General features: G+C 35.0%; 2 protein-coding genes across 3 annotated transcripts; both read right to left on the bottom strand.

Annotated features, from left to right (window-relative positions):
• Window positions 1-28,782: 28,782 nt before the first annotated feature.
• LOC109678420 (transmembrane protease serine 11B-like protein) lies at window positions 28,783-46,881 on the bottom strand. Of its 2 annotated transcripts, XM_074041089.1 has the most exons (10): window positions 46,766-46,881; window positions 40,630-40,745; window positions 37,705-37,823; window positions 37,522-37,589; window positions 35,081-35,241; window positions 33,498-33,536; window positions 32,801-32,975; window positions 31,761-32,020; window positions 31,154-31,296; window positions 28,783-30,316 (listed from the first exon to the last, which is right to left on the bottom strand). In XM_074041089.1, exons 1-10 carry the CDS (start codon window positions 46,771-46,773, stop codon window positions 30,155-30,157), a joined length of 1,251 nt encoding a protein of 416 aa, XP_073897190.1. In that variant the 5' UTR covers window positions 46,774-46,881; the 3' UTR covers window positions 28,783-30,154. The 2 variants fall into 2 exon arrangements, with proteins under 2 accessions (XP_073897190.1, XP_020009563.1); XM_020153974.2 differs by lacking the exon at window positions 46,766-46,881 and having other exon boundaries at window positions 40,630-40,768.
• Window positions 46,882-54,128: 7,247 nt separating this feature from the next.
• Window positions 54,129-65,216, bottom strand: LOC109678422 (transmembrane protease serine 11B-like; the record flags this gene model as incomplete). The annotated part of the gene is given in 10 exon segments (XM_074041088.1): window positions 54,129-54,290; window positions 55,067-55,209; window positions 55,576-55,704; window positions 55,707-55,834; window positions 58,631-58,808; window positions 60,365-60,403; window positions 60,861-61,041; window positions 62,371-62,442; window positions 62,548-62,663; window positions 65,096-65,216. Coding segments are annotated over 10 exon segments (1,269 nt in total), but the record flags the coding sequence as incomplete, so codon positions are not given.
• Window positions 65,217-72,089: the final 6,873 nt, after the last annotated feature.

The following is a 72,089-nucleotide window of genomic DNA, read 5'->3' as shown; positions in this document are numbered from 1 at the left end:
AACTTTCTGTAGAAATGCTCCTGATGATACTCCAGAAGATGGCCTAGCACCTGCCATATTAGGATAAACTATACAGGAGGAGTTTCAGGCTCTGCTTTAGGACAGTTTTCTGAAGCATTTATAGTGCTTTCCTTGACGCCATCAGCATGACCAGTCAGTTCATTGAGGTGGCTGCTTAGTTCTCCATGAAGTTCTCAGGCAAGACCTGACAGCACATTACCTCACTGTTTATGTTGCATCTCTTGTTTCCCATCTGAAATTTTCCTGCTGCCTTTGAGATACTGTGGAGGTGTACCCACTTGCCCAACTGGGTTTGTGAAGCTGCAATGTGATTGCTACTGTGATTGCTTTTCTTGCTGTTTTTGAGATTTAGCCTTCTCATAAGCTGTTAGAGGGCAGAGCCAGGTTGGGGAACCCAATACTGTGTCACACTTGATGTCCCACATGGTGAATATTTTCCAGTTGCAGCTAGGAGGAAATAAATTTGTCTTACTACTCTCCCTGGACAAATTATTCAGAAACACAGTGTCTCCAATATTCTCTCCAAAACATATTCACTAGCTTGATATGAAACTCCAATGAGGCTACTAATTTTTCCTTAGCATTTGCTCTCCATCTCTTCACCTCAGTCTTTCCAGATGTATATATCAGGCTCTGTTTTCCAGGAAACCCAGACAAGGACAATATGAGTCTTAAAATCAAATCATATTCATCTTATTTAAATGGTTAGCAACAACTGTAAATTATAACAATCTTTTTAGATTTACAGTCAATTGAGAGACAAAAAGGAAACCCAAGAAAGAACCATGTTACTGGATTCCTAAAAACTAGAGGTTGTCCCACCAGGAGAACTATGAGAAATTTCTTGACTCTAACTTCTAAACTTTGTACATAAGTGATGGTATAGTGGTTGGAATGAATGACACATGCAACTATTCAAGTCAGTCAGCCTGAGAATATCTTCTTTGATTTGCAAGAGGTGTAGGGCTTTAAAGGACAGATATGTCAGAAATAACTCTGACGGAGCAATGGAACAGTATGTGGGTAACATGGTTATCTCATGGTTATTGTTTCCCTGCTATTGTGATTTATATCACTGCATACTATGAATTCATTGTCAAATATCTGAAGCAAATTTGCTAATGTGCTCTGTTTAAAGAATAACAGCCAAACTTGGAGGAAGAAAAGAACACAGGATGTCCACTACATATTTCAGACATGAAATATGTAGCAGAGCTATTAACTTTTGCCTTATAAATGGTAGTAATCCAATTGTTTTGGTTTTGCAGATGTCATAATAAAAGGCAGAGTCTAGCATGTTACAGTTCAAATAATGTGTCATGTATGAAAATGGAAAATTGAGACCTGTTGAAACTTTTCCAGGAATGGGGAGGTGGGGGGGGGGAAGGAGAATGATGGGGGGGTGAATTCAACTATAATATATTGTAAGAACTTTCATAAATGTCAAAATGTATTCCCAGTACAGCAATAATAGTAATAATAATAAAGAAATTGCTGAAAAAGAAAGAAAGAAAGAAAAGAAAAGAAAAAAGAAAGAAAATGGAAAAATGAGACCTGTTTGAAACTATTCCAGGAATGGGGGGAGTGGGGATAAAGAAGAATGATGGAAGGGGTGGATACAGCTATAATATATTGTAAGAACTTCTGCAAATGTCACTGTCTACCCCCAACACAATAATATAATTTTTAAAATGTAAAATAAAATAAAATATACATATACTAAAAATTATTCTCATCAAATGTTAAATATGTTTTTGATGACCAATTGATTAATACATGAGAATATGTCTTGTTGCTATTGTACAACTAAGTAATCTCATGACAAGTATTTTTTTTTCTTGTGGTAGTTGAGGTTGCACAAGTTCAAAGTGTGTTGGTAGTGAATGAGTAGGTATCCATGTGACAACACACATTGTCTAACTATAAATAATGTATTAAAATTTTAACTTATTTGAAGTTAGAGGACGTTCTGAGTAATGTCTTTATCATTAGGAACTGAAATGAATAACTATGCTATGTTTATATACAAAATTTGGGGGATTATAAGCAAAGAAAAAAAGCTGAGATGACTCAGCTAAAGTTCCCCCCCCCTCTTAACTAGCTAATACCTTCTTTGTCTAGTCTAACACTATAAATTCTTGAATATGTTCATGAGAGGATTGTATTAGATCAAAAAGCTAATATCCCAGAGTACTCTGTACTGGTTGTATAGCAACTGTGCATTATACTCATTTTTGTGAAGCAGATTTAGAGAGAAAATCTGACAAATAGAAATTTGCCCATAGATGGTAAAGTATAGAGATCATGTTACACAAACACTTGATGAAGGAAAATGCTTTGAAAGCTACATTTGAAGGAAACATGATCAATGTTTAAGGAGCCAGCTGGGGGAGGATTGATTTTTATTCTATGCCATTTCTGGGGGCAGAGTGAATGTATTAGTAGATTTTAAAAAAAGGCAGATCTCAGGTTACCAAAGGCACAACACAACTGAACAGCAGCAGGACATACTAGTAGAGCAAAGGGTTGGAGGACCAAGGGACAGACAGTCTTGGAAGATGCAAAGCGACTCTATTAAGAGAAGGAAAGTATTGAGAGGGAAAAACAGCCAATGATAATCCTCATCAAAAAAAGAAAAAGAAAGAAAGAAAAGTTCAAACTTTTGGATTGCTTCATTCCTTCTGGAGAATTAGGGAATATTTATTGCAGTAGAATCATGGGTTGAAAAAAAAAATTCAAATAGTTGATGATGACAAAATTGTTAGAAAGACAGTGTTAGAATGTAGCAATTGTAGCAAATCATCAGAAAAACTGCCATAAATCTGGCTGACAGATGGAGGCAGAACTTCTGTGGGGAAAAATGAATTACACACATTCAGAGATGCTTTAAAAAGACCTGAGATGTAAGACCCAGTAATAGTACAGGCACACCTCATATAATTTCTTTTTACATTGTGCTTTGCATGTCTTATGTATTTACAAATCAAAGTTTCTGAAAATCCTGCACTGAGCAAGCCCATTGGAGCTATTTTCCAACAACATATGCTCAGTTTATCTTTGTGCCACATTTCAGTAATTCTTGAAATATTTCAAACATTTTCATTAATTTAATATGTTATGATGACTGATCAGTGATCTTTGCTATTGCTGTTGTAATTGATTTGGTAGAACCATGTACCATACCCATATGAGAGAATGAACTTAATAGATAAATGTGTGTGTTCGTGCTATTTCACTGACTGCATCTCTCTCCCACTCCTCAGGTGTCTATATTTCCTAATACACAACAGAATTGGAACTAGGCCTATTAATAACACAACGATAGCCTCAAAGTGTTCAAGTAACAAAAAGAGTCACATCTCTTTCACTTTAAATCATGCCTTCCTTAGTGAGCAAGGCATGTCCAAAGCTGATGTTGACAGCTAGGCTACTTGTACCAAATAGTTAACCAAGTTGTGAGTGCAAAGAAAAGTTTTTGAAGCAAATTAAAGATGCTACTCCACTGAACACTCTAATAATGAGAAAGTAAAATCACTTTACTATTAAATAGCAGTTTTAGTGGCCTAGAGAGAAAATTAAAGAAGCCACAACATTCTCTCATGGCAGAGCAGGGAATAGTCTCTCTTCAATCCTATGAAGGATGAGTGATGTGAACAAGCTGCAGAAGAAAAATTCAGAGCTAGTAGAGGTTGGTACATGAGGTTTCATGAAAGAAGCTGTCTCTAACATATGCAGCAAATGAGCTAACAGATCAATTGGTAAGACCAATTGATAAAGGTGGCTCACTAAACAACAGTTTCAATTTAGATGAAATAGCCTTACATGAGATGAAGACACTAGGACTTTTCTAGAGAGATTATTTTGGTCTCCATTTAATTAATTTGAGACATAATTTTTATAATTTCTTTACATAGGCTACTTTTGAGATTGACTTGTTCTTGTTTTTCCAAGAGTTTGAGGTACATAATCAGATTGTTTATTTGAGATCTCTAATTTTCTGAAGTGGGCACTTATGGCTATAAATGTCCTGCTTAAGAATCCTTTGTTATCAATGCTCATCACAGTACTATTCACAATAGCCAAGCTTTGGAAACAACCCAGGTGCTCTACAACTGATGAATGGACTAAGAAAATGTGGTATATGTACTCAATGGAGTATTACTCAGTCATAAGGAATAATGCCATGTGATTTGAATGTAAATGGAGGCAATTGGAGCACATCATGGAGCCAGATCCAGAAACACAAAAGCTGCATATTTTCTGTCATATGTGGAAGATAGATCCAAAGATAAACATATACAAAAACAGGCATTATCATATACAAACTCACATGTAAAACATGTTTGTAACAGTGGAACTATTCTATGGAACTCAGGGAGAGAGGGAAAGGAAAAGAGAATGACAGAGCATCAGTACTATCACATAACATAAGATGTGAAGGTAGAGGATGTAAGGATGTATTTTGAAAGCTGTTGAAAAATGGGATGGAGTGGGGTGGGAGGTAAAAGGGTAAGGAAGAGTAATGGAAAGGGTTAAATGGGCCAAAAGAAAGTATACCAACAGTGGGCATATATTGAGACACCCCATTGAACATCAATTTAAATATTAATAATGAAAACCAGGACTGAAAAATAAGTACAGTGTCTGTGTGTGTTATATGGTCAATGGACTTCATATAGCTATATGAAAAAGAATTAAGAAACCTCTTGCAACTGCTGTAAGTGGGGTGGGGAAGAGGATGAGGGGGAGAGATAATGGGAGAAATGTAAATAATTTGCAATATACTATCTATTCACTGGTTGGGAACAGCTGTAAGCCGATCAGATAGCCCCAGGCTATCCACCACTTTTTTCTTTTACTTTTTTTTTCTTTCTTTTTCTCTCTCTTAATTCCCTCTAGTCTGGGTCAGTAAAGCTAAAACAAAATGCAGAGAACAGCAGAGACTACAGGCATCTGAGAATACCTAGACCTGCCATAATACCTGGAGACCCAAAACCTCTAACTGCCACCCACCCATGCAAGTGTATCTGCAATCTTGCCAACAGTAATGCAGTGCAGAGAAACACAAAAATAGAGCTTCTGCAAGCAACTGGTAAGTCTGGGACTCACCAAACACAAGCAGACACAAAACCTCTGTCTGCCGCTTGCCTGTAGTGCTCTGTAGCTGATCCATTTTCAGCCAAGCAAATTGCTAATTCACCAGGTAAGTGCAACACACTGTTTGGGAGGGAACCACATATTACAGTACTGCTGGGGAGTTGATTACACCACTTCTGGACAAAACTTGTGGCCAAATACATGGATGGAATATCTCCCCTCTGGCTGAGGGGAGGTGCAGCACACAGAACTGAAATAGCAGGTACAGGGGTGGAGTGAGTCAGCAGCCCTTACAGGGAAAGTCAGGCACCACATTGCCTTGTAGAAACTGGGAGAAAGGTGAAAGTGACAGTCTCGCCAAAAGAAAAGGTCATCTCTAACTCACAAGCTTGCCCTGTGAGTGGAAGGGGCCAGCAAATTGCTCATTTACCAACCCATCACAGGAACACTTCTAAGAACCTACCTTCTCCAGAGGCCCCACTCCACTAAGGGAGCTCAAACACCCAGAGCTGAGCCCAAAGCTGTCCAATAGGGAAGAGCAACACTCATTACAATGCAACCCAACATACCAATTTTAAGGAGAGATAGTCTTGGCCAAAGCCCCTATTAAAAAAAAAAGCATCACCGCCTCAGCCTTAAGTCAAAAGAAAGAGTCCAACATTCATTGAACTGGAAAAAAAAAAATATATATATATATATAACTTATTTTTATTTTACTTTACTTTTATTTATTTATTTTTAAATTTTAACTTTTATTATGCTCACTTTTTTCTTCCATCTTACTGTTACCTACCTCCCTTCCCCATTCTTTCCTAACACTAACTCACTCAGCCCTTTCTCTACTCCAATTTTTTCTTTCCATCTTTTCCCCTTTCCTTTACCCTCCTGACTTTCCTCTCCTCCCTCTCCATTCCCCCTACTATCTTGACCATCTCAAAATGCATCACCCATTGAATTGTCTATTATACCAACATTAGACATTACCCCATCCTTCCCATTCCTCAGCAATCCCTGAAAATAGAACCCTCTTCCACAGTGACTGACCTACACCTCAACACACACTATGGATTTATACCCTAGACCCCCCATGCCTCACACCACTCCCCTCTCATCTCATCCCCCCTTCCTGCCCCTTCTTCCACAGCCAACTTTTTCAATACCAGGTATCCACCTCTACCCAAACAACAGTTATCCCCCCAATCTCCTCAGCTTATAGATAATATCACCAAGGGTCTCACTACATATTTTGCAAATAACTGGTCTGGCAATGAATCAGTGGATTTATTATTGCTAATTTATATCAATTAAGCAGGGAACAGAAATAGCACATCAAGCTAGCTAATGACTAAGCTAGTCATAGCACAGCAATTGAATCAAGGGGAAGATAAGAGATGATTAAAATCTCCAATTAGCCAGTCATCAACATAGGAGCACAGCACATTATAGAGGCATGGGGGGAAGAAGGAGGCAAGGAAATCTCACCCCACAAAAGACCAACAATTCAATAGAGGAGTTAGTGGGAAATGAAGAAAATGAATACTCAGTTCCTGACCCCAACAGAACAATGCTAATTATGACCAATGAGCCAAATGATGTCCATAAAAAATCTCTCAAAGAGGAAATTATGATTGAGATCATTAAGCTAGTCATGGACAAGCTACAAAGACATGGTCAAACAGAAATTACAGGATGAATTCAAACAGTATCAAGACACCACTAATAATAAAAAAAAAAACTTGAGAAGACACAGAACCAACTAAATGAACTCAGAGAAGACGTTGGCAAGCTCCAAAGTAAAACAAAGGAGACTATTAAAAAAAAGAGATACATGAAATAAAGAAGAGAAAGCAAGCTATGAAAGAGGAATTTAACAAAGATACGGAAAACCCCAGGAAAAATAATCAAACACAAACCCTACAAATAAAAATTTCTTTTAATCAAATAAAAAGTACAGGGGGAAGTCACTCCAGCAGACTAGAATGAGTGGAAGACAGAATCTTAGAACTTGATGAAAAAATAGATATTAAAGAAAAAACAGAAGAACTCTTAGACGAAAGACTCAAAAGCTGCAAAAGGAATATGCAAGAGCTCAGTAACTCCATCAAAATACAAAACCTGGGAATCATGGATATTGAAGGAGAAGAGGTACAAGCCAAAGGGATACATAACGTATTCAACAAAATAATAGCAGAAAAATTCCCAAATCTCAAGAAAGAGTTGTCCATTCAGGTAAAGGAAGCCTGAGGACACCAAACAAGCTTGACCAAGATAAAATCTCTCCACAGCATATTATCATGAAAACAACTAGCACAGAGAACAGAGAAAGGACATTGAAGGATGTAAAAGGGAAAAAAATAAATTACACATAAAAGTAAACCCATTAAAATAACAACAGACTGCTCAACTGAAACCTTAAAAGTAAGAAGGACCTGGAATGAGGAATTTTAAGCCCTGAAAGAAAGCAATTTCAGTCCCAGAATACTCTACCCAGCAAAACTGACATTCAAAATTGATGAAGGAATGAAAGTTTTCTATGATAAACAGAAACTAAAACAAAATAGGACCACCAAGCCAACCCTACAGAACATTCTGAAAGGAATCATACACGCAGATGACTGTTTATGTGCTACATATGTAAGAACTCAGACAGTAACATTGAATTGGCTGTACACAGTTAAATACTTAGACAAAAAAATAACTAAATGGGAGGAATCACCACATACTGCTCAATACTAACACTGAAAGTTAATTGACTCAACTCCCCCATCAAAAGACACCATTTGGCAAATTGGATTAAAAAGGAAAGTCCACCATTTTGTTGTTTATCAGAGACCTACATTGTTGACAGAAACAAACACTGGTTTAGGGTGAAAGGGTGGAAGAAGATTTACCAAGCTTGTGGCCCCCAAAACAGACAGGAGTAGCAATACATATATCAGATAACGTGGACTTCAAACTTAAGTTAGTCAAAAGAAATAAAGAAAATCACTTCATACTAGTAAAAAGGAGCAACATATCAAGAGGAAATAGCAATTCTCAACTTAAATGCACCCAATGTCAGTGCACCCAGTTTCATTAACTATACACTATAGGACTTAAAACTACATATAAACCGCACATGGTGGTAGTGGGAGACTTTAATACCCCTCTATCACCAATAGATAGGTCATCCAGACAAAAAATCAACAATGAAATTCTAGAACTACATGCCACCATAGATCTGTTGGAATTGACTATCAGTTCAAACGCACTGTAACAGAGTATAGTGTGCTGCAACAGCACAATATACATTCTTCTCAGCAGCCCATGGAGCTTTCTCCAAAATAGTCACATCTTAGGACACAAAACAAGTCACAACAAATATAAGAAAATTGAAATAATCTTCTGCATACTATCTGATCACAAGAACTCAACAACAGTTCATCAGCAGAAAATAAACAATTGGAGGCTGAACAACACATTGTTCAAATAGGTCATAGAAGAAATGAAGGAGGAAATAAAAAAGTTCCTGGAATTTAATGAAAACGAAAACACAACCTATGAAAACCTATGGGATGCAGCAAATGCAGTCCTTAGAGGCAACTTTATAGCCATGAGTGAATATATTAAAAACACAGAAAGATCTCAAATAAACAACTGAATGCTACATCTCAACCTCCTAGAAAAATAAGAACAAGCTAAATCCAAAACAAGTAGAAGGAAAAAAAATAATAAAAAATAAGGGCCAGGGGAAAGATCCATGATGGTGATTAGGGCGCAGAAGTAGACAGCATGAGCTCTGAGACTCCAAAACTTCACTGAGACGCTGGAACCACACTTGGCAGAAATACAGAGCAAGGAGAATCAAAACTTTGACATCCTGAACCCCTACCTGTGGAAAGCTTCTCCATGCCACATTACACTGAGAAAATAGGAGAGCTTCCAAGCCACCTGACAATGGCTCCAAACCTGCTTGGGAGACATTAGGCAGACCAACAGGTGACCACAAAGCATCATGTGGTTTTCCCCCAGTCACCCCTAGGATAAACCAGCATAACCCCCTGGGAAGAATGACTCCCACCCTGCAAAAAAACACAACTGAACAATAAACAAGAAACTGAAAACTAACACACAGTGAGGGACGGAGTTGCTGGAAATGCACTGGAGAGTGGGGGAAGGCAAGGAGTTATCTCCACTCAAACCTTCAATAAACAAAGGCTGGAAAGGCAGAAGGGCCAACAGCAGGTGGTGATAAGCTGCTGGCTGAAATAGGGCAGCTAGCGGTCAACAAAACTCATCTCCTGAGCTAGTGAGCAGCATCCAAAGTCAAACGACACTGCAAAATTGAAAAATAATCAGCAAACCATCACAACATGCTGACAGCAGGGGATCGGCTGACAGATCACTGACCATGCCCCAGAGAAAGGGGGCAAGGCAAAGAAACAAGCTCCCAGTAATCAACACAGTGAAAACTCAACTCCAAAGTAGGACAGCTAGTGGGCTACAGAGCTGGTTTTGGAACCTGAGGACAACATATAAATTTAAACTGCCATACTCCACTGAGGGAAGAGATGACCAAACAGCTGCCTCTGAAAGACAAAGAAAACAAACAAACAAACACTACCCAACCACCTAGCAAGATGGTGACAGACCTTCTGCTTAATACCAACACCAAGATTGGATGTGGGAGGAGTAACACCAGAACTCAAACTAGGACTGAAATTCTATTGTTCCTAAACCTGGAATATTTTCTTTGTTTGTCTGTTTGTTTGTTCTGTTTCACATTAGTTTGTGTTTGTTTGTTAATCTCTCCATGTTGATTTCTGTGAGTTTCTTTTGTTTTTGTTGTCAGTTTTACTACTGTGAATTAGCAAATACTAAATTACACACAAACCAGGGACAGAAATAACACACACATTTAGCTACAAACCCAATACAGCCACAAAACAAAATTAAACCAAGGGAAAGAAAACAAGTGACTGAAAACACCAACTAGCATATCAAGAACATAGTTGCACAATACCAAGTGGAGTGATAAGAAGATGAAAAAGGGATGGAAACCACTCTTTCCCCCAAAATAATTTAATACAGTATTCAGAGGAAAATAAAGAAAACAGATACCGAGTTCTGGACTCCAAAAAAACAAATAAATGATGCCAAGGAACCCAACTATTCTCACAAGAACACCCTCAAAGAAGAAAATCTGCAAGTAATCACTGAGAATTTCATGGAGATGTTACTAGACATGTTTAACCAAAATATACAAGATGCACTCAAGAAATTTCAAGACACCAAATATAAAGAATACAAGAAGACACAGAAACAAATAAATGAATGCATGGGAGCCCTAAATAAACACCAAAGTGGAACACAGAATACTCTAGAGAAATAAATGAATTAAAGATGAAAATAGACAATATTAAAGAGGAAATGACCCATGATATGGAAACCTCAGAAAAAAGAATGAAACAGAAATACAAATCACAATGGAAGGCCACTCCAGCAGACTAGAACAAGCAGAAGACAGAATCTCAGAACTTGAAGCTAAAATGGAAATTAAAGGAAAAACTGAAGAACTATTAGTAAAACAACTCAAGACCTGTGAAAGGAATATGCAAGAACTCACCGACTCCATCAAAACAACAAACCTAAGAATCATAGGCATTGAAGAAAGAGAAGAAGTGCAAGCAAAAGTGATTATTAATATATTCAGTAAAATAATAACAGAAAATTTCCCAAACCTAGAGAAAGCTAGGTACAGGAAGCCTCCAGGACACCAAACAGACTTGACCAAAATAGAACTACCCCACAACATATTATCATTAAAACAACAAGGACAGAGAATAGAGAAAGAATATTGAAGGCTGTTAGAGAGAAAAAACAAATAGCATAAAAAGGTAAACCCATCAAAATCACAGCATATTTCTCAATGGAAACCTTAAAACAAGAAGGGCATGGATTGAGGAATTCTGGGCACTGAGTGAAAATAACTTCAACTGTACAATACTCTACCCAGAAAAACTATCATTCAAAATAGATGGAGCAATAAAAGTCTTTCATAATAAACAGAAACTAAAAGAATATATGACCACCAAGCCAGCACTATAAGAGATTCTTCAAGGAATTCTGCACACAGAAAATGAGAGCAAACAAAACCATGAGAAGACAGGAAATACCAAACTACAGGAGAATAAAAGACAAGGAATCAGAGTCACATTAATTCAGCTGTACACAATCAAACACTCAAACAACAAAAACAACTAAATGACAGGAATCACTACATACTTATCAATATTAACACTGAAGGTTAACAGAATTAACTCCCCCATCAAAAGACACAATCTGGCAAACTGGATTAAAAAGGAAGCTCCAACAATATGTTATTTGCAGGAGACTCATCTCATTGATAGAAACAAGCACTGGCTTAGGGTGAAAGGCTGCAAGAATATTTACCTAGACAATCGTCCCGAAAAACAGGCAGGAGTAGCAATAATTATCTCAGACAAAGTAGACTTCAAACTTACATTGATCAAATGAGATAAGAAAAACACTCCGTACTAATAAAAGGGGAATTATACCAAAAGGAAATAGCAATTATCAACCTATATGCACCCAATCTTAGTACACCGAATTTCATCAAACATACCTGAAGGACCTAAAAGCATATACAGACTAGAACACAGTGTTAGTGGGAGACTTTAATAGCCTCCTAACAACAATTGATAGGTTATCCAAACAAAAAATCAATAAAGAAATTCTATATCTAAATCACACCATAGATCTATGAGCCAAGCTGATATCTACAGAATATCTCATCCAACTTCCACACAATAAATATTCTTCTCAGCAGCCCATGGAACTTTCTCCAAAATTGATCATATTTTAGGGCACAAAGCAAGCCTCAGCAAGTATAAGAAAATAGAATTAATCCCATGCATTATATCTGATCACAGTGTATTAAAATTTGGACTCAACAACATAAACAATAGTAGAAAACATGCAAACAATTGGAAGCTGAACAACACACTGCTCAATGATTAATGGGTCATTAATGAAATAAAAGATGAAGTTAATGAAAATGAAAACATGACCTACCAATACCTATGGGACCCAGCAAAGGCAGTCCTGAGAGGAAAGTTTACAGCCATGAGTGCATATATTAAAAGGACAGAAAGATCTCAAATCAATGACCTAATGCTACATCTCAAACTCCTAGAAAAACAAGAACAAGCAAAACCCAAAACAAGCAGAGAGGTATAATAAAAATAAGGGCTAAAATTAATGAAATAGAATAAAAAAAAATACCCAGAGCATCAATGAAACAAAATGCTGGTTCTTTGAAAAAATAAATCAGACTGACAGATCCCTGGAAAACCTGACTAAAATGAGGAGAGGCAAAAGCCAAATCAGTAAAATCAGAAATGCAAAAGGGGAGATAACAACAAACACCATGGAAATCCAGGGAATCATCAGAGATTACTTTGAGAAACTATATTCTAATAAATTTGAAAATCTTGAAGAAATGGACAAATTTCTAGATACTTATGAACACCCAAAATTGAACTAAGAGGATATGAATCACCTGAATAGATCTATAACACAAAAAGAAATTGAAGAAGCAATAAAGAGTCTCCAAAAAGAAAAGCCCAGGACCTGATGGATTCTCAGCTGAATTTTACCAGACCTTTAAAGAAGATCTAATACCAACTCTGCTTAAATTTTTCCATGAAATAAATAGAAGGAACACTGCCTTACTCATTTTATGAAGCCATCATTATACTAACCCCAAAACCAGAAAAAGACACCTCCAAAAAGCACAATAGGCCAATCACCTTGATGAACATTGATGCAAAAATTCTTAACAAAATAATGGCAAATCAAACCCAACAATATATCAGAAAGATCATTCACCATGACCAAGTTGGCCTCATCCCAGGGATGCAGGAGTGTTTCAACATATACAAATTTACAGATGTAATACACACATAAATAGAAGCAAAGACAAAAACCACTTGATTATCTCAATAGGTGCAGAAAAAGCCTTCGGCAAAGTCCAACACCACTTCATGATAAAAGTTCTAAGAAAACTAGGAATAGAAGGAACTTAGCTGGGAATTCCAAGATGGCGGCTAGAGGTAGGAAGCAGAAAGTGACCCTCCTATAGTGAAATCTTGGAGAGACACTGGAGACACACTTTGCAGGCATAATCACCTAGAAAAGGCATAACTTTGACCCCTCCACATCTCCAGCCGGTGCAGAGAATCTCCACTTCACGTTAAATGGAGAAACGAGGAGGGCCCCCAGGGCCGCCAGTGGCCAGCGCCCATACGGCTTGGGAAGACGCGGACCAGGTGAGCTTCGCGGTACCGCGGTAGCCCCACAGACAAGCCTGGGCCAGAGCAGCATAGCCCCCTGGACAGACAGACCTCCACCCGGGGGAAAAAAAAAGAGAAACTGAGTAATAAGCAATAAGAACAGTTAAGACATGCTGGAAAGAGGGTGGGGCACCCTGAGCGCTGAAGATTGGGGGAAGGGAATCCTTCCGGGGACTGTAAATAAACAAGCCGGGCTGGCCAGAGAGCCTCTGGCGGGAGTGGGGCATGCGCCCAGCAACCAGGAGTGGGGAAGCTTGTGAGAGGAGGGAAGACCCACTTTCCACGTGAACTGTAAACAAACATGGCAGCCGGCAGGAGCAGCACCACCGCCCAGTAAGCAGGAGCAGGAAAGATTCTGAAAGTGGCAGTGGGAGGAAAACTTCAGAGGAGAGGGGGGAAGACCCACCTCCCACATGAACTGTAAATAAACACGCAGGCCTGACAACGTGGGGGCAGTGTCACCTTTCCCAGTGCTTGGAAAGGGGAAAGCCTGTAGCAGAGGCTCCCGCACAGGAGAACTCTGAGCAAACAAAGCCTGTGGGACCAGGTGAGTGCTAGCTCACCCCAGAGATCTGCATAAATAACGCCGCCAGCTATAGGCTGAGAGCAGCAGGCAGGCAAGCCACAGTTGCAGATACCACGCTCAGAACTGCCTCCAGACGCTTTTTTTTTCTTTTTCTCCCTACCTTTGATGAGAGAACAACCAAATTACACCTGCAAGCCGAAAAACTTACTGAAACTGTATCACATTTGAACTGGGGACACTTGGTGGGGCTTTTTTTTTTTTTTCTTGTGTGTGTGTGTATGTGTCTGTGTGTGTGTAGTTTTGTTCTACTTTATGCATCCCCTTTGATGAGACAACTACAGAAGAACATCTGAGGCACCAACTCCAGGACTGGAGATTGAGACGGACATCCAAATTATTAAGACAGAAACTGCATTGCATATAAACTTGGAAGTTTTTTGGTTTTTTTTTTTTTTAATTTTCTCTTTTCCATTTAATTTTAATTCATTTTTATATATAGATATTACTTTCATTTACTTATTTTTTATTTTTTTATCTTTGATTTTCAATCCTCTCTCTGTCTCTCTATTGTCTGTTCAGCTTACTGTCGATTAGTACACTAACACTCCCTGTTTATACCTTTGAAACTCTCTTGTCTGATACCTTGTTCTGCTTTCTCCCTCTTGTCTGTATATTTGTTTTCCCCTTTTCTTTAACTTCTTACTTTCCATCTCAGCTCACTCTTCCATTCTCAATATTACCATTGTTATTATTACAAGCTAGAAAATACTTAATTACACACAGTACAGGGACAGTAACAACACCAAGGACAATGATGGGAAGACAGAAAAAACAGGGAAACCAGTTTCCCCACAGCAAAAAATTAGTACAGGAACCAGAGGGGAATGAAGAGAACAGAAACTCAGATCCAGACTCCAACAAAATGAAGATAAACTATGCCAAAGTACCCAATGAAGACCACAAGAATAATTTAAAAGAAGACATACTACAAGTACTCAATGAGAATTTTATAGAGATGATACTGGATAGGGTCAACCAAAATGTACAGGAGACACTCAAGAAATTCCAAGACAATAAAAATAGAGAATTTGAAAAAGCAAAAGAAGAAATAAAGGAAACTATAGAAGCACTGTATAAACACCAAAGTGAAAGAGAGAACACAATGAATAAACGGATAAATGAACTCAGGACAAAAATAGACAACAATAAAGAAGAAAACTGCCAGGATATGGAAAACCTCAGAAAAAAGAATGAAACAGAACTGCAAAACAAAACGGAAGGCCAATCCAGCAGAATTGAACAAACAGAAGACAGAATCTCAGTACTTGAAGATGAAATGGTAATTAAAGGAAAAACCGAAGAACTATTAATTAAACAACTCAAGACATGTGAAAAGAAAATGCAAGAACTCACTGACTCCATCAAAAGACCAAACTTGAGAATCATGGGCATCGAAGAAGGAGAAGAGGTGCAAGCAAAGGGAATGCGTAATATATTCAACAAAATAATAACGGAAAATTTCCCAAATCTAGAGAAAGATATTCCCATACAAATGCAAGAGGCCTCCAGGACACCAAACAGACCAGATCAAAATAGAACTACTCCATGACATATCATCATTAAAACAACAAGTTCAGAAACTAAGGAAAGAATATTGAAGGCTGTAAGAGAGAAAAAACAAGTAACATACAAAGGTAAACCCATCAAAATCACAGCAGACTTCTCAACAGAAACATTAAAAGCAAGAAGAGCGTGGGGTGAGATCTTCCGGGCACTGAATGAAAATAACTTCAACCCCAGGATACTCTACCCAGCAAAGCTATCATTCAAAATAGATGGAGCAATAAAAGTCTTCCATGATAAGCAGAAACTAAAACAATATGTGACCACAAAGCCACCATTACAAAAGATTCTGCAAGGGATCCTGCACACAGAAAGTGACACCCAACTTAACCATGAAAAGGCAGGCAGCACTAAACCACAGGATAAGAAAAAGCAAGACAGTAGAGAGTAACATCAAGTTAGGTACACACAATCAAACCTTCAAACAACTAAGATAACTAAATGGCAGGAATCACCACATACCTATCAGTACTAATGCTTAATGTTAATGGACTTAATTCACCCATCAAAAGACACCGTTTGACAAAATGGATTAAAAAAGAAGATCCAACAATTTGTTGCTTACAGGAGACTCATCTCACCGACGGAAATAAGCATATGCTTAGGATGAAAGGCTGGAATAAGATTTACCAAGCCAATGGCCCCCAAAAACAAGCAGGAGTAGCAATACTTATCTCTGACAAAGTAGACTTCAAACCTACATTGATCAAACAAGATAAAGAAGGACATTCCATGCTAATAAAAGGGGAAATAGACCAAAAGGAAATAATAATCATCAATCTGTACGCACCCAATGTCAATGCACCCAATTTCATCAAACATACCCTGAAAGACCTAAAAGCATATATAAACGCCAACACAGTGGTTGTGGGAGACTTTAACACTCCATTATCATCAATAGATAGGTCATCCAAACAAAAACTCAATAAAGAAATCCAAGATCTAAAATATGCAATAGATCAAGTGGACCTAGTAGATGTCTACAGAACATTTCATCCAACCTCTACACAATATACATTCCTCTCAGCAGCCCATGGAACCTTCTCCAAAATAGATCATACCCTAGGGCACAAAGCAAGCCTCAGCAAATATAAGAAAATACAAATAATACCATGCATACTATCTGACCACAATGCAGTAAAAGTAGAACTCAACAACAAAAGTAAAGACAAAAAACATGCAAACAGCTGGAAACTAAATAACTCATTACTTAATGAAGAATGGATCATCAATGCAATAAAAGAGGAAATTAAAAAGTTCCTGGAAGTCAATGAAAATGAAAACACAACCTACCAGAACCTATGGGACACAGCTAAGGCAGTCTTGAGAGGAAAGTTTATAGCCATGAGTGCATATATTAAAAAGATTGAAAGATCCCAAATCAATGACCTAATGATACATCTCAAACTCCTAGAAAAACAAGAACAAGCAAATCCCAAAACAAATAGAAGGAGAGAAATAATAAAAATAAGAGCTGAAATCAACAAAATAGAAACCAAAAAAACCATACAAAGAATTAATGAAACAAAAAGTTGGTTCTTTGAAAAAATAAACAAGATCGATAGACCCCTGGCAAACCTGACTAAAATGAGGAGAGAAAAAACCCAAATTAGTAGAATCAGGAATGCAAAAGGGGAGATAACAACAAACACCATGGAAGTCCAGGAAATCATCAGAGACTACTTTGAGAACCTATATTCAAATAAATTTGAAAATCTAAAAGAAATGGACAGATTTCTAGATACATATGATCATCCAAAACTGAACCAAGAGGAAATTAATCACCTGAATAGACCTATAACACAAAATGAAATTGAAGCAGCAATCAAGAGTCTCCCCAAAAAGAAAAGTCCAGGACCTGATGGATTCTCTGCTGAATTCTGTCAGACCTTTAAAGAAGAACTGATACCAACCCTCCTTAAACTGTTCCATGAAATAGAAAGGGAAGGAAAACTGCCAAACACATTTTATGAAGCCAGTATTACACTTATCCCAAAACCAGGCAAAGACACCTCCAAAAAGGAGAACTATAGGCCAATCTCCTTAATGAACATTGATGCAAAACTCCTCAACAAAATAATGGCAAACCGAATTCAGCAACACATCAAAAAGATTATTCACCACGACCAGGTAGGCTTCATCCCAGGGATGCAGGGGTGGTTCAACATATGAAAATCAATAAACGTAATAAACCACATTAATAGAAGCAAAGACAAAAACCACTTGATCATCTCAATAGATGCAGAAAAAGCCTTTGATAAGATCCAACATCATTTCATGATAAAAGCTCTAAGAAAACTAGGAATAGAAGGAAAGTTCCTCAACATTATAAAAGCTATATATGACAAACCTACAGCCAGCATTATACTTAATGGAGAAAAATTAAAATCGTTCCTTCTAAAATCAGGAACCAGACAAGGATGCCCACTATCTCCACTCCTATTCAACATAGTACTGGAATTCCTAGCCAGAGCAATTAGGCAAGAAGAAGTAATAAAAGGAATACAAATAGGTAAAGAAACTGTCAAAATATCCCTATTTGCAGATGACATGATCCTATACCTTAAAGACCCAAAAAACTCTACTCAGAAGCTTCTAGACATCATCAATAGCTATAGCAAGGTAGCAGGATATAAACTCAACATAGAAAAATCATTAGCATTTCTATACACTAACAATGAGCAAACTGAAAAAGAATGTATGAAAACAATTCCATTTACAATAGCCTCAAACAAAATCAAATACCTAGGTGTAAACCTAACAAAAGATGTGAAAGACCTCTACAAGAAAAACTATACACTTCTGAAGAAAGAGATTGAGGAAGACTATAGAAAGTGGAGAGATCTCCCATGCTCATGGATTGGTAGAATCAACATAGTAAAAATGTCGATACTCCCCAAAGTAATCTACATGTTTAATGCAATTCCCATCAAAATTCCAATGACATTCATTAAAGAGATTGAAAAATCTACTGTTAAATTTATATGGAAACACAAGAGGCCACGAATAGCCAAGGCAATACTCAGTCAAAAGAACAATGCAGGAGGTATCACAATACCTGACTTCAAACTATATTACAAAGCAATAACAATAAAAACAGCATGGTACTGGCACAAAAACAGACATGAAGACCAGTGGAACAGAATAGAGGATCCAGATATGAAGCCACACAACTATGAGCAACTTATCTTTGACAAAGGATCCAAAAATATACGATGGAGAAATAGCAGCCTCTTCAACAAAAACTGCTGGGAAAACTGGTTAGCAGCCTGCAAAAAACTGAAACTAGATCCATGTATATCATCCTATACCAAGATTAACTCAAAATGGATCAAGGATCTTAATATCAGACCCCAAACTCTTAAGTTGATACAAGAAAGAGTAGGAAATACTCTGGAGTTAATAGGTATAGGTAAGAACTTTCTCAATGAAACCCCAGCAGCACAGCAACTAAGAGATAGCATAGATAAATGGGACCTCATAAAACTAAAAAGCTTCTATTCATCAAAAGAAATGGTCTCTAAACTGAAGAGAACACCCACAGAGTGGGAGAAAATATTTGCCAATTATACATCAGACAAAGGACTGATAACCAGAATATACAGGGAACTTAAAAAACTAAATTCTCCCAAAACTAATGAACCAATAAAGAAATGGGCATGTGAACTAAACAGAACTTTCTCAAAAGAAGAAATTCAAATGGCCAGAAAACACATGAAAAAATGCTCACCATCTCTAGCAATAAAGGAAATGCAAATTAAAACCACACTAAGATTCCACCTCACCCCTGTTAGAATAGCCATCATCAGCAACACCACCAACAACAGGTGTTGGCAAGGATGCAGGGGAAAAAGGAACCCTCTTACACTGTTGGTGGTTATGTGGACTAGTACAACCACTCTGGAAAAAAATTTGGAGGCTACTTAAAAAGCTGGACATCGATCTACCATTTGATCCAGCAATACCACTCTTGGGGATATACCCAAAAGACTGTTACTCCAGAGGCACCTGCACATCCATGTTTATTGCGGCACTATTCACAATAGCCAAGTTATGGAAACAGCCAAGATGCCCCAGCACTGACGAATAGATTAAGAAAATGTGGTATCTATACACAATGGAATTTTATGCAGACATGAAGAAGAACGAAATGTTATCATTCGCTGGTAAATGGATGGAATTGGAGAACATCATTCTGAGTGAGGTTAGCCTGGCTCAAAAAACCAAAAATCGTATGTTCTCCCTCATATGTGGACATTAGATCAAGGGCAAACACAACAAGGGGATTGGACTATGAGCACATGATAAAAGCTTTAGCACACAAGGGAGGGGTGAGGATAGGTAAGACACCTAAAAAACTAGCTAGCATTTGTTGCCCTTAACGCAGAGAAACTAAAGCAGATACCTTAAATCAACTGAGGCCAATAGGAAAAGGGGAACAGGTACTAGAGAAAAGGTTAGATCAAAAAGAATTAACCTGGAAGGTAACACCCACGCACAGGAAATCAATGTGAGTCAATGCCCTGTATAGCTATCCTTATCTCAACCAGCAAAACCCCTTGTTCCTTCCTATTATTGCTTATACTCTCTCTACAACAAAATTAGAGATAAGGGCAAAATAGTTTCTGCTGGGTATTGGGGGGGGAGCGGGAGGGGGTGGAGTGGGTGGTAAGGGAGGGGGTAGGGGCAGGGGGGAGAAATGAACCAAGCCTTGTGTGCACATATGAATAATAAAAGAAAAATGAAAAAAAAAGAAGGAACTTAGCTCAACATCTTAAAGGCTATATATGACAAACGTATAGCCAACATCATACTTAATAGAGAAAAACTGAACAATTTCCCCTAAAATCAGGCACAAGACAAGGGTGCCCACTATCCTCACTCCTATTCAACATAGTACTGAAATTCCTAGCCAGAGCAATAAGCAAGAAGAAGAAATAAAAGGAATACAAATAGGTAAAGAAACTGTCAAAATATCCCTATTTGCAAACTATATGATCCTATACCTTAAAGACCCAAAAAACTCTACCCAAAAACTCCTAGACACCATAAACAGCTATAGTAAGGTGGAAGGATACAAAATCAACCTACAAAAATCATTAGCTTTTCTATACACTAATAACAAACAAACTTAGAAAGAATATATGGCAATAATTCCATTTACAATATCCTCAAAAAGCATCAAATACCTAGGAGTAAACATAACAAAGGATATGAATGATCTTTACAAAGACAACTACAAACTCCTGAAGAAAGAGATCGAGGAAGACTACAGAAGGTGGAAAGATCTCCCATACTCATGGATTGGTAGAATCAACATATGAAAAATGGCTATAGTACCAAAAGCAATCTACATATTTAATGCAATTCCCATCAAAATCCCAATGACTTTCATCACAGAAATTGAAAAATCTACCCTAAAGTTCATTTGGAAATACAAGGGACCATGAATAGCCAAGGCAATACTGAGCAAAAAGAGCAATGCTGGAAGTACCACAATACTCAACTTCAAATTATATTACAAAGCAATGGCAATAAAAACAGCATGGTACTGGCACAAAAACAGATATGAAGGCCAGTGAAACAAAATAGAGGACATGGATATGAATCCACACAGCTATGCCCACCTTATTTTTGACAAAGGTGCCAAAGACATGCAATAGAGAAAAGACAGCCTCTTCAACAAATGTTGCTGGGAAAAGTGGCAATCTGTCTGCAAAAAATTGAAACTAGATCCATGTTTATCACCCTGTACTAGTATCAACTCAAAATGAATCAAGGACCTTAATATCAGACCCAAAGTTCTGAAGTTAGTATAGGAAAGAGAAGGGAATACTCTGGAAGCAATAGGTATAGGCAAGGACTTCCTCAATAGAACCCCAGCAGCTCAGCAACTAAGAGAAAGTATAGACAAATGGGACTTCATAAAGCTAGAAACTTCTGCACAACAAAAGAAATGGTCTCTAAATGGAAGAGACCACCCATACAGTGGGAGAGAACATTTGCCAGTGGGAGAAAACATTTGCCATCAGACAAAGGACTGATAACCAGAATATATAGGAAACTTAAGAAACTAAACTCTTTTAAAATGAATGAGACAATTAAGAAATGGACAGCTAAACTAGATAGAACTTTCTCAAAAGAAGAAATTTAAATGGCAAAAAAACACATGAAAAAATGCTCACCAACTCTGGCCATAAAGAAATGCAAATTAAAACTACATTAAGATTCTACCTCACTTCTTTTGAATAGGTATCATCAAAAACACCACCACCAACAGTGTTGGCAAGGATATAGGAAAAAGGTTGCTGGTGGGAATGCAAGCTATTGCAACCACTCTGCAAAACAATATGGAAGCTGTTTAAAAAAACTAAACATAGATCTGCTATATGATCCAGCAATCCTACTCCAAGGGATATACCCAAAGAACTGCGACTCAGGTTACTGCAAAGGCACCTGCACATCCATGTTTATTGCACCACTATTCACAATAGCCAAGTTATGGAAACAGCCAAACTGCCCACTACTGATGAATGGATTAAGAAAATTGGTATTTATACCCAATGGAATTTCACTGCATCATTAAGATGAAATCTTATCATTCACAAGTAAATGGATGGAACTGGAGAACATCATTCTGAGCGAGGTTAGCCAGGCTCAGAAGACCAAAAATCTTATGTTCTCCCTCATATGCGAACTTTAGATCTCGGGAAAAATCAGTAATGATGTTAGACTTGGGTCACACGCTAAGGGGAGAGCACATATGGGAGGAATGGGTATAGGTAGGTAACCCAAAACTTGAAAGTTTTTGATGTCCCCACTGCAGAAGAAACAATACAGAAACCTTAAAGAGGCAGAGGTCAATATGGGAAGGTAACCGGGAAGCAGTGAAGAGGTCTGGTAGAGATGAATCAATTCGGGTTGTAATACACTTGTGCATGGAAGCAATGCTGGAATCTCTCTGTATAGCTATCCTTATGTCAACTAGCAAAATGCTTTGTCTTTCTTATTATTTCTTTTATCTTCTCTTCAACAAAATTGGAGAAGAGGGCAGAACAGATTCTGCCTGGAATAGAGAGGGTTGGGGGAAAAGGAGTGGGTGGGGAGCAGGTGGGAGAAATGACCCAAACAATGTATATACATATGAATATATGAATAAAGAGAAAAAAACAGAAAAAGGTCACGAATTACTGGAAAAAAAATAATAAAATAAGGGCCAAAATCAACGAAATATAGACCAAAAAAAACCACTTATAGAATCAAGAAAACAAAAAGCTGGTTCTTTGAAAAAATAAACAAGATTGACAAACCCACTGCAAATCTGACTAAAATGAGGAGGAAAAAAACCCAAGTGGAAACAGTTAGAAAAATATTTAAATTAGTTTAAAAATTATTTAAATTAATTAAAAACAAAATTAATCAGGAACGAAAAAGGGGGCATAACAACAAACACCAATGAAATCCAGATAATCATCAGGGACTACTTTGAGAACCTATATTCAAATAAATTGCAAAATCTGAAAGAAATGGACAAATTTCTAGATACATACAACCATCCAAAAACTGAACCAAGAGAATATTAATCACCTAAATAGGTCTATAACCAGCAATGAAATTGAAGCATCAATAAAGGGTCTCACAAAAAAAAAAAAGTACAGGACCTGATGCGTTCTCCACTGAATTCTACCAGACCTTTAAAGGAGATCAAATACCAACACTCCATAAAAACTTCCCATTAAATAGAAAGGGACAGAACACTGCCTAACTCATTCTATGAAGCCGGAATTATACTCATTTGAAAACCATAGAAGGACACATCCAAAAAAGAGACCTACAGGCTAATCTCTAATTAGATTCAATCTATAATGAATATTGATGCAAAAATGTTCAATAAAATAATGGGAAACTGAATCCAACCACATATCAGAAAGATCATTCACCATGACCAAGTAGGCTTCACCCCAGGAGTGTAGGGATTGTTCAACATACAGAAATCCATACAGCACATTAACAGAAGCAAAGACAAAAACCACCTGATCATCTCAACATATGCAGAAGAAGTCTTCAATAAAATTCAATACCATTTCATGATAAAAGTTCTGATGAATCTAGGAATAGAAAGAATGTACCTCAACATAATAAAGGCTATATGTGACAAACCTGAAGCCAACATTATACTTAATGGGGAAAACCTAAAACCATTTCCCATAAAGCCAGGAATGAGATAAGGGTGCCCATGCTTTCCACTTCTATTCAGCATAGTCTTGGAATTCCTAGCCAGATCAATAAGGCAGGAAGAAGAAATAAAAAGATTACAAATAGGTAAAGAAGTCAAACTATCCCTATTCTCAGATGACATGATCTTATACCTAAAAGATCCAAACAACATCACCCAAAAACTCCTAGACACCATCTATTGAACTAAGTTTCTCTTTAATTTCTTCACATATATGGAGAACCTACTGCAGTAACAAATCAATGATTTAATAATAAACGAAATATGTGAATGACTAAGAAAAAATTGGAACCCTTATCTGTCTCCCCAGGAAGGTTGTATGCAAACGTAACTCTGATTCCTTGGGGGGTGATCTGGGAACTTAACTCATTGAATTTCCAATAAAGATTGGAAATTAAGTTATATTAGATGGACATGGGGAAATAAGGAGAGATAATAGTATGTGAGAGTACTATATAGTTATTACAGAGAAATAGAGAATGGTTTGAGATGTCACAAAAACAATGGGAAATAAAGAGAAAAGATTCTGACAACAAGTAACCAAATTTAAAAGAAATAGCCAAAGAAAAACAAATTAAAAGAAAAGAAGTTGTTTTTGTTTGTGTGTGGGGGTACTGGGGTTTGAACTCAGGGCCTACACCTTGAGCCACTCCACCAGCCCTTTTTGTGGCAGGTTTTTTTCAAGATAAGGTCTTGTGAACTATTTGCCCAGGGTTGGCTTTGAACCATGATCTTCCTGATCTCTGTCTCCTGAATAGCTAGGATAACAAGCATGAGCTATCAGCGCCCAGCTGAAAAATGTTTGTATTTTCTCATTTGAGAGAAGTGTTGATATCCTCTGCATTTTGTTCAAGTTATTCTCTCTTGTTGCAAATGCTATGGGGAACAGCTTCAGAAGGGCAGGGTTAAACCTCATGAGAGTTTGGCGGGCCAAGCTGTTTTTTCCAGTAAAGAGATTTTTGCAAGAGAGGAAATTCCTAGCTTAGGGTGCAGGCAGGGACCTAAGAGGGGAGAAGCTCAGAACATGAAGTTGACACTCTTCAGGGCAATTCTCTTACTAAAGCTTTTTGGTGGTGGAGTTATTTTGGGACAATGTGGCCTCTGTAGATAGGAGAGTGAGACTTCCTGTTAAAATGCAGGGGGATCTGAGCTGGAGGGGCCCCTCATTCAGTGAGTGGGGCTATAATATGCCATCTTGGATGTCCGTCCCAATAATGAAGTACTTTTAATTTGGTATGCACATTATTGTACATAATGTTATTTCATGCTTAATATACTACAATATAGCACAACTTTCATTTGCACTGAAAAACCAAAAAATTCATGTGACCTACTTTACTAGGATATCTAGTATATTGTGCTGGTCTATAACTCACCTGTAGTATTTGCAAAGTATTCATGTACCTCAATATTTTTCTATATGCCAGCAATTATAACGCAGTTGAAATACTAAAATTGGAGAGCATTACATGACATATATTTTTAAATTAACGTCTCAAAATAAATATGTGGCAATAGGCATATCCTCTAATTATATTTGGAGTTGCTGACAAGGATAAAGCTATACTAGGAAATTTTACCAAAAATTATGTGAGTACTATCTATCCATATGCTTATATATTTTAAATTTTTCAGTAGCCAAATGCACTGAAAAGCACCAAGGAGTAAGAAGACCCTTGCTGTCAGTCATCCTAAGCAAAGAAATTTGGATTTAGTGACTTCAAACATGTGTTACAAATATATGACTCAAACATCTGTGCTTCTTACAATTTACATAAAAAGAAGAGATGACTGGTATAAGTGGCTAGGGATATTAGTAAACACCAGGAAATATACCCTCAAGAAATCTATGTGGAATTTTATGACCTGGTGTTATTTTTGAATTGTTACAAGACTAGTTTTTATATGCAAGAACTTGTGTGTCTGTTGAATTGCTGAAGAAGGAATCTTCAGACAAAACTGGAAATTTAGAAGCAATTTGTATTGCAAAGGCTTTAAAAGATAGATGTAAAAAGTTGTACTGTATACATTGGTAAATCAACAGACTTCAGAGACTAGCTAGGAGGCCATCAGGAGTGAGGTCCTTGAAGAAAGATGCTAGAGAAAAATTTAAATGGCATTGAATTTGCAAGAACAGCAATTCCATTAAACAAAGGAGCAAAGAGAGGAAGAGGAACAACATGTAAGTAACATGATAGAATATAGACACCTTAAGTTTTTGGATTTTGAATTGTTTGGAGTGGTCAAGCTAATCTTGCCAGGCCTTGATCCAGAGAGCATTTCTATACATGCTCAAGTGAGTCATATAAAATATTCTACAAATATAAATACCTTTTATGAAAATAATGTTTGTATCATTTCCCAGTGTGGAGTTCTTGCTAGTATTAGGTATTACCCAAAGCTATGAGGAGTTTTCACTCTTCAGAACAATGAAGCAAGCAAATAAACAAACAAAAATGATACCAATGAAGAAAAAATCCAGAAAAAATTGTGAATTGCCAACTTCTTTGGTCAATGTTGTTTCCCTACCATGGACTTCTGTGAATGACAGGATTAGGTAGCAGGGATGTTGCTTTGCATCTTTGAGCAAGGGTATCAACCCTTTTGTGTTTCAGTTTCTTTCTCTGAAAATTTAGGGTAATAACAGTATGCTTCACAGAATGGACAGAGAATTAATTGGGATAAAGTCATTTGAATTGTGCCTAAAATAGACCCAAACACTCCACCAAAAAACTCCTAGCCATAAACAGCTTCAGCAAAGTATTGGGATACAAAATCAACTTACAAAATTCAGTACCCTTTCTATACACCAACAATGAACAGATTGAGAAAGAATATAGGAAAATAATTCCATTTATGACAGTCTCCAAAAAAATCAAATAACTAGGAATAAACTTAACAAAGGATGTGAATGACCTCTACAAGTAAAACTACAAACCACTGAAGAAAGAAATCTATGACTACGGAAGATGGAGAGATCTCCCATGCTCATAGATCAGCAGAATCAACATAGTAAAAATGGCTATACTACCAAAAGCAAACTGCATGTTTAACACAATTGCCATCAAAATCCTAATGACATTCATCACAGAGGTTGAAAATCAACCCTAAAGATCATCTGGAAGCACAAAAACTGTGAATAGCCAGGGCAAAAAAACTGTGACTAGCCAGGGCAAAAAGAGCAACACTGGAGGTAACATATACCTGACTTCAAACTATGAAACAGAGTCATAGCAATAAAAACAACATAGTACTAGCACAAAAACAGATTTGAAAACCAGTGGAACAGAATAGAGGACCCAGATATGAATCCATACAGGTATACCCACCTAATTTTTGACAAAGGTGCAAAGAACATATGATGGAGAATAGACAGCCTCTTCAACAAATGTTGCTGGGGAAACTGAAACTAGATCCATGTTTATCACCCTGTACAAGTATCTGCTCAAAGTGGATTACTTAATATCAGACCTGAAACCTTGAAGCTAGTATAGGAAAAAGCAGGGAATACACTGGAAGCAAGAGACATAGGCAATGACTTCCTGAATAGAAGTCAAACTAAGAGAAAGGATTGACAAATGGGACTACATGAAATTAAATAGGTTCTGCACAAAAGAAATGGTCTCTAAGTTGCAGAGGCCACCCACAGAATGGGAGAAAATCTTTTCCAGCTATACATATGACAAGGGGTTGATAACCAGAATATATGGGGAACTAAAAAAACTAAACTCCCTAAAAAATCAATGACAAATGTGCAAATGAACTGAACAGAGCCTTTTCAAAGAAAGAAATCCAAATGGCTAAAAAACACATCAAAATTCTCACCTTCCTTTGTGCAAATCAAAACCACATTAAGATTCCACCTTACTCCTATTAGAGTAGCTGCCATCAAGAACACGACAACCAAGTGTTGGTGAGGATGTGGGGGAAAAGGAACCCTCATACACTGCTGGTAGGAATGTAAGCTAATAAAACCACTATGCTAAACAGTATGGAGGCTCCTTAAAAAAGTAAAAATAGAACTGCCATAATATCCATCAATACCACTCCTAGGGATATACCCACAAAATTGTGAGTTATCTTACAGCAAAGGCACCTGAACACCCAATGTTTATTGCAGGTCTATTCACAATAGCTAAGTTATGAAAATAGTCAAAATGTCCCACAACTGACAAATGGATTCAGAAAATATGGTATTTATATATAATGGAATTTTACTCAGCCACAAAGAAGAATGAAATTTTGTCATTCATAGGTAAATGGATGGAACTGGAGAACATCATCTTAAGTGAAGTTAGCCAGACTCAGAAGGCAAAAACTGCATGTTCTCTCTCATCTGCGGAATATAGACCTAATACGAATGCAGCAATATTATGAAAAACAGATCATACTAAGGGAGGTCATGCATGGTAAGGCTAGGAAAACTAAGAACTTGGATAGAGTTGATATATTCTCTATATAAGAATGAATTTAGAAATCTTAAACCGACTAAAACTATCATAAGAAGGGGACTAATTAAAATGAAGATTAGAGGAGATAAACCAATTGGAGTTATAATGCATATATATACATAGAAATATCACAAGGAAACTTCCTGTGTAGCTACTTTTATCTTAAAAGGCTAAAATGCCAAGTTTTTCATTTTATCTTTTCTCTTTTTTCTTCTACAAAATTGGAGAACAGGAGGGCAAAACAAGTCCTGCCCAGGGGTGAGGACTGGCACCAATAGGAGGAAGAGGTATTTGGAAAAAGGGGGTAGGAGGGTGAATACAGTGTAAAATATGTGTACACATATATGCAAATACAAAAATAATACCTGTTGAAACTACTCCAGGAATCATGGAGCGGGAGAAGAAGGAGAATGGAAGAGGAGGTGAATTCATGTATGACATATTTAATACATTGCAAGAACCTGTGTAAATGCCACAATACCCCACCCATCACAACAATAAAGGAGAAAAAGAACTGTGCCTGATAAACAATAAGAACTAAATGAGCATTAAACATCATTGTTTTATTTATTGTTATGATGATGACTAATACATGTGGTGCTAATTATGACTAAGTTATTAAATATCAAAGTATACAGTAATTGCAATTTAATATGCTCAGTCTATTTTAAGAGTATTGTCTTTAAATAATTGGAGAAATTGGGATTAGATGTAATATAAAAGAATGAACAATACCATTTCAAAGTGAATATGTGAAATTTTGGAACAACTACATTATATGGTTATATATGATATATACACGTTCCAGATTTTTGTTAAGTGGAAAACAGTTATAGGTAGAAAGTGTAAAAATCTGTATTTTGAGGGAGAAGAAAACTAGTTCTTGAACTACTTCCTGGACCAAAAGCTGACATTCATGCAAAATATGGATGACTGTATGATCAAACGTCACAGGCTGGAAGGGCCCAACCTGAGCTGTGTCTTATGCATTTCAAGTGAAACTAGAAATACCCCTCTATACCCACACAAAGAAGGAAAAATAAGAAGCTACCTACAAATTCTTAAGACCAAAAAGAAAAATAAACCAGTTATTGAACAAAGTTAGTCTGTTTTTAACTTTGTTTAATTAAAATACATCACATATTTTCTTGGTTTATACCTGATTTTTCAAAATGTGCCACAAATACGGAATTTCCTCAGAAACCTGTACTAACCTGTACTAAACCTGAAGAATTACTGTACTTGGTCTCTGTAAATTTTAAGTGTGTTGTACCTGTTTTTATTTGTGGTTAAACTCTTTCACAATGATTGCAAGGACTGGTCAACACCCCAGTACAAATAAGAGATTGTAGCTCAATACCACCTTTCAAAATGGGTTCATCCACAACTGCACATCTTCCACAAAAGCTGTGACATGAAAGCAGATACAGCCTGTTCCAACATAGCCCCCATAGGATGTTGTTCCAATCTCTCACCATGCCACCTTCTAATTTGCCATGAACAAGAACATACTTTCAAAATTCTACAGAGTCTGAATGACAAAAATCACGAGCTTTATGCTGTGATGAGAGAGTCATGATGTGGGTTAATGAAACAGAAAACAAATAATATTATATTGGTATTTTGGTTGGGAGTACTTTCTTGGCTTAGGCTTTTCTGAACCAAAAAATTGAGATTTCTTATTTTGTCTTGCTGAGTCTTCTTAAAATAAAAGCTCATAAATAATCCCTTAAGGGCCATAATTCTTTCAAAACATCCACTATGCACACTAACTTAAAAAGCATGCTAAGAGTATGAAATAAAAAACAAAAATGTTCTGCATTCATTACTACAATATGCCTTTCTCTTAGACACCAGTCTGGGAGGCAATCCAGTTGCGGTAGGAAGTCACTCGTGTGTAGACTCCTGGTTTATTGATTTTTCCACATTCATCTCCCCAGCTCACTATTCCAATAAGATACCAAATATCTCGAGAATTGGGATAAACCAGTGGTCCTCCAGAGTCACCCTAAATAAAGCAAAGGACATTTATCATTATAACAATTTCTTTTTAGATACTTTACTTTCAGGAAATGATATGCCCAGGTGAAGTTTGTAAAGGGTTGGTACTTCATAAAGACCATAGGAAGTTGTATGAGGTAAATCCCTGTATCTTCCCAACCTCAACTGTGACTGACCAGCATACATTTCCTGGGACTCTTTAGCCTTTACTTGAACTTGAAGATGTGGTCTGATAACTTACAAACTCTAGTTTTATGAGAAAGATTTGAGAGACATCTAATACGAATATACATAAAATTCAGTTTCATATCTGAGAAAAGCAGCCGGAACTCTAACCATGGAGACAAGGGAATAAGAGTTAGGAATAATTTGAGAAAGAGCTGAAAGTAATTAAAACATCTCTGAGATAGATCCTTTATTGAAATATGATTAAGAGGATGCACTATGATGTTAGATAGTCTGGGATTGTATGCCAGTTCTACCACGTACTAGTTGTGTGACCATTTGCAAGGTTCTTAAAGCTCCTCTGTCTCAGTTTTCTCACCTATGAAGTGAGAATAATGGTAGCACCTACAAACATAAGACTGAGATGAGGATTAAATAAATTAATATTTGAAAAGGATCTAGCACAGAGTAAATCTAAAATAAATGTTTGTTAAAACTAATAAACACATACTGCGTGTAGAGCAGAATTACTTTGATGCCACAGCTCAGAGAAACATGATAGGACTGTCAAAGTTCAAATTAATTGAAACATATACATGTCTCCATATTAATAATTTTCATAAAGTAAGAGCAGCTACTTATATACTATGTAATTAATATGAATACTGTCCAGAATTACCTGGCATGCATCTATATTTCCTTCCATATACCCAGCACATAACATTGTGTCCTGTATCACACCATTATAAGCTTTTTCAGCATTACAAGTGTTTGTATCAATAATTTTCACAGGTGCTTTCTGAAGTAACAATGGGTATTTACCTAAAGGAAACAAACATTATCAGCAACAGAGCTGCTAATACCAAGCAGTACAAAAATCTTGCTGTGTTCTCTGTGCATAAAACCTATACTTGACTGTTGCATCTTAAGATGAAAAACTCCACTCAGTTCCCTCACTCAAACCAATGAAAAAGAAATACTTAAAATATAATTCCACTTAAATGTTGCCTTTCAAAGTCCTTATCTTTCTTCTTAACCGTTTGGGCTAGAACCATCCAATTAGATTCTCCAGATAAGGGAGGTTCTGTACCAAAACTGGCCTTCTTGAAATATTCCAATCTGAGGCAATTTGCAGTCTTAACTCCATATGCAACTTTCCCTGAGAGACCACCTGAGAGTACTAGGCATCCAGAAGTAAGTGATGCCTTGGACCTGGACCTAGATTGCTAGCTTTTCTTATAGCTTTTGGTACCTTACATCACATGTTAAGTTTTTACTGAACTTACCATTATGTGAAAGTGCTCCCCATCCTGTAACAACAACTCCTTCACCTGGTGGGAAAACCTGTGTGACTTCAGGAAGACAAACCCGATGTACATCTTTTTTAAATAAAACTTTTTCAGTAAGCAGTATAACTGCAATATCATCATGATGTTCACCCTTGATGTAGTCTTCATGAATAATAATTTGTTGAACATAATGTAGCTTATTGGGTGGAGTTACTCTAGTACCAAAGCTAACAGTAAAGTTTTTTGGATTGTTTGACCTAAAGAAACAAAAATAATGTATTTTTATTTATTTCAAAATAATTGAAATACTGCATTCTAAGGAAACTGGCAGAAATTCTGCTTCTATGGTACATAGCTCATGGCATTAATGTCTCCTTGCTCTATAGTTCATTGCAATGAAATACTCTGATTTTTAAATTCATTTTCAAAAAACCTTGTTTGAGTCCCTTCACAATACACTATGTAAGGCAGCAGAGATAGACAAATGACAGAAAATAGCACATGACCTCAAGAGACTTAAATCTAACGAAAGAGAAATGTAAACACAGGCAATTATAATTACTGTTTACATGCTTTTGCATGTAATTAGCAGGGTCTCTAAATAGGAGAGCTTAAATCTATATGTTTATAAAAAGAAAATATGCTAAGAAAAATTTCTTAGGAAAAGTAGCATTTTAAAAAGGGCTGAATCATAGTTGCCTAAGAGACCAAGAGAGTGAGGCAGACATGTGAAGAGAGGGAGAAAGGAATGAACCAGGATGTTACATTTTAGCACCTACAAGTAGTTTAGGATCTCAAGTATAAAATGATGACAGATAGGATTCATGTAAGACAAAAATGTAGCACCAAAAGTAAATGATTCTTTCCAGTCTTACTGGTAAGGTAGGAAAGGCTTAGTTAGGCTTACCAGATAATTTGTCTTCCAAGTTAGGACACCTTTCAAGATGAAAGAGAATGTGAGCGGGGAAAATGGGTTCAAACTGGGACTGGCCCAGAGCCTCAGGTCTCCCTAGCCTTGGGAAACACGATGGACTCACTTTTGAAAGCAGTGAGCTGCAGTTATCAGAAATCTCTCACTGATCAGTGATGCCCCACAGTAGTGTCTGCCATTCATTTTGAGACTTGCTTGCCATGGCCATTCTCCTTCCTGAGCAGTGGAACCTCCTTTGATTCTGTCATATGTAGCAGACATCCTTGCTCGTCTCCCACAGCCTGAAAGAAAGGGTCACTTTTCTCCCATTGAAAATAGAAAGATAACATTTATTTGGTTACAATGCAGAGAGTAAGTTGAATTGTCCTTGTATGGCTATACTGAAAATAATCTTGCACTAATAGGAACAGAATGTAATCCATACAGGAACCACTAACAGCCTCTAGATTGTCTTTCTACTCAGCATAGTAACTGTGAGATCTTTCAGCACAGGGAGAGTATATAAACTGTAAGAGGCAAAGTCATGGTTAAGTCCATGGACTCTGCAACCGGTCTCCCTGAGTTTGAATTCTGAATACACTGGTTACAAACTGGATTAATCTGGGCAATTATTTCACTTCTTTGTGCTTCAGCTTCTTCATTTCTAAAATGGGATTGTAATCATATCTATCTCTGTGATAGTTATGAAGATTGAATGAGTTATCATATATAAAGCACTTAGAACTGTGCCTGCTCAAGAGTAACAATCTTGACTGTTGTGATTTAGATTTTTCATAATTAATATAAAAAGTATTTGAACTTACGGTTGTTGATAATCTTTTCAGCATTGACTTTACTGATTTCTGAAACAGAACAAAAATTCAGAGTAAATTTAATACCTAGCTGATTCTGGGGTAAGGAGAAAAAGGTAGTAGAAAGCAAGAGGTTCCAGACATAATTTAGCAAATCAGGATAAAGCATCAATAAAAATGAGAGAACATTGGCTTATTGGAAGTTTTCTTTTGCCATATGTGAATGTATTATATGGAAATACTATTTCATAGTTCCACGTGAAGACTTCTTTTTTTACTTACTTTGAATTGTATTCTACATCACCTAAAGTGGAAAATTATGAGTCTCTTCTCTAAGAATAAAAATTCCCTACAAGTGAACCTGATTCCTGTCAACATACAAAAATAACTTTAAAAAAGTGATGTTTTATAGTAGCAGATCCAATGCTATTTCTGAAAGTTATAGGAGATCATGAAATGAAAAGCAAAACACACTGTTATTTATAAGGATTGTGTGAAGCATTAATATTAACATGCAAGTATTAATTAATCTATTGATATTAATAAATTTAATTAATATTATATTTATTGAATAAATTGATTATTCAAATTTATTCAATAAATTTCATTATATTAATTTATTAGTATTGATATTTAGTAGTGAGTGGCTTTTTAAGTATTGATGCTAATATTTAACATTAATTTGTGTATTAATCAATATTAGGTATTAATATCTGCTTTAGCATTAGAAGCAGTCCTTCCTCACCCAAACCAAGTAGTAGGTGTGGAATTATTGTGACTTGAATGCGTTTTTATTAATAATTACAATTCCAATATTTTCTTTTTTACTTAACTTTTTATTATCATATCCTTGTTGTACTTGGAGTACATTATTACCTTTACAAAAGTTCTTACAATATACCACAGTTTAATTCACCCCTTCCATCATTCTTCTCTCCCCATGGAATAGTGTCAACTATTCATTTCCATTTACACACATGAGTACATATTTCCACCATGTTCACCTCCTACACGCACTCCTTACATCCCCCCTCCCACAGGTACCCACCCCAGACAGGACCTGTTTTACCTTCCTGTTCTCCAGTTTTTAAAAAAGACATTTTTGTTTGTTTAAAATAGCTATACAGAGAGTTTCATTTCCATACATATGTATTATAACACAAATTGATTCACCCCCTCTGTTTTTCTCTTTTCTGTCTTAATCCCCTTCTTATGATTTCAACAGGTTTAAAAATTCTATATTCATTCTTGTATAGAAAATACATCAACCATATTCATTTATTAATATCAAATATTAATATTAGGTAGTAATGTTAGTACTTGATATTAATTATTTAATTAATTATTAATTAATATTAGCTATTAATATCTTCTTTAGCATGAAAAGCAGTCCTTCCTCGACCAAATTGAATAATAAGTGTGCATTATTGTGATGTGAATGTGTTTTTAATAATGAGGAATACAAATATTTGCTCTGATATAAAATGGAATTCATTTAGAAATACACTGAATCTCAGGTTTTGTCTGGTGTTTGTAATATATGTTGAGGGCAAAATAATGAAATAACACTGCTCTCATCTAATAAGTGAGCTTACCCATGATGCTAAGAGAATTGGGATCTGTAGTCAAGGATCCTGAGTTGCTTCTCAGCATCTGCTGTAAGATGCTTTCTATTTTTCTTCTTGTGCTTTCCTTCCTTGATCTGGAATCCTTGAATATCAGCCATATATGTGCTGTTACACTGTTGTTATCAGGACTGGAAAAATGAAAGTTTGATTTATTACTAAATATAGCATTGCTTTCCTAATACCCTAATATTTCCTATCTTGGTCTCTTTTGCTTTCATGGATTTGTGCAGTAACTTTACTTTAGGGTAAGCATGAGACCAGCATCTGCAGCATTTTGTGTGATGATAGAATCCATGCAGCTGTATTATTCAATTTAGAGGACAAGCATTCTGCAAATCTGAAAAAAATAGGAAAAGCCTGAGGCAAAGAGTAAAGATATCACCAAAGACCCGGAATCATTTATTTTCACATTCATCAATTGTTTTATATACACCTGAGCTAGGTGCTATTGTTTGACTACTAAGGTACAGTTCCTACTCTATGGGAATTTCTGGACATTTAGGAGAGATGAGACATGTATACAAATGACTATAACAAATGAGACAGAAGCAGCAAGATATTCATCCTAATTGTGATACTTTGAAGAAGGATAAACCATTTCTTACCCAAAGAGAGCAGAGAATTTTTCATGGAAAAACAGATCCACAGATTGGACCTTATGGTGTTTTTATTGCTATTTCATCATCAAGTAGAGATGAAGAGGGAGCCTACTACAGAATAACAGGGTGTCCATAATATTAAGTAGCATTTATTGGGTATTTGTCGTGTTCCCAGTACTTTGTTATCACATATATTAGGACACATTTTGTTGTCTCCACAAGAATACTGCAGCATAAGTATCATTATCTTATTTTATACAGAAGGGTGAATTGAGGCTCTGAGAGGATACACAATGTGCTCAAGAATAGGCAACTACTAAACTTGGATTTATAGTGAGTGTGGTAAGCCAGGTATGGTGGTGCTGCCTGCAATCCCAGCATTTGGGAGGCTATGGCAGAAGGATAATGAGTTTGAGGCCAGTCTGGGCTAACATAGTGAGTTCAAGGGCAGCCTGGGCTAAATAGTGAGACCTTAACTCAAAAAAATACCTCCTTCCACAAAGAAATTCATGTGTTACATTGAGTGCATTGATTTGATAATGTGGGCGTTTTCCACAATGTACTGTGTTGTCTGGCTAGTAATTCAGAGGTTGGGCATAGATTGAGGAGGGTCAAGGCTGAATCTGTAATAGGGGATATTGGGTAAAAATGCACCTGAAGATTAATCTGACTGTGGTATTAAAGGAGGATTTGTTTGGAATTGGGAAAAGGGCTTTGGCCTGAAGCACTAGCTAATGGACATGTAGGAATTATCAAGGAGCCCTGAGGCTGGTGTCAGGAGTGTCATTATTACGCTTTGAGTCTTTCTAAGGAATACTTGATATTTTAGTGTCTGTAGCAATAATATTTCCTAGGAAATGCTCAGCTTAAATAAGTTCGACTTTTGTAGCAGTGCATGCCAATGTATAAAGATCCATCCTATGGCCTCTCTGTCACTTCATTTTGACCCATGCTGCCCACAGATACCTGAAGTTACAGGCATAGGAAACCAAAGCAGAGAAGTCCTCTAGTGATTACAGTCACCTCTGAGATGTATGTGGGCCTTAAATTTTAGTTTTCCATTTCTCTCCAATACTAAAATTAAAAGCTAATTAGAACCTCAATCCATTCTGCAGTTCCAGGAGTCACATGAGTCCAGGGACAGCAGAAGAAAGGTAGACATTGGTAGCATTGGTGAAAGTAAAAGCAACAATTAAAAACACACCTTTATTTTAAATTTGCTTAATTGCAAACATTTTCACACACATTATATTCTTGATTCTGAGTATAGTTTGTAAGTAAGGTAAGACAAGTGTTATCATTAAAACTTTATAAGATAGAGAAAAAGATTCAACATACATAGTGACTCATCCAAGGCTTACAGTTACTAAATAGCAAAGGTTGGGCTCAGATCATCTAATTCCTATTCTAGCACTATTTTCTGCTATTCTTTGCTACTCCAAACCCATATGCAGGGAACAAAGCCTGGTGTAGATGCTTCTACTTTGTGTCTGAAGAACCCCAGGAGCAGTTCCACAGGTATATAGCTGACTTGCAAATAGAAAGATGGGAGAAAAGAATCTATATGCTACATTAAAAAAAATTGTTAAGAGAATCAAACATTAGTCTCTAGTAGGACCATCAAATCAAGAATTTAGCATCAATTTTTACTTGGTTTTAAACTGGACAATTAGTTTTAATATTTATGACAACATTGTATATTAGTAATTTGTTAGCTAATGAATAATATATTAATAGTTTCTTTTTTACAAGTAAACTTGAAGTGAGATGGTTTAATCTCTTTTCTGATGTTTGATGTGAGTTACTTACACCAGTGTGATGACTTGAGAATTGATATATTGCCTGTAAATGTTAGAACTTTGAAATGCATCAACCATCTGGAAAGAAAGAATATAGAGTCAAACATCAAATTCTAAGTTATATATTCTAATAATATGTTTATATTTCAAAGAATTAACAAGGAGACAAAAACGTAGGAAAATACTAACTTACTTTAGTTTCAAGGATTTTACTAAGGTAGTTATTTTCTGGTGATGTCTCTTTTTCATAATTTCTATTATATGGCATATTCAGCACTTTAAAGCTACCTTGATAGTAGTGGGTCTTACTTTCTGTAGATAAAGAAATGATCCAAGAGTTATGTATAGTAAATGGACTTCAAATCCAAATATAGATTGCATTATAATTTCAACTAATATGTATTGTGCCCATTATATTTTTTCTTTATTGATGTGCTAGGTGGTGGGACATTGTGGCATTTACATTTACAAAAGTTCTTACAATGTATCAAGTATATCATATTTGAATTCATTCCCTCCACTGCTTTTCTTCATCCTTCCTCCCTCAATTACTGGAACAGTTTCAACAGATATCACTTTTGCATTTATATACATGTATCCACATTATTTGCACAGTATTCATCCTCCTACTCCCTTTCCCCATCACCTCTCCATTCCCACTGGTGCCAACTTGTCCCCCCAGAACCTGTTCCATCCTCCTGTTCTCTAGTTTTGTAGAAGATAAAAGATATAAAGAAAAACATAACACTTTTGCTAGTTTAGATTTTGATAATGTGGATCTTTCTGATACAGTTGATTAGGTAAAATAGGCATTGTGAAAGTGGTTGTAGGACCAATAATGCATTACTTACACATTCACACACTTACACACACACACAAACCAGAGGTCATAAAAAAGAATAGCATCTTGATTGACACAGAAAAGACTATATACTATAATAAGATTTTTGTTTAATCAATTACCAAATTATAAATTTTGAAAATTATTAAATATCTAACACATTGAGATAATTTAGAATGACCTTCTGAAGTATACTAACTTTTTAGAAGCAATGTAGCCTTACAGTGATTAAGTAACTTTCCCAATATCATATTGCTACTAAGAAGAGCCAACTATCAAAACTCAATTTGACTCTGAAGTCTACAGCTAATCCACTACATTTTCTTCCTAAATTTTCACAAATACTAACTTATTTGCTATATGTCACATCTTATCTCTAATATGTTATAGATACTGTCAAAAGGCACTTGTCATTGTCAAAAAGCACCCCCCACAACACTCATGAAGAATTTCCAGTTAGTTCTTTGATCACCAATATTAAATATTAAAAGACAACAAAGAATTGGCACATGAGAAAAGCATTGAACATGAAACTTGTCCAAATAAGCAGAGAAAATATTGGAGGAAAGAGATTCAGGCAAAATATTTTAAAACATTATTATATTCAGAAAAGATTTTTATAAGAAATAAGGTGAAGATATTACATAAAGGAACATCTAAATATTTAAAAAATAAAAATGAAACATATAATAATTTGGAAACAAGCTTGAGAAAATCACTAAATGATTTTATATTTAAAAAAGACTAAAGAATAGAAAATAAAGAAGGAAAACAAGAAAATTAGAGAACATAGTTAGGAGGTCTAATCTGAACTCTGCAGGAGGTCTTGAAAGAATAATATCAGCAACCATCAAAGAAAAAAAGTAAGAAAATTTCCAGGAAATTAATAAATGAGTTTTCAAACTGAAATGATCTACTAAATGTCCACACATGGATATAAGGATATTTTAAACTATGTCACATTACCATGAAATTTCAAAATACTGTGGACAAAGAAAAACAATACAGTAAGGTTTGAGAAGGTGGGGGGTAGGGATAAGAAAAGAGATTTCACTCAAAAACTCTAGAATTGAAATATCACTAGACTTCTTGATAGAAACTGTGAAAACAAAAAGATGATGAAACATTATTGTCAAAATTCAGAGGGAAATTTTTTTCCAACTAGAATTGTATGTTCTCAATCAATATTAAGGACATAAGTTGCCAAAATGAGTTGTCAAAAATGTGTGCCTACCATTGCAATCCTTTCCTAGAAAGTTTCTGGAAGATACATACTCCACTAAAATTGAGTAAATAAAATAATAGAAAGGAAATATGTAATCCAGGCATTAAGGGATTAAACTCAAGAACTAGTAGAAGGGGAATCCTTGTAATACGCTGAAAAAAGTCCTAAGGTGAACTCTATTGTAGCTAGGGTATGAATGAATATAGTATCCTCATTTTCCATAGCAATAGATAATGCCAGTAACTAAAAAACAGGGTATGGAAATATTAAGAATCATCTGAAGGAGTTTAAAGTGGTTGTCTTTGATAAATAGCAAAAAGGCATATTGGAGGAGGGATTGAATTTTTCATTAAAAGCTTTGATTATTTGACTCTATATTATTAGTATATCTATCTTTCAAGGCAAAAAAAGCATCTAAGCATGTTAAAGCCATGGAAAAAGGATATTATGGTGAGTTTATGCCACATATATATAAAAAAGTGCTAAAAATTGCTAACAAACTATTTGAAAGTGTGGGAGAAGTACGATTATGCTGATTTATTTTATAGTATATATTTTATATGATTATATCATAAATGATATAATCTCTAAAGTTGAAATACATAACATTTAAAAACTGACTCCAACTTTCTTTCCTTACATCAAAATTTTTAGAAAATCTATGTAGATGGGATTTTTATATTAATGTTTTTGCTATGAAGAAATAATTAATTGAAATACAATATCCCTTGGTTTCTCTTCTTCACATAGTATGTTAATTATAAAAGAACACATATAGTAGCTTCTTAATAGAACTATTTTTCTGCCTATTTATCAACTATATATATGCATTAATGTCTCTGAATGGATATCCATTCCATTCCTTTACCTGTGTATATTTAGAAGGATGTCTGGAATGTAGTGTTTTGCAATGTTAATAATGTTTATTTATAAGATCTTGAACCGCTGATGCCATTTTAAAGGGAGATAAATGACATTTTGTGATTACTTTTTACCTTTCATAGATATGTAAATATTATGGCAAAATGAAATAAATACAAATATATACCAACCTACTGCCAGAAAATGAATGAGGAGACCAATAGTTACTCCAAGGATTGCCAACACTCCAAACACAATGAGGGCAATCATCCATAGTGATAAAGAACTGCGGGAAGCTGTGACTGGTCTGAAAATGAAGGATATGAACATGAAAAATATTTCAGAGAAAAATCACAATCTTTTCAAAGCTATACTACTTTCCTCTTGCTTCCCTCTGTACAGCTTCATAATTAGGCACAGTAGTGACAAAAGCTACAGAAGGAAGAGAGGGAAGGTAGGAAAAATTTGCTTCCTTTCAAGCTGATAATTGAGCTCATACTATTGAGTTTTATTCACTTTCAGGTCCATGATGTAAAATTATTTTTCTAGAATATGTTGGTTGGTCCAACTTATCTGTACTTGGGACCTGGCTCCCTCCCATGAAATATGGATACTAACAGAGTTTGTATCAATAAGTAAAGATTTTGTCAGGTTGAAGGGAGGAGAGGGGAAAAGAAATGTCTTAGAAACTCTTTATGACTAAGGCCCATCACAATTTTTTAAAGTAATGGTCATTTATTATACCCTTATTATGTCCAAAGAACACATAAAAATATGAAATGCTATATTGAGTTAGAGCAATGTATGTCTATTTCAGTAGCTTATTTATTTCTGTAGTCAAAGAAATCTTATATAAAAGCATGCCATGATGAATCTACAGTAAGTTAGTTGTTTTCATTGTGTTTCTTTTAGACAACAAATATTGGTTCAGAGCTTCAGCCTAATGAGATAAGGGCCTATGGGAATTTCACACAGAGACATAAAAGATAGTCTAGAAGAAAGAACAACATGCAGCATTCTATGATCAGTGGCTCAATCTTTTTTTGTTTGTAGCAAATTGAGTCATGAATTGGCCAAAGATGAAATTAGAAAATGTGATAGTTATTTTTGCATGTCAACTTTGGCTAGGCTAAGTTATGCAAACACTAGTCTAGATATTATTATAAAGGTCTACCTTAACTGGGATTAACAGTTATAATCAGTGGACTTTAAGTAAAGGAGACTAACTGATAATATAGATGAGTTTCAAATAGTCAGTTGAAGGCCTTAAAAGTGAAAACCTACACTTTGAGAGAAGAAAGAATTCTGTTTTGTTTTTCTTTTTCTTGTTTTTTGAGAGAGGGTCTTGCTATGTATCCCAGGCTGATCTTGAACTAAGTTCTTCCTGCCTCAGCCTCCTGGATGGTGGGATTACAGGTGTACAAAACCATAGCCAGCTGAGAAGAAAAAATTCTGCCTTGATACTATATCATAGAAATCTTTCCTGAGTTTCTAATCCACTAGCTTGTTCTGTTGGGTATATGTATATGTATATAATACATATATGTATGTATTGGTATTTTTTTATTCATTTATTCACATGTGCATACATTGTTTGGGTCATTTCTCTACCCTGCCCTCCTTCCCCACCCTCTTCTCCCTCTCCACTATGTGTTGGTATTATACAGTTGGTATATATAGTTAGTTTTTAGTTAGTTAGTTAATTAGTGGGTTAGTTAGATATCTTTAGCTCTGCCTATGGGATATCTCTCAATCTCCTATTTGATATGTTTCTTTAGAGAACCTTGACTGATAGTAGAGAGGTAGCAATAAGAATGACCCTTGATATCACACACAGGTACAGAGATTTTTGTCTTCTGTATTGGGGATTCCTCAAGTGTGATTTATTCCAAATCACCTAAAAGTGCTAATTAAATACTCAGGTTGTGAGATCAGTGATTTTGAATTCCTGGAAGGGCCTGGGAATTTGTGCTTTAACAGTCCTGTTGCTGCAGACTGTCACTGAACTGTGTGCTATCTTCATGGTAAAAATATTTTAAAAATTTAACCTTCCAGAGCACATTATCAGATTTTTCTGATTAGAAATAAAAATTAAGGGAAGTGTGTATGACCCATTGGATCACAGGAAAGTGTCAATTGAGACGATGCTTTCAGAAGAATAAGATTTTTTTAAAAAAAGCTCCCATCCTCTGTTGATGTTTTATAATTCTCCTAGGAAAATGATTTCATGTTTTTTTCCCCTTGAATCTTCAGCACCATCTGGCCCATCCTCACTCTTAACTGATAAACTTCCCATTCCACTGAGAAAATGGAAGGCATTAGAAAACAGTGTTTATAATTCCATCATCACATTTGTGAACTCTTCATCTGTGCTGCATCTCTGTCTTTTCTCATGTTTATGTAAATAAATTGTATGTGCCTCTACCTTAAGCCAACCCTCTCCCCAACAACTCATGTCACTCTTAAACAGATAACCTGTGTTCTCCTCCTTCCAAACTGCTTAGGTTCTGTGAACACACCAGATTCCTTCAGGCTGTTCCATGTCCTCACATGATCTGTTCTTTTTGCCTCACATGTCCATCTCAAGTCTCTCCAGGGATCTGTTACTCAAACTTTCCCACTTCATTCTGACATCTCCTCTTTAATGAAGTCTTCCATGGCCAACTCTAATATGGCCCTACATTAGACATCTTTATTATTCTTTTTGCTTCTACTTATGTTACAGTCTGAGACTGCATCATTATTTATTGCTTTTTAAACCCAGAATATAGCATGGTGCCTAGCATGGTAGACAATATTTGTTGAATACGTGTATGAATAAAGATGGGGAATCAAGAACTATTAAACCTTAGAGGGTAAATAAAGCAGAGGAATTCAGATTCTATAACACTTTCAGGGCTAGTTAAAAGAGAGGTTTTTGTCTTTATTGTGTGACAATTACTAACGTGAGGACTCATGATATGATCATAGTTGAAAGTAGGGAGAAAATGAAAGGGAAGAACCAGTGAGGAAATAAACTATTATAATCCATGAAAATGGAGTAACAGGATACTTGACAATGGAAAAAAATGAGGAATGTGAGAATGTTTACATGATAGAATATTTGTCAGAATTTGGCAACTATCCATATTGATAAAGTACAGGAATATGTTGGGCTGGCAGAGTGGCTCATCTGGTAGAACAACTGCCTAGCAAGAGTGAGGCCCTGAATTCAAACCCCAGTGCTGCCTAAAGTAAAATAATCAAGAACAGGAATATGTTAAAGGTGTACAAGATTTACCTCAGAAGAAGGGGAAAGTTAAATGAAATCTAGACGGGGTCATTGGGAAGTTTGAAGTGCATTTAAATTTCCAGTACACATTTGGAAATGTCTTATTGGTGGTGAACTGAGGTACCTCAGTTACGGAAAGAAACTTAGGTGTCATCTAAAATGGGAGAATCAAAGCTGTGAAACTGGATTAGTGTATGGGAGTCTATTAGATAAAATATTGCACAAAATTAGTGTTTCTCTTTCCAAGACAAATAGTTATTTACACTGTAACAATGACTAAGTTATCTCAATTTTTCATATGCTTCCTGAATTTTATATTCTCATTGCTTGATGCCTCTTAAAATTACAAGCCTTTAAATTATGAGTCTTTGTTTTTTTACTACAGGATTCAAAATGTTGTTGATCTTTTAATCAGCATCTACCTCATCTCATAAGCATTCAGCTCCACCAAAATTACCTTGCTCACTTCGCGGCTTTCTCATCTTTACGCCACAATCTCTCTTTACTTTTCTGTGTCTCTTGAACTTTTACTAATTATTTCTTCTAGTCATCTCTTAAGTAGAGCTATATTTGTGTGTTTCTGTTTTGCTAGTTTTAGTTATAAAACTTTAACTACAAACGGGTTTTTGTATAGTTTTGGGAAGTTTTTTAATAGTCTGAGATTTTATTTCCTCAATTTAAATATTTAAATTAAATAACCTTAATTGAGGTTTTATTTCCTCAATTTAAATACATTACATTCTATGGTATCATGAAAATTGTTCCATGAAATATTTTTTAAGGCATACCATTGTGGAATGGGGGACACATTTTTTATTATATTATTGTTATATTGGGGTTACATTGTGATATTTACTAAAGTTCTTACAATATAACATAATCAAATTCACCCCTTCCATCTTTCTCCTTTATCTCCCTCTCCCCCCATTCCTGGAATAGTTTTAGCAGGTCTCATTTTTCCATTTTCATACATAAGTAAATAATATTTCTACAGCATTCACCCTTGAACACCCTTTCCTTTTGTCTTTCCCCTTCCCACTGATTAGTTTTAGGAAAATTTTAAATTTTATTTCTGTACTTTTTTTCAGAACTTATATTCTTATAAAAACCAGAAAAATCTACTTCTGTTAAAATTTTTGTTAAGCAAGATGACCTAGAATTCATCCAGACATTGGTTTGAAAACAGAAAACTAAAATGACTGCCTAATATTCAATTTTATTTCATTGAAACTTATAAGATTTAATAGTTCCATTCCCTATCCCTTTTTCCATTTTGATTATTGCTTTTAAAAGCTCAGATGCTTTTTCTGGGTTTCAGCTATCTTTAAGACCTCAAGCTCTTAAAAAGTATAACATAGATTATTAGTCACTTAAAAATGGCAAAGAAATTTGCCAGGCATAAAAAAACCACTCAGCTGGTTAGTCAATTTATGGCATCCACACCTAAGTGCTTCAGAAATATTACATAAATTATTTGGGAGAGGATAAAAAATGTAAACTATATCTTGCCATAAAAACTCCTGGGTTTGAACTTCTCAATATCATGGTAATAAGGATCTAAAACATAGCTTTCTTCTGAGATTTTTTTTTCTCCATTCTATCACATCAGACTAAAGAAAAAATATGAAAATGATAAAATTTGGTTTTGAAATCTACTTTCACTTCTGGTGTTCCTTTTATTCCTCATAACCATTCACCATTCAGGATCCTATGTAACCACAAAGTTCACCAAGGGTTCCTGAAGCTCATCTGTAGAATCAACTGTGTTTCCAAATTCCTCTAAGATCTATTGTGCAATTGTCTTACAGTAATGTTTTACTCTGCCAAGCTAATCACTGAATTAAGGTTTGAGACTTTCTTAGGTATCTGGGAGTTATTAGAAATAAATGACTTAATCTTTTGAAATTTTCCAGATCAGACTTTTATATAAGTGTAAACTGATGAAGGAGAAAGAGAAGATGCTCTATAAATAAAATGTATCATCCATCCAGCATAAAGCTGATGACTGCCTCATAGCTAAAACAAAACAAAACAAAACAAAACAAGCTGGGGTTTTTCAATTTTTAAATGTGTGTGGTTATTCTTTTATAGAAAGATCAGCAATGTCACCAATAAGTAAACATCAGGGGTATGAATAAAATATCATCTTTAATTAAAAAAAGAAGTCATACAAGAGTAAGTTGTTAACTTTAATTAAAGAAAAAAATGTTCTTGCCATATTTTGTCACAGTGAGCATGCCCTTTCTACTCACATCTTATATGAATATTAGATAATATGAGTATATACATGTCCTAAAAGATTCAGTTATTGACCCAATTTATACATATAATAATATACATTTTAGAAAAATATCTATGTGAAATATGTATTTATACTTAATAATTATCTGGATATTAAATATTTTAAGATTAGATTCAGTCAACTTTGAATATATTTATATATTTTAATGACAACTCCTTGAAAGCCAAAAGCATATTCTTTACAATTTTGTCATTAATTATCTTTCACTTAGTATGACAATCATCTAATTAGATACTTCAAAAATAGGATATAACTTTATATTAAACTATTCTGATTCATAAACATTTAACAAGTAAACCTATATCAATTTACATATGATTCTACAGAGAAAAATCCATGAACCCATAGTACTGTGAAATTCAAGATAATATTCATAAAAGCACTGTGGAAAGCAGGAGATGGTAAACAAATACAAGGAAGTCATAATCACTGTCAATTTAATGTTTGATTTATGAGGAAAAAAGTGTTCTTTGTTGCCTCCTTTCTATTTGACAACAGCACATATAGATACTATTTCTCATCCACAGATATTAAACTGCTTGCCACTTTTCTGAAGCCCTCCCCAAATCAGTGCTTAAAAGTATACATTCTAGATACAGTGCAAGTTTGTAATGAGGTGAAACACTACACATTTCCCACCTAACCTCAATTATTTTGCTGCGTCTTTTAAGAGATCATCACATTAAGAACTCCCACTTATCACAGTGTTCATTCCATTTTTGACAAAAGTTTGAGCACACAAATCTCTACTTACCGATACATAATATGCTGATATAATGTCTGCTGGTATAAATAAAGATAAAGGAAACTTCTTCACTCCCTTTGTGCTGATCAGTGGTTCTCAAGTAAATGTGCTAACCACAAGAATAGTTTGAGATTTTAAGGGCTGGGTACATAGCAGAAAGTAATTAAAAGGAAACTTGTTTAACAAGTGTGATGACAGTTGTAGATCTGTGGTTTAAAGGAAGAAACAAAAATTTTCTTTGAGTTGGATGCTTAGAAAAAAACAATAGATACTACTAAGATTGGTCATCTGAGAGACCCACCCAAGAAATACCACTACAGACTGGTGAATCAGTATTCTGACTCAGGTTCTATCCTTCCTTTCACAGCATGAAAGAAACCAACAAACCTATCAGAGTAGTCTCTGACAAATGATTTCAATATAAGTTGTCTTGTTTTGGATACAGTAATTCTATGAGAACATTACTCATTGGAATCATGCTTAATTTAAAAATTCTCACTGGGACTTTACATATTTTTATAAGAATAGAAATACAGATGGAAAGTAAGCTTTGGAGTAAGAAATCAATCCATATTTTTAATTCTTTATATGAAATGGAATAGTTGATTAATGAAGAGTTGTTTTACCTAAATAATAACCTAATAAAGTGCTTAGGCATGTAGTCAGCACATAAAGTAAAAAGCTTATACTATCAATGTTTGTTTACAGAAATAAACCAGTCTTAAATAAATGGAAAGATATCTCTCCCTTGAAAAAAAAACAGAGTTGTTTTACTAAGTAAATATGGATTAAGTTTTTGGATGCCACACCAAATCATGAGAAAAGCATTCAAAAAAGGGCTAGAGGGGAGTGGCTTAAGTGATAGAGTGCCTACCTATTAAGCAGGAGGCAGGGAGAGAGAGGAAGACAGAGAGAGAGAGAGAAGGAGAGAGAGAGAGGGAGAGAGAGAGAATAAAGCAGGGTGATTGGGTAGAAAGAGGTGAATGGAGTGGGGTGGCTATTTATAGAGTGGTTAAGAAAACTTCTCTGAGGAGGAAAATTTGAGCACAGAGCTGAATGATGATAGTAATTGGTGTGATTCATCCTCCTGGAACACATTCCTGACATTTCTTTAAGAAAATCTTCAAAATTTTCACCTGCTTTGTGGATAAAATGTAAACCTTTTTGGTTGCTATTCTATGCCCTTTAGAGTGTCATCTCTCTTTATCCGGGTGGTTTCATAGTAGTATTCTGTAACAGAAAGGGGATGACCTCTGTTCAAATGCCAATACCACTGATAACTAGCTGTTGGACATAAATCTTTCTGAGCTTCAGCTTTCTCACAGGTAAAAATGTGAGATAATAGGCCCATACTTGTAAACCTGTTGAATCAACTGAGACCATGCAAATCAGTACTTGACACAATGTCCAGAAGATTATGCTTTTTTAATAATGACTTTACCTAAAGTTTACCTTTTCTTGAGCCACTTCTCACAGTCCTCTTTTTTGAATGAAAAGAATTTTCATAACTTCATAATTTTATTCATGTCAACACCCACACAGTTGCCATTTCTACCATCCAATGTTTATTCATGCCTCATGGTCCAACCTGCACTTCTTAAACCTAACCTCCCTTGTAAAGCTTTATCTTCTTTGATCTTTCATTCTTCTCGGTATCTAACCATCTATTGTCATTAGTACAAAGTTCTGATTTAATCATCTGCTCTTGATATCTATTTATATTTGTCCTTTGCATGATCCTATCACCCCAGGTGCAAGTTGCGTGAACTTGAAACCATGAACTGTATCATATTTCTATGCTTTTTGTATGTTCATCACAATGCTTAGTATCCAGTTGATACTCAGTAAATAAGTTGTATGTTTCAGATATATGATTAACACCCAAAATACATGTATGCCTCCTAAAAGTGAATAAAATGCTAAAAAATCAGTAAGTACATAGGTGGTTTTAACAGTATTCACAAAGGAAACACAGATGGCCAGTTAACATATAAAAGGGAATTTTAGAAAGGTAATTATAGAAATAAAAATTAAAAATGATATGTCACTATAAAAATTAAAAGTATTTACTATTTCTAGATAGGTAGGAATGTGGATAAATGCACTCTCATACACTAATGGTAGAAATTAGAATTGAGATAGCAACCTTAGAGAATATCAGCATATAAAAATCTAAATCTATCTCAGTAGTTTCACTTCTAGTTATTTATGCTAGCACATACACTCAAACAGGAATATATAAGGATGTGAATATTATTGAAGTACTTCTTATGCACATATAAAATTACAATAATGAAACCTGTTAAAATTATTTTTAAAGGGAGAAAGTGATAAAGAGGAGCAATAGAGGGGTGAACTTGATCAAAGTACATCATATTCATGTATGGAAATATCACAATAAAACCCCTTTGTACAATAATATGTAAGGAATATTTGATAACATTTATTACAAAATTCATAGTAGCAAAACTTTAGAAACAACTAGTATTTAATACAGGAATGGTTAAATAAATTATGGTATATCAATATATAAAATGCTATACAGTTGTTAAAAGGAATGAGATATTATGGGTTAACTCTCTCCCATCCTCCATTCTGAGGTCCCTTTTTGTGTAGCAGAGATTGGGAAGCTAAGAACAGAGTCCTTATAGTTAGGGTTCTAATTGCAAATTAAGTTCTGCTGGTTAGATGAAACTCACCTAGTCAAAGACCTTCCAAGGCAGAAGTGAGACTTCTTTTTGGGTTTGCTAGCAAAAGGTCCTGCCACAGTGTCTACTCCAGCTTCCCAAAGCCAAGAAGCAATTTTACAGTCGGCAGAGGCCAAACAGCTTGTTGGTGTCAGGAAGCTGTAGTGATAACACCATTGACACTTGACTTATTTGTTGAGTCCCACAATGTCAGTTTCAGTAGCTTCCCATGAGTATCACTTCTCTAGAGCTCTGTGAATCATCCTTGAGGCTCAGCCTAGACTTACATCTCCAACCCCTCCAACAAGTTTTGAAAAAATTTTTCAGGTATCTTTCCTGCTTTGAATCTGCACATAAAGAAAAACTTTAAGAAAAATTGACTAAAATATGAGATGTGGACTGGTAATATGACATGGTGCCATTAAAACTTGTTTTAAAAAGAAATAATGCATTTTTATAATAAGTGCTAAATACTATTTAAATTCATATGTTTGCTTATGAAAAGATAAACAAGGATTACTCTGGAGGCGAAGGAAATAGACCAGAAGTGAAAATTATGATTAAAAAAACTTTTTAGGTTCATTTTCTTCACAAGGATAACATATTCATATACTCCTTATATGATTTTTAAAATTCTAAATATAGTTGTTGAGTCAAAACAAAAATAAATATGTCCTCTCTGTGAATCAAAACAGGGAAAAGGTAGAATTGATAATAAAATACAAATAGTTGGAGAGTTAATGTTAAATCAATATTAACTAAAAATGAACCTTGCTTCTTAGTTGTATAGAACTTTCTAGGGTAAGATGGTAGATGAATGACAATAGGCACAAAAATGACAAGAACACAGTAGATAAAAATCTTGCAAAGTGTGAGCTAACTTTTAAAGCATGGCAGTAGTTTAACAGAAAAGAAAACTCATAGAAGAGCATCCCAGACAAATCCAGAATAGCGTGTTTCAGAAATATTAAGTAATAGTGTGGTTGGAATACAGGTAACATGCAAAGGCATAATAGGAAATAAAGCAGATGTGTAGCAGACAGATCTTGATATTACCTTTCCATTTTATTCATTAAGATACAAGGATTACCCCCACTCCCCCGTCCCCTACATTGAACCAGCCACAAATCCAGGAATACGGAGATGAAAAAGTCTTTCAGAAATCCATGTTATAAGTGGCAATTCAGATACATAAACTTGACTGGTGGAATGGCTCAAGTGATAGAGCACCTGCCTAGAAAAGCCTAGCAAGCATGAGGCCCTGAGTTTAAGCCCCAGTATCACTAAGAAATAACAAAAATGCACATGCATAAACTGATGATTTTTGCATCTGTGGGAAATGCAGTAACAAGTATTCTAGGTGGTGATTCAGATGCATAAACTAATGATTTTTGCATCTGTGGGAAGTACAGTACCAGGTGTACACCCTGGGAAATCTGGAGTACCTGCCTAGAAATGTCAAAAAGTGCTTCCTGGTGGAGGTGACATCTGAGCTGTGTTTTAATAATGAGTAGGAAGAGAGAGTCAAGCTTTTTATTGATTCTAAAGTCATAATAAAGCATTTAGGTTTTCTTCTCTAAGGATACTGAGATGGGGTGGGCAGAGGTAGAGCAAGATTCTGAACAAGAGAGAGAAGTGTTCCAAGAGTAATTCTCTCTGATTACTGGGAAGAAGTGTGAACAACATTATTGTGGAATGTTAGGGATAAGTCAGATATCTAATAATTTAGGTGGCATGCTGAATTTTCTTTAGAAGCAAACTGGTTTTTCTTAGAATGCCCCATTGATCTTTCTGTTTCTTGATCTGATCATGGCTTGGTTTAATTCCTTTTAATCATCTATTTCATCAAATGTCTGGGAAGGATAATATGAAGATAGTCTCTCATTATTCTGTCTAGTGATTTCTGTCTTATTTGAATATTGCTTTTGATAGTTGTGATAGATAATTTACAAAGAATAAAGCTAGTCTTTTAAAAACCTGAGATATTATTTAAGGGAATTTTTATATAATATGCTTGGTAAAAATAAAGTTTTGCTTATTTCAACTGTGAGCACTTATTGTGATAAATTTTAAATGGTATATAATTTTAAATCAATAACATAAGAAAATGTGATAAATATCATTTAAAATAATTAACAATAATCATTAGGCAGAACAATAACATTATAACATGATCTTTCTGTAATATTTTAATCACTATAAACTGTATGTATGAGATATCATTGATACATAAATATAAATTTTTTCAAAAGTAGATTCTTTTGAAATTTCCTCTTGCAATGAAATTAGAAAAACTGAAAGCCAGTAAAAAATATATTTACTCACCATAGTCACTAGTAGGTAGAAGTACTTAGAGCATTTAACAACACATTTGGCAAAATGGTCATAAGATGGTTTGTAATGACATGAAATAGAAACTGTGCTCCAATTGCATCATTTGGTTAAAATTTCTTTTAAAAGCATAATAAGCTTACATTTATTGGTACACTTGCAAGTGTTTAACAACCAAGTCTTGGACCTAGTGAATAGGAGTTAATTTGGAGCATTTGCCAATTATCATGGTATAAATACACATGGCCAGTTTCAAGCTGCCCACATGACAACACTACACAGAGATTTGTCCAGAGATGAGCAGTTGTGCTTTATTATACAATATCTCCACAATGTGGATGTAGTAGATAATAACCTCAAGACCATAAATACTAATAAATATAGAATATAACTAAGTTGTAATGAGTTAGTACCTTCAATTTTGCACTGTGGACATGTTTCACAGCTGGCTTAAGTAATTCCTGACATTTTAACATTTTTGCACTTCTACATTAGTGCAAGAGAGCACCACTGTTGCACTTTTAAATATTAAAACTGGCAAATATTTCACAAATTTGGATGTTTGAAAGGATACTTGAAAGGATTCAGAAGATAATTCGCAGAAAGCTTTTATTTAAAAGTAAAAGATATGGTGAGGCTAAAGAGAGTACATTAAGGATTGGGGGATCAAGAGACACAAAGTACAGTTTCCTGTGATCCTCATGTGACACATGTGCAGACTCACACACACATGCATTGTTTCTACATTGAACAACAAAAATTTGATGTGATGAATCTTACCTTTAGGAGGCCTCAAGGTCCAAGTCTTCAGCAAGATCATGGGTCAGTAAACAAAGCAACTAGGAGTCATTAGAAGAGTGTGGGACTTCAAATCTCACATAAATCATAGTAACCTATTTGACTACGAGTCAAAGCTAAGCATCCAAGTATTCCCAGAGATAAGGATAGAAATTTTCCAGTTCAGCTGTAAATTAAGTCTAATACATGTAAAAATCCAATAATGAAGATCAATATTTAAAATGCCTATTAACCAGGATGATTGTAGATCCATTTTTTGAAATGTGAAAAACTGAGAAAAGATGAAGAATTATATCTTGAAAGACTAATAAAATTGCCCATTAAAAATTTAAATGGAAATTTTAAATATGTTTTTATTTCCTTTGTAACATTTATTAAAATACAAAATTTTTAAGTATTTACTGCCCATTTGTCCATTTGTATCCATTAAAAGTAATATTCTTAAGGAAAGATACTGTCTCTATATTTGAAGGTTCCTGAATATATAAGTATTCAACAATTATGTTTGGCCATCTTGAGCAGAGTGAAGAACCACATTGTCACACTTGGTTATTAATTGGGTTGCTATCATTATGCATGTCATTTGAGTCATATTTTATACTAAAGAAAGCATAAAAATTAGCGCCACAAACAACTGAAAGAAGTATTTTTAGTTTATTTTATCTGCCTTTAAATTTCCATGCTATATTTTTTTAATTTTTAGAAATTACAAAAGGTAAGTTATATGTAGAGAGATTACAAAGTCAGTCCTACATACAAGTGCACTTTCACCTTAAGGAGAGCTACCAAAACAGATTCTTGATTGTTCCCTGCCTTTGAGGACTTCACATTAGTTTTACTGCAAAAGAAGACAAACTAATGACAAAATGAAGACATAAAGGAAAAGTTACAAGTGTGATTACAGCTTAAAAAACATTCTTTAACTCCTGAAAATTTTTGGATCTAATCTCAACAAGAATAGTTTCAACTGTTTATTAGAGATGACAATAGTAACTTTAGCAAATAATTTCTCTTCTAGTCTTCAGTTTGTTAATCTATAAATTAAGAGACTTGGTCTTGATCTACTTGTACTTTACCTTCTCTACTCCAACATACGATTTAATGAGGTGCACAAATCATCTCACATATAAATACAAATTGAATGTCCATTATTGGTCTTATACATTCCAGTTTAACAAAATGCAGTTCTAATTTATAGAATAAAAATAATTTATTTGGTAGATCCTGCATACATGTTCTCAAAATTACAAATAAGTATTTCCTTTTATTTGTGAAAAGCATATTAAAGTCAACTCTGACTATAATTGTAACATAAATCAGAACTAGGTTTTTAATAAAAATAATATTTTGACCTTCTTTGCTTTCTTTTCTTTCTGTCCTCTATACTAGCTAAATAGATGAATGAAGAGAGTGTTTTAGATATTATGAATACTGATAAAGATATTTTGTTACAGAAGGAAATTATTTATTTACCATCAGCTAAAAAAAATGACCTGGAAGAAATAGGTAAGAAAGTCCTGAAATTGTCTTTTAGTTCCATTTCATACACTTTTGTTTCAGAGTCCAGTCTTGGAGGCAATCCAATCACGGTAAGAAGTCACTCGTGTATAGACACCTGGCTTATTCTTTTTACCACATCCATCTCCCCAGCTTACTACTCCAACAAGTTGCCAGATATTTGTGGAGTCTGCATAAACTAGTGGTCCACCAGAATCATGCTAGAGGAAGAAGGGAAAAATGTTTCTTGTCTTATAGAATTTCTTTTTGCCTCTCTTCTGGAGTTATCAGTACTCCTTCGTTACTAAAACCAACACAACTTCTATGGGCTGAGTTCATTCTGAGTTTAGGCAAAACTCAGGGCAGCTACAAACCAGAATATATTGCCTATAGTTACCAAATGTTAGTTTGGGAAGACCAGAATTTGACTTTAGAGGCCAGTCTTGGCTTCTCCTCTGGAGAAACAGACTCAACTAGTATGGACATTGCACTGAGCTTAAGTCTACATGAAGCCTCTGAGGAATGGTGCCATAAGCACATGCTCAATGTCTTGCTGCCTCTCTGGAGAAGGAGGAGGCATATTCTGGATCTGCAGTTTTCCCAGAAAATAGAACTAGGTTTATCTTATACATTTCTAGATACTATTCTTTGTAATGACCATCTTCTTTTTATTTCTTTCTGGTGGTACTGGGGTAGATAAGCCCTCTACTACTTAATCCACACCCCAACACTCTAAGTACTATTCCTTGTATGGATTCTTACACTGAAAATTCCTTGATGATAGGAATTTTGTTCCATCCATGAAAGTAGGAAATATATTCATCTCTAGCATTTGGCTGCTGTCTGACCCATAAATGAGATTAATAAATTTTTAAGTGGTTTGAAGTAAGAAAGTACTATGTAGAAGGCATTAACATAAAAATATTTTATGTTGACAACAACTTCCATTTAATTGGTACTTTGAAAGGAAATGATTGGGTAAACAGCTAAGACATACCTGGCAGGCATCGGCTTCTCCTGACATGTATCCAGCACATAGCATTGTATCAGATACCATGTCAGATAATGCATATGGGGCATTGCAGTTTTTGTTGTCAATAATCTTCAAAAAAGCTTCTTGGAGTATAACTGGATGGGGACCTGAAGGCATTAAATGCTGTGCATTATAGTAATCTTAGCCTTTGTTGTAATGAAGAACACTTATAGCATAAAGCAGATTCTTTTAGTCACCAAGAGCCAGAGCAATCCCAAGATGTGCTAGTGTCTTTCACATCTTTTAAAAAATTGGCTGCCTCACACATAATTTCAATTTTTCCAATTTCCATTTACAGAGATATTTTAGAAATTGAGAATGGGGTTTTGTGTCCCACTACTTGGTTTTCTTTTCAATGTATTTACTGGTAAATTAATTGCATTAATTAATTGATTGATGATTGATTGATTGATTAACAGATTGAGTAAATGATTATTCCCATGAAGATATTATCTTTTGATGAAAAAACTTACCACCCATGTGAAGTGTTCCCCATCCTGTAACGACAACACTGTCATTTTCTGAGAGTTTCATTTTGGCTTCAGGAAGACAAATTGTACGAACATACTTTGTGAAAGACACTTCGTCAGCCAATTCCACAGGGCAATACCATGAAGAACCCCAGGACTTTTATAATTTTCATGAGAAACAATCTTTTGGACTTTTTGTGTCATATATGGTCTATTTACTGCAGTTCCAAAGTTGACAGTCAAATATTTTGAATTATTATTCCTAGAGAAACAATTTAATTCAAATACATTTAGAGTTCTCATGAATTCTTATTTTTCTTAGAGATGTTATAAGATCTACAGTGCATAAAAATTGTGCTAAACCTGTCAGCTTTCTATAGATCTTCCCACTAAAGGTCCCTAAATGTGCTAATTCAGCTCCGTTCAGACTGTGAGCATTTGACCTGGGCAGCACCAAGAAATGGATGGCATCCAAAATTAGTCTTATTGCTATGCACCCTGGGATCTGAGAGCCTGAGGTAACTTCTGGGCACCTGTGCAAATAAAACATTATAACACTTTCTCACCCAATTGCCCTACTACATTTATCTAGTCAATGGACCTTCATTTGTAGTTTAGATTCCCTGACCATTTCCTCCAGTTCCACTGAGACTCTTTCTCAATTTGGAATCTAACTTTTTATTTAACTGTTCTCACCTCTCACTCAAAATGTTGAATGCTATTTTTTTAAGGCTTCAAGACCTTCATGCTCTGTCTTCCATTTTCAAAACTTCAGTGACTTTGTGTGCTCAACAACAACGATTCTTAAAATTCTTGTATTTAGAATCAACTCAGGCTCCACTTCAAGGACTTGTATTTTTAAAAGGCCTAGTGAGATGTTTAAGAATCTATACTTTTAAGAAGTTATCAGATGGTTCATGGCCATTTTTTGAAAATCATTTCTGGAAGACAAATTCCATGAGTATGCTTTGCAAAAGATACTACTTCCATAAATTTCTTATCGTTCAGAGTTGTGCAAACCAATTTAACTTAATTTTCTAAGCATATATTCTTATATTCTCTTTTACAAAATCTTCTCTACTTCAAGCTGCAGTTTTAATACTATATGAAGAACCCAATTCATGTTGTAACACCTCCATATACTTTAAGAAGGCTCTTTTTAAAACCATAAAAGCAGATATTATTTCTCATCCACCCTCCCTTATCAATAAAATATGATATCCCTAAGATGCAAGTAAAATTTTATATCTTCATTCCACAAACAGATGGATAGATATGCTCTTTCTTCAAATTTCCATAGCACTTACTATCAGCTGTGTATGTGATTTTACTGCTTTATCACTCCTTTGTGCTTTGATATATGACATTCGTGCTCTGCAAAAAAATTGAAAATTCCTAGAAGGCAAGACAAATAAGCACCTACAAATTGGAATTTGATATACCAGAGTTTGAATTATCTAAGAGCTGTATGATTTTGGCCATGTGAGCAGTAGTTTCCTCATCTTTAAATTTGTTAAATCATACTGCCCTTGCAGAATTATTGTTGTGATTAAATAAAATGACTAAGTAAAACACTTTAGGTGAAACCAAAGTAGTTATTTGAAAAATGTTAAGTACTTCTGGTCAATTCCCTTTTCTTTTCCCAAATTTAAATGCTTTTCCTGAACATCAATTATGCAGATTTTAAAAAGTTTTGTATGTATTTTTTATTCAGTCTTGCTAATCCTCTACACACTTAGGGTTAAACCCTGAAAGTTTTTGCACAACAAAAGAAATGGTCTCTAAACTGAAAAGACCACCCACAGAGTGGGAGAAAATATTTGCCAGCTATATACATCAGACAAGGGACTGATAACCAGAATATAGAGGGAACTTAAGAAACTAAACTCTCCTAAAATCAATGAACCAATTAAGAAATGGGCAACTGAACTAAATAGAACTTTTTCAAAAGAAGAAATTCAAATGGCCAAAAATACATGAAAAAATGCTCACCGTCTCTGGTCATAAAGGAAATGCAAATCAAAACCACACTAAGATTCCACTTCACCCCTGTTAGAATAACCATCATCCAAAACACCACCAACAACAAGTGCTGGTGAGGATGTGGGAAAAAAGGAACCCTAATCCACTGCTGGTGGGAATGCAAGCTGGTGCAACCACTCTGGAAAAAAATTTGAAGACTTCTTAAAAATGTAAACATAGATCTGCCATATGATCCAGCAATCCCACTCCTGGGGATATACCCAAAGAAAGCAACACAGGTTACTCCAGAGGCACCTGCACACCCATGTTTATTGCAGCGCTATTCACAATAGCCAAGTTATGGAAACAACCAAGATGCCCCACTACTGATAAATGGATCAAGAAAAAGTGGTATTTATACACAATGGAATTCTACTCAGCCATGAAGAAAAATGAAATCTTATCATTTGCAAGTCAATGGATGGAACTGGAGAACATCATTCTGAGTGAGGTCAGCCAGGCTCAGAAGACCAAAAATCGTATGTTCTCCCTCATATGTGGACTTTAGATCTAGAGCAAATGCAGCAATGTGGTTGGACTTGGATCACAAGAAAAGGGGAGAGCACATATGGGAGATATAGGAATAAGTAGAAAACCCAAAACATGAAAGCGTTTGATGTCCCCACTCCAGAGGAACTAATACAGAAACCTTAAAATGACAAGTTATCACTAGCAGGGGATCAGGAACCAATGTAAAGACCAGTTAGAGTTGAATCAACATGGCTCATAACACATGGGTACATGAAAACAATAGTAGGAATTTTTCTGTATAGCTATCCTTAACTCAACTAGCAAAAATGCTTTGCCTTTCTTATTATGCTTATGCCTTTTCTTCAACAAAATCAGTCACAAGGGTAGAACAGGACCTGCCTGAAACTGAGGAGCAGAGAGGGGGAAGGTGGGGGAGGGGGCAGGGTGGAGAAATGACCCAAACAATGTATGCACATGTGACTAAATGAACAATAAAAAAATAAATAAATAAAATAAAATAAACCTGTACCCTGAATCCTACATTTAGTAAAACTTTTCAACTTACTGAGCAAAGCAGTGAGCAGCAGACACCAGCCACTTGCTGCTGATCAGTGAAGCTCTACATAAATGAGTGCCTTTCCATTGCAGACTGGCCTGCCATGGCCAGGCCCCTTCCTAGGCATTTTTCCCATTCACAATTCGGTTGCCAGCTGTGATACTGTTGGCCAGTTGTCTACCACAACCTGGAGAAGGGATTTGTTTGCAGAAAAACAGATATCATTGATTATGCTTAGAAGAAATATATTAAAATATTGATTAAATATTAAATATTAAATAATAAAAATATTGATTAAAGCACACTATATACAGACCTGAAGTACCCAGGTACAATCCTTTGGACTATCTATATACACTTTTGAAAAATGAAGGGCAGGAGGGAAAAATAGGTCTGTTCTGGCGGTGGATACAGATGGGAGGTGAGGGGCACAAGAAAAGGGGGAGAAGGCTGAATATGGTAGATGTACTTTGTATCCATATATGAAAATAGAAGAATGAAACCTGTTGAAATTGTTCTAAGAAGGGGGAGAGAGAGGAAGAGGGAGAACGGTGGAGAGGGTAAATCTAACTAAGCTATATTGTAAGTACATATGTAAATATCACATTGTATCCCCCTGTACAATTATTATATGCTAATAAAATAATTAAAAAGGAAACAATATTGCTTGAAACCCTTCAGTGATTATCCTACAGCTCCCAATGGAGTCTGAACCTTTCCTGCAATGTACTGTTGCCATGGGTCCCCCCTCTATGTTGCTGTGAGACTCTGACTTACTCTCTTTTCCAATTTCAAGCATCTTCTATGGTATTATGTGTACTTTTATTATATGTACTTGTTGAAATTTTCCTCTCCCCAAGTAGATGGGGGAGAAAAAATTATTGAAGGGAGAGATATTACTTCATTAGCGGCCACATTTTGTATAGCCCATGAATGCTATCTGTAAAGCATTCTATGAATTGTAGACACTCCATAAAAATTCATTGTTAGTGAGTGTCTGGATGTGACTTGTGGGCAATGTGATTCTTCAAAGAAAATTTATTTTCAAATGCAGAACTAGTCACATGTGGTTGCTCACCCTAACTACTCAGGAGGCAGAGATCAAAAGGATTGTGATTCAAGGCCAGCCCTGGCAAAAAGTTCACAAGACCTCCTCTCAATCAATAAAAGATGGGCATGTTAGCATGCACCTTGCCACCCCAGCTAGTCAGGAAGCATAAATAGGAGGATCTGGCCCAGGCTGGCCAAGGCATAAGGTGAGACCCTATCTGACAAACAGCCAAAGCAAAAAGTGCTGGGGGTATGGTTCAAGTAGTAGAACACTTGGCTCTGCATTCAAATTCCAATAATGCCAAAATAAATAGATAAATAAAACAAAATTCAGAACTGTTTTTATCTTGTAATATATATTTTTATATTTGATATGATCTAGGTTATACTTTCTTTTTGTCCTAATTTGTCTTTTTTTTTCTTCAGTCTTTTTAAACTTATCCATGTGTATTTTTACTCATAATTCCATTCTTTGAAATCAGTTTTTATTTCACCCTTTTGTGCAAATCCTTACAAGGATAAAAGTTAATAGTCCAATGTATACTAAACAGAATTTCAAGGTCTATATCTAGTATAGCCAGTAATTTTGAAAGATTACTATAAATTTCTACATGATGTACTTTCACATTCCTCTTAGAATATATAGAAATACTTATGATTCTATTACATTTGCAATAAAGTTTCTTAACTTACAGTTGTTTACAAGCATTTCAGAATTAGCCTTGCTGATTTCTGAAAGGGAGAAAAAAGCATACAATTGGTAAAATGTCACAAAGAAATTGATTCTAATCCAAGAACATAAATGCTAGCTTTTCTAGCCCACCTATACCCAACATTTAAGTATTAAGACCTATTTGTATGCTGATTGTCATCCGCCCTACTTCCCACTTGGTGCATTTTGACTCTCTCCACCACATTATATAGGAAAAGGGAAAGGGAAATTTAAAAGTTCTCAGGTTTATAATACCTGCAGTGAAATATTCAGTGAGGTAAAAAGCTGATACTCTTACAAATTTTTTATTTCTTTCCCTGTGATAACTCTCTTTACTCTGAAATACTGGGTGTTATCTATATTTCAAGGAAAAAAATCTTAACAAATTCTTGAAATTTTAGTTCATTTTTTTCTAATACTTTTTGTTAAATAGTTCAGAAACCTAAGTAATAGAAAAAATGGAAATAAGTAAAATACCCATAAGTTTAATGGAAGTGGGAATTGCATTCCATGACGCCATGTTGTCGGTCAACATCTGATGTAAGATAGCTTTGATTTTAGTCCTCATGCTATGCCTTTTTCCTGGAGGAAACTTGAATGTCAGTTGCAACTGTACCTTCGACCCATTTGGATAAGCCCAAGAAACGATAGAAATGTTCTAATGTGCTACTTCTGGGTTTTTTAAATATTTTATGAGCATTTTGAATTTCTCACATACCCAATATCGTGTATATTTTTTTACATATATTAAAGAATAAAACACAAGTGATGTCCCAGTATGTACAGAGTGTATACATATATACATATATTTGGGTTCCTAAAAATCTCCTGAGTTCAGAGGTACTCTTCATGGGAAAAGATATGGACCCCAGGCTAAACTATTTCGAGCACATTTGAGAAGCATGCAGTTAACAAATCACTGGCACGAGATCTTATTATAATATAATTGAAACCCATGCTCTCACACAGAATTTGTTTAATAACTTATTTTTTAAAAAAGAGATCAGTAAGAAAGTTAAGACAGGGCAGGGAAGAATTCAAAAAACAATTTTTTTAAAATCCAACTTGGAGCATCTCTTCAGAAGCCAGTACTACAGTTTCTTATAGAGACCTAGTCTGCTGTCATAGACCTGTACACTGAAAAGGCTCAGAGAAAGAACTCTGAAGCATGAAGATGATCATGGTTATCTATGTATTCAGTGCCCTTTTTATTTATTAGAAAAGGATCTGAATGCCTTTTGAAGAACCTTCAAATCAAAATCCATATTAACCACATTTTTTACTCATAATTACATTTTTAAATAATTATGATCAATTGAAAGTTATACTGAACTTTTTGTTTCTTTTGTCTTGGGAGTTCAGAATTCCCTATAATAGATGCTGGAAATTACAAATTACAATGCTATCAACTTTTATCATGCTTCCCTCACACTCCCACCCTCCCCAGTGCATTCCCTCCTGCCACCACTTTCCCCAAGCACACTTCAAAGACAGAAGTACACGAATATTGTCTTAAAACATTCACTTTGCTCTACAGCCAGTGCAGGGATAGTAATTGCTAAAGAGACAAAAAATAGAATTATCTTAGGGAAGGTGTGGACAAATGGGCATGGGTGGGAAAAGAGGTAGCTGGTATATGGGTAGCAAAACAATCAGATTAGATTACTTGTTTTTCCTAGAGTTACAATTATCTTTCATCATAAAGTCAGTTAAGACTGACCATATCAACCTTATAATTCCCTGCAAGTATAGGGGAAATTGCAGATATGTATATAACAGTTTTTGCCTTGAACAGGTATTTGCTAAATACAGTGGTTCCTTCCTTCCTTCCTTCCTCCATACCTCCCTTCATTCTGTTCTCTTTTTTCCTCTATCTCTTTCTTTATCTGTCTTTATATTTATCTGTGTCATGTTGTTTCTATCTAAAACAAGGACTATATAATTTATTTCCTACATTCCTTTCCATAGATCTTGAATGAATATGTACTTACAGAAATTTAATGACCTGGGAATCAATGTACTCTTTATGTATATAAGAATTCTGAAACACATTTAGCATCTGTTGAGAGAGAGAGAAAGAGAGAGAGAGAGAATAAGGAAAAGAACACTATGTATATTTTAATTAAATTTATAATGGAATCAACAAAAGAAATCTCAGGTTTACCTTAGTCTTAATATCTTTGCTCAGATCTGTGGTAGCTGGTGAAGCAGCATTTTCACAACTGTCCTTATATGTGACTCCAGAAATCTGAAAACCACCTTGATAATAATACATTTTTCCTGTGGAATAAAGACTCAAGGAATTTTAAAACAGTAAGTGACCTGAAGTCCATCCTTATCTTTGCCTCAAAATTAGCATGTAACCCAGGTTTAAAAATAACCTGAGGGAAAAGGAAAGTAGAAGAATGGGAGGAAAAAAATATTGACTTAGCTAGCATCCTTTCTCAAAACAGAAGTGCCAGCAACCACTAACAATCTACTCCAGCATGTACTAGAGATGAAGCTTATGTTTCTATGTTTCATGTACAATTAAAATTCTTTTTCTCTCCATGCAGTTCTGGTATAGGAAACACTGCAAGCAATCATGTTTTGCTTTCTGTATGATTTACATTCTTGTACCCTTCTTTGCCCCATTGCCTATTGGCCTCCTTTCCATTGTTTCAAGTCATTTCTTGAGGACTTCCTAGTTCTTCCACCTGTATGAAATATGCTGACTAGTGCTTGGTATATGTCATGTTCTGTCCCCAAATATGAATGCTTTACCTGATATACTAGGACATCATAATTTAAAACAGGATATGCCTGGAGGTAGTTCACTCAGGCTATAAATGTACTTTTAAAGATAGGAGCTGCTATAAAGTATCATTCTGTTTTGGTTACACAATTAGCCATTAATTTATTTTCAGAGCAACTGTGCTTTTGACCTTTAAGTCTTTAAGAAACTGAAAAGTATGATCCCCTGAACTAAAATAATTCATTGTCCTGGAATTCAAATAGGTCCAATCCAAGATAAAAATTAGTTTTCTATATTACTATTTTTTCCTCTGCTTTCCCTTATGGTAAACCAGTCCACATGAAAGTCAAATGCCAGGTTCTAAGAAATTGCCTAAAGTTATCTGAAACAAACAATGCTTATGATGTTTGAGGAGCTATTTCCAGCCATCACTTTTATGCCACCCTGGCATGTCACTTCAGCCTTCTGGAATTTTTTTTCTTTAATCATAAAAATTAAGTTGCAATAGAGAAACTCTGAGACACTGTTCTTACTGTTTTCAATTTTGTTTTGGTATTTTTTTGTTGTTTTGTTTTAGAGTCTTCATTTTCTTTTTCTTTCTTGTTTGCTTAGAATTGAACTCAGGGCCTCAGGCAAGCCCCAAGTCTCTTTGCTTTGTTCATTTGTTTGTTTTTCATATAGGATCTCATACTTTTGCCTAGACTGGCCTCAAACTGTGATCCTCCTATCTGTAAGAACTGAGTAGCTGGGATTATAGCAGTGTACCACCAGGCACCAGGCCTGGCTTGTTTTTGGTTTTTACCAAAATGTAGCTCAAGCTGTTTCAATTTGTGATCCTCCTGGATCATCCTTCAGAGTTCTGGGATTACATGTGTGTACAAACATGCCCAGCCTATTTTGACATTTTAATCTGTGAAGTTTGTCACCAAATGAACTGGAGTAAATAACTATAATCTACTAACTTTGTGTTATATCCAGAAGGATGAACCTGAGTATTTTCAAGGAAACAGATTAATTTGTCAATCATATTTGACATATATGATGCCAAGATTCAGAGAAATCATGGTGTTTAGAATTCTGACTCAGGTTATATACTACTAGAATATCATTGATTCAAAGTGACATTTTAAAATTAATTTTTCACTTGATTATTGTTATAAATTCCATCACCCTTGGGGCTCTACTTCTTAGCCATGACCCCAGTTCTTTTGCTTCTCATTTGTTTTTCATGAAATTTCTCACAGTAGCTTTGCCTAAACCGTGATCCTCTTGTATATTGCAGATGTGAACCATCACACCTGAACAACCCATTGCTTGACTTTTCTGAGCCTCAGTTTATTGCATGTGAAAATGGGATAGAAAAATCTGTTCTCTCCAGCTCAGAGGATTATTGTGTGACTCAAATGGATAATGGATGTCAAATTTCTTTAAACATTCAACTTATTACACAAACTTCAGGGCTAATTTTTCTGAGAGATAAAAATAAATTAGAAAATCATTTTGTGGTTGTTTTGTTTATTGGTGTTAAAAATAAAATCAAACATTTAACCATTCAACCATGTTTGACCATTTGCTTTTAGTAGAGTCATTCATGAATTATCCATTACTGCTTATCTATCGTATCTTAACAACCAATAGTGGAATTGAGTCAAGAAGAATAGGAATCTTTACAGTACTAAAGAATGTAATATCTCAACCACAAGCCTATAAGCTCTTTTACTGAAAATAAATACAGGCATCAGAGCACTGAGCACTTCACTCTTGCTCATACTGCCATAGTTGGTAACATAACTTCAGGAGTCACTTGATTTAAAAAATATATAAATTTCGGTGTCAATTAATAGAAAGTTGTGGTGTTAAAATAGTAAGTAAATGAGAAAACTTACAAGAAGAAATTTAATATTTATGTTTCTTTCCAATTTTTAGGTTAAAGGGAGATTTAGTAATATGATTAAAACAGAAAATAGTCAATACTGACCAACTGCCAGAAAATGTACAAGGAGACCAATAGTTACTCCCAAGATTGCCATCACTCCAAGAAAAATAAGTATCGTCATCCATAGTTGCCAAGATCTTCTCTGGGAAGATATGTTGGGTCTATGAAGGGGGAAAATGGTTCAAATCAAATGATAGACATTTTAAATCCACATGGCTCTCATTCAAGTCATATTATATGATTTGCAATCTATGTATTGGTTCCTTGTGCTACTTTAAATCACAGAAACCTCAAAGTTCTCAGAGAAGATAGACCCTAATACTCATTTACTTAATAAATTTTATCTGAGCACCATGTTCGCTGCTCTGGCTGCATCAAGTGAACAAAATAGACATGGTTTCTGGCCTCATATTGCTAAGGAGAATTGACTTTTAAAAAAATCTAAAGCAGGCTACAAAACATTAGGTGTATTCTTACTATATTTTTGTAAAGAATAACCATGTCATGTAGATGGATGTATAAAGATTTATAGATACACTTAAATACATAATATAGCATCTTTTATAGGTTTAATAAATGTAAAAGGAAACACTGATGTCAACTTCAGTAATCCCCATGCTATAAAATTGTGGATAGACTTTTTTCTTTTTTATTTACTTTCCTTCTTCAACTATTTTTTCTAATTTCTCTACAATAAAATTGATTATTTATGTAACACAAATTGCTAGAGTAGTTGTTTCAACATCAAATGAAACAGGTGAAAAAGAATTTAAAAATGTTTTGGCTTGTCAATATACAGATGGCTTAAGGTTAGAGTTTTATGGCTATATTTAATCTATAAAAGGTTTGGACACTATTTTTCATATCTTGAAAGTCACGATGTCATGTAATTACTGCTCAAGTTGATAATATACAAAAAAAAATTTCAAAATTTCAAAACAGCCTCAGTTGTTTCCTCAATCCCTGTACTTTGCATCACCCTAACTAAACTTTGCAAAACAGAAATCTATAATCAGAGGATATAATTGGTAGATTAGATACTCCCTATGAAAACGTGAATGTTTTTGTTCTTATCTCTTCCAAAACCAGTTGACTATTAGGTAGACCAGGTTTAGTATTTTCATTTTGCTTTGTTTTTAACATTAACTTATATGACAACTGTGCAACTCCACCTAGTTTTATTTCCTCTTTACTATGTTCCCTATGCCTAATCATACCTCCTCCTTGTACCTGTCTTTTTTGATGACTTGTAAATTAATGTTTCCGAGAAACACTATTTGTCAAAGCTCTTTCAAGAAACTCCCTATGTCAGGCATAAGGAATGAAAGGAAATGAAAGTATATCATGTATGCTTTCATTTTGGAGTTCTATATAATCTCCCTCTTGGATCAGAAAAGCCTACTCAGACATGATGACTCTTCTATTTTATTACATGATTCTCATAATGATTAAAAAAGTGTACTGTTCAAGTTAGGTCTCACATTTGTTTTGGATTAGTCATTTAACTTAGTCTGGGAGCCTAGTCTATCTGAGATGTGCATATTAGTTTGAGGGACTCAAATATCAGGTAGTCTAAATAGTGATTCTAAAGTGGTGAAATGGTTTCTATACAAATAGAAACACAGTGATTATACAAATAATCACTGCTTCAAGGGTTATAAGAAGATGTTCTCTAAAAACCACTTTTGGATGGAAAACTGAAGAATTCATATTCTTGTCTATAGCTCTGATACGACATTTTCCCCTTTAAATGGTTGGCTCTCTTCCTGCCAAAAGCAATAAAGAGAATTATTTTAAATGTAAAAGATCACAGTCCTTTACTATTATTCAGCCTTTCCTCTAGTAAGTGTAACAGATAGATTCTTGAAATTGATTATTTTTAATAACTAAATTTGATGTTCTAAGCATCAAAAAATGTTCATTTATTAAGTAATTTACTTTCTCACCAAGTTAATTTTTGGTTACATTTTTAAGGAAGAAATTTACATTTCTGGATGAATCACTTGTTTAACAAAGAATTATTAAAAGTTAATGTTTTGTACATTTAAACAACTGCATATATTTAACTATACTGTAGTTGCTTCACTTTTGATTGAATGTACTTCAAGTAAGAGTTCGTTGTTATTCTGGCAAAATCAAATAATTAGCCTTAAATCAATGCTGATTTTTAAAATTATAATAGCTACATTATTCTAAATATTCAGATGTCAGTTTTGCTATAGGTCTATCCTCAGAGTTGATAGCAGGTATTGTTTCCCAGGTGAGGTTTATTTATAACCACATTCTGGTATTGCTTTAGCTGTTAAACCACAAAGCACACAAAAAGTAGTTTTTAGGATTGATGGTGTAACTAAGCAATAGAGCACCTGCTTGTAAGTGCAAAGCCCTGAGTTCAAACCCCAGTCCCACCAAAAAATGTGGCTTTCACTTATTAGAATTTGATTTATAAACCATTTGAATTAGATGCACCTGAATTCTATAATATAATGAAGAGTATTAAAGCAGAAATCTAGTTCAAAATTCCTTGGATTTTTATCAAAATAACCCCATTTTTTTTCCATACAGGACTTTCAGCCACTAGAGTGAAAGTTCTAAATAAGGAGCAGAGATGCATAATAATTGGATAGGTTGAATCGCTTCCACCTCCACTTTCTCCTAGAATTCTGGGAAAGAAAGGAACCTATGGGAAGGACCATATTTATAAATCTATAAAGTTTGAGTAACATCTACAATTTACCAGCTGCTAATTCAGGATCTATATGTAAAGTACTTTTTTCTAAAAAACAATTTTTAATGCCTCTCAGAATTTTTACTTATTTTTAAGGAAATTTCAATATTAGAAACTTTGATTTCAATTACATTATTAAAGAACAAAAATTGTAGTGTTCTTGATGAGATATGAAAGAAATGCTATCCCTCTATTCCTTAATGTTTCAAATCAATTATAAATTTATTTTCTTTCCCAATAAGCAAAATCGTGCTAAATTCTAATTTATTTTTGTCTTTTTTTTAATGTTCTGAAATTTTCTCAGGAACCTCAAAATCCCTTTAGATATCAGACAATAGCATGTTTCTTGACAGAGCCCAGAAATAAAAAAATAAATTATAGAAAGCAACAATTAGCAAAAAACTAGAAGATATTCTGTGGCAACTTGTTAGATTTTTTCACATTTAATCTCCCAAATAAAATCCCATTTACCTGAACATTATGCTCTGATTGTTGTGCTGGAACCAATGATAATGAGGTAGTGGTGATGAATGGTGGTGAAATGACTATAGTGTGGATAGACATAAGAACCTTCCAGTGTAGTGTTTGATTTATATGCTACCTCCAATGTTGGTTGGTTGCTTTTTAATGGGCTGGGTAAAATAAGAAGAACAAATAAGATAAAACTTGTCTGACTAGTGTTAGTGACAATCCATTTTCAATGGTTTTGAGATAGGAGTCATCTAGGGAATGACAATTTTCTTGACTTGGCTATTTAAAAAATATTAATAGCCCAGTATGGCTTGGTCATCTAAGAGGAACACCCAGTGGTGTCCGGCTAGCTCAGTAGGTAGAGCATGAGACTCTTAAGAGCATGATACTCTTAAGAGGAACACCCAAGAAATAGTTTTGTGGTAAATAGGGATAATTCTAATTTCATTTTCCTGCCTTATTCTTCCTCAATTGAAACTACACATCACCTGGTAGTTGGTGGCAAATGACTTTTGATAAGGCATCAATTTTTAATATAGCTGATATTGCCACCACTCTGATACAAAAGGAATTCTATTTAATTATGGTTTATATTTGCATTTCTCTAATTACCTATAAGAAATAATAATCCTTTCACATATTTGGGGGAAATTTGGGTTTTCACTTCTGAAAATCTTTTTTTTTTTTTCATTAGGAATCAAATATTTACTTAAGGCATGTCTCTTTACATTTATTCAAATGTGCATACATTATTTGGGGCTATTTCTTCTCCCTGTCCCCCACCCTTTCCCCCCACTCCCCTCACTTCCAGGCAGAGCCTGTTCTGCCCTTTTCTCCAGTTCTGTTGAAGAGAAGACATAAGCAATAATAAGAAAAAAAAGTGTTTTTGCTAGTTGAGATAAGGGTAGCTGTACAGAGAGATTCCTAGCATTGCTTCCATGCATAAGTGTATTACAACCCGAATTGACTCATCTCTATCTGACCCCTTCACTGCTTCCTGGTCACCTTCCCATATTGACTTCTGTCATTTTAAGGTTACTGTATTAGCTCCTCTGCAGTGGGGACATCAAACACTTTCAAGTTTTGGGTTCCCTACCTATCCTCATTCCTCCTGTATGTGCTCTCCCCCTAGCATGTGACCCAACTCCAACAACACTGCTGCATTTGACCTAGAACTTCTGATAATCTTTTTCATAAATTTAGTCTTCTTCTTATTAGATATTAATCTTTTTTTTTACTGGATATTAATGCTATGTTCACCAATTTTTAATTTCAGAGTACAGTGAATCTTTTCAACCACAAGGATTTTTTCTATTCTAAATAGTAAAATTGATCAAATGTTTCTTTTAAATGTTTTGTGGTATGAACCATAAAATATTAAGAATTTTTTTCTCACCTGATTTCTTTACTTCTGTATCTTTATTAAAATTTATTGTTTGGGGGGAAGGTGGCCAAAATGATGTATACACATGTGAGTAAATGTAAAAATGATAACATTTTAAAAAATAATTAAATAAATAAATAAAATTTATTATTTGTTTTACATTCAGATCTTCAAATTTTTCAAGAATTATTATGCTGACATGAAATAATTCGTTATTTTTAATTTTTTAATTATTTCTTTCTTAGTAATAGCTGACTTTCCCAGACATTTTATTGAAGCTCATCCTTTCTCTATTGATATGCAATGCCTTCTCTGTCATATTCAGAAGCAGCCTCCATGTTTCTAGAGAACAGAGCTCTCTATTCTGTTCTATAGAGCTATTTATCTTTTTTTCTATTGGTGCCAAGTAGTTTTAATTATTACCATAAATCAAGAGTCAGCAAATGTTTTCTGAATGGAGCTTCATCGAAGTGTTTGAGGCTTTGTAGGCTGTATCATCTCCATTACAACTACTCAGTTCTATTATTGCATCACAAAAACCTCCATAAGATGAAAAAAATGTTAATTTGGCGGCTGAGGGAGGACAATCACAAGTTTGAGACTAGTCCTCCAGGCAAAGTTAGTGAAACTCTATCTCAAAACAAAATAAAAACAAATGGGCCAGGGCTATCACTCAACTGGTAGAGAACTTGCCTAGCAAGCATGAGACCTTGGGTTTACTCCTCAGTACTAGGGGATAAAAAAGACATTACTGTTTTCCTATAAGTATTTGTTTATAAAAGGAAGTGGCAAATCACATTTGGCCCATGGGCCTTGGTTTGCTGCCCCTTGCTATAGATTGTAATAAGCCATGATTGCTCAAAGATTATCTTTTTCAGTCTTATTTTTCTTTAGATTTATATTGTTAATTCTTAACCTTCTGTGTATGGTTTGGATAAGTGTGTCCTAATGCCTATGTGTTAAAGGTTTGATCCTCAGTGTGTGGTGTTGTTGGAAGATGGTGTAACCTGTAAGAAATGGGGCCTTGTGGCAAGTCTTCTAGTTATTGAGGACATGCCTTTGAAAGGGATATGGGACTGAACTTGTTCAAAGTATACTGTATGCATGTATGGAATTATCACAAGGAAAAGGAAATCCACTCATATTATTAATGTATGCTAATTAAAAAATATAGTAAAACTATTTTTTAAAAAGAATTTTTCATCTTTCATAAAGATACTCTTCCATATTTTCTTCTAGAAACATTGCTATGTTACTTTTGTATATTTACATTTTCTAAGTACCTGTGTAGGTCTGAAATATATTTTCCGAGATTCAACCTTTTGCCTTAATTATTTCTACATAACAGTAAATGAAATTATTCTTTAAATTTCATGGTGTTTTGTGGTTGGCATATGGAAATACAATTGATTTTTATATATTGAACTTTATTCAGAAAATTTGTTTAATTAATGTTTTAGTTTTTCTCTTTGGATAGTCTTTGGGATATTTAACATACAGTTAGTTATATCATTGTGTCATCTGTAGATAAGAAAAGTGTTACTATTCCTTTTATTTGCTTATATTTTTCATGTGGATTTGGTTAATGAATTAATTGTTTTTGTGTTATGTCATAGAACACCAAGACATTGTTGTGTAGAATAGTGATAGAAAATATCCTTCTCTTACCCCTGATTTTAGGGAAAAATTGTCAGTGTATCACCATTAATTACCATGTTTGCTATCATTTCATCTAGTTTCAATTACCTAAATTTTTTTAATGGATGGATTTTTAAAATTTGTTCAAATTTTTGCATTTTAAGATGATCATGCTATTTTCCTACCTTTAGTTTGTCACTGTGAGTTAAACTATTATTTAAATGCTAAAATAACCTTATATTTCTGGAATAATGCCAACTTGATGACAACTTATGGCACATTATATACATAATGGTGGGGTTTACATGCTCATATTTTGTTTAGGATTTTTGGATCCATGTTTCTGAGAAAGAATAACATACAATTTTCCATCTCTGAATGTCCTTGTTCAGTTTTGTAATCAAGCATAAAATGTTAGAAAAATGACTATTTTTTATTGCAAATAACTTATTTTGACATTTTTATGAAATGAACAAACTCATAGAAATAAAAATACAAGTTGCCAAAATTGTTATAATCACTACCATAAGGAGGGCTACCTGCCCTTCATGCAGAAATTTCGGACATTGCATAAACTTGAAATAACCTTTATTTTACTAACCCATTGAAACTGGGGAATTTAAGTGTGGAAATAGCCATTACAAAATATTATCTTTAACTAATACAAATTATATTTGATATTTACAGTTCATTTACTTTTTGTTTGTTTATCAAGATAAGGGCTCATGTAACCCATGCTGGCTCAAACTTACAACCCTCCTGCCTCAGTCTCCTGAGTCTGAGATAATATGTGTGGATCACCATGCCCAGCTCAT

Source organism: Castor canadensis, chromosome 9, assembly GCF_047511655.1.
Source record: "Castor canadensis chromosome 9, mCasCan1.hap1v2, whole genome shotgun sequence".
Taxonomy (NCBI): Eukaryota; Metazoa; Chordata; class Mammalia; order Rodentia; family Castoridae; genus Castor; species Castor canadensis.
The sequence above is the reverse complement of the archived record's forward strand: the minus strand, read 5'-3'. Positions and strand labels throughout refer to the sequence as shown.

Excerpts from the sequence above, each read along its gene's own strand:
- LOC109678420 (XM_020153974.2), bottom strand. The coding sequence starts at position 40,768 with ATGTTCATATCCTTCATTTTCAGACCAGTCACAGCTTCCCGCAGTTCT. Across the intron at positions 33,537-35,080 it reads CAATTCTCTTAGCATCATGG|AAATCAGTAAAGTCAATGCT; the intron begins GTAAGCTCACTT and ends GTTCTGTTTCAG. Across the intron at positions 31,297-31,760 it reads GGGAGCACTTTCACATAATG|GTAAATACCCATTGTTACTT; the intron begins GTAAGTTCAGTA and ends TGTTTCCTTTAG.